Source organism: Cervus canadensis, chromosome 15 (assembly GCF_019320065.1).
Source record: "Cervus canadensis isolate Bull #8, Minnesota chromosome 15, ASM1932006v1, whole genome shotgun sequence".
Taxonomy (NCBI): Eukaryota; Metazoa; Chordata; class Mammalia; order Artiodactyla; family Cervidae; genus Cervus; species Cervus canadensis.
In genome coordinates, this window is record NC_057400.1 from 51,437,966 (window position 1) to 51,502,610 (window position 64,645).

Genomic DNA, 64,645 nt, shown 5'->3' on the forward strand with positions numbered 1-64,645 from the left:
AGTTGGACCCGACTGAGCGACTTCACTTTCACTTTTCACTTTCATGCACTGGAGAAGGAAATGGCAACCCACTCCAGTGTTCTTGCCTGGAGAATCCCAGGGACCGGGGAGCCTGGTGGGCTGCCTTCTATGGGATCACACAGAGTCGGACATGACTGAAGTGACTTAGCAGCAGCAGCAGCAGAGGAAAATGCTGTCTCACTGGGAAAAGATCTGTTTGCTTCTTTCCTACCCAACATTTGGTTCTTTCTACCCAGTGGGTTTTTATCATGGCCACCGTGGGACAGGCCAGCCTGGATTACTCCTTTGCTGATTCTGGGTCTCATTTCACCAGCCAGGTTTAGACAGAGACAGCAAGAAAAAAAAGATCATCTCCTGATGTATTGATCACTCCCTACTCCCTGATGACATCCAGAGAACAATTTAATAGAAGAAAAACACCTGTGTTACACACATGTTGGTAGTAATGGGTTAACATGGATAAAGTAGGGACTTCCCTGGTGGTCCAGTAGCTAAGACTCTGCATTCCCACTGTAAGGGTTTTGGGTTCCATCTCTGCTGCTGCTGCTAAGTCGTTTCAGTCATGTCCGACTCTTTGCGACCTCATAGACGGCAGCCCACCAGGCTCCCCCGTCCCTGGGAGTCTCCAGGCAAGAATACTTGAGTGACTTGCCATTTCCTTCTCCAAGGCACAAAAGTGAAAAGTGAAAGTGAAGTTGCTCCTAGGTTGCTCCTAGCGACCCCATGGACTGCAGCCTACCAGGCTCCTCCGTCCATGGGATTTTCCATCTCTGGTCGGGGAATTAGATCCCAAGCACCACAGCTAAAGAGTTCACATGACCCACCAAAAGATCATGCATGTTGAATCGAAGATCAAAAATTCAACATGCTGCACAGCCAAATAAATAAATAAAAATACATATTAAAAGAAAAACTCAAACATGGATAAGTTAATTTTTAGTCTCTTTGATTCTAATCACATGCTCATGGATGACAAGAAAACAGCAGTTTCCAATATCAGGAACCATGGAATGCTTGAACAAAAGTGGAAGCTTAAATGTTTTGGGGATTAATTGTGTTCTTGATGGTGTTACTGCAAAGTCATTTAACAAATATTTACTAGATATCAATCACATGCTAGACCCAGTAAGTTTCTTTGCAAAGTAAAGTATTTCATGAAGGAAATACCCCTTTGTATAGAAAGAAAGGAAAGAAAAAAAAAAAAGGGAAAACATAGGACCAAACTGAGAGACTTAGGTCACAGTATCAGCTTTGCTAGTTAATTGCTGAAGAACCTCAAGCAAAGGGTGTTTTAAGTCAGGGATCTTCAGGGGGGCACAGGTGAACAGCTAAGATAGAAAATATGAGCATTCATATTCTCTTTTGTCTAAAAAATTAAAACTTAATAATAGCAATATTTAATACAGGAATTAAAAGGAGATATGAGCAAAAGTTCTTATGCACATGCATACCAAATTAAAAAAACCATGACAATGACTAGATTACCTGATTTCTAAAGTCACTTTGTTCTAAAATTCTTGATTCTATATTATTTAAAGTACCTTAATTGCTCTTAAACTATATTAAAAAATAATACCATATCTATAGTAACATAAACTGCCTCATATATAACAAAATTTAACTTTATGAAGATATGTGAGAGAAAGCCATTTATTGGTTAAATGTGTCCTAACCCTACCAACACACCCTTTTTATCTGATGAAGCAGGTTCTCTTTGTATTATATGGTGCCAGTTAGCATGAGTTTCTTCCTCTTTGCTCATTAAATTCTGGATTCCCTCTAGCAACATTTTCAGAAGTAATTAATTTTACTAATTTGCACAGTGGTTGGTAGCTCTAGCTTGTTAACAACTATATGTTGATATATTTCCTCAAAATTCTGATTTGAAGAAACATTACTATGAAGCTGTCTTATTTTATCATCCTTTTAAGGAACAGTTTTATGAACTAAACACTTAACAGTATTATATAGCTGGTATAAAAACTCTTCACTTTGTGTATCCAGATCATAGAAAGTTAAAGAGCCTTGTTTTGCATAGTGTTATGGGTAAACAGGTTACAAAAGAGGTGGCTGAAAACCAGTCCACTAGAATGACACTTTCACAACAATGTGAATATACTTAGTGCTACTGAACTGTATGCTTACCAATGATTAAGATTGTCAATTTTATGTTGTGTATTTCTTACCACAATAAAAAAAAAGACAGAATGATTGAAACAATATATCAGTTTAGAATGAATATTACTAGTCATAATTTTCACCACTGTTTATTCTTAATTATGTAATATCCTTTGGTGGCTCACACAGTAAAGAATCCGCCTGCAATGTGGGAGACCTGGGTTTGATCCCTGGGTTGGGAAGGTCCCCTGGAGAGGGCATGGCAACCCACTCCAGTATTCTTGCCTGAAGAATCCCCATGGACAGAGGAGCCTGGCGGGCTACAGTCCATGGGGATGCAAAGAGTCAGAGATGACTGGGCAACTAAGCACAGGATGTTTAATAACAAAGTGGCTTTGATAGTTTCTTCCCCCTCCTCCTATCCCGAAACTCTTCCACCTTAAGGTACAACACAAACAACAGCAAAAAAGTTTAAAACAGAGGAATAATGTTCATTTTTCTATTGGCTAAACCTGAAAAAAGAATTAACATTTGAAGTAATAACTTAATTATAAAATGTGAACTATCATAAGCATTGTTATATTACTCACCCTAAGTAGATGTACATAATTAAAGCAATTTTTACAAACTACAGTTTCAAAAAATAGACTGGGCATCCCTGACTGGTCACTTTGTAAACAAGAATAAGCAATTATAGTCCTCTTTTCTCTTTCTGACTAGTCTTTGCTTATAAATAATGACAGAATGCAAAACCAGAAATATTAATTTTCAACTAATGTTCTTTGTGCCAACTAAGTTGCTTCTCTTTATTCTGTGTATCATAATTTACCAGATGTAAAGAAGAGTGTAGAGTTAGCCACCATGTCTAAAAACTTCCAAAAGATTGATGTTTTTAATTATAAAAGAAACCAATATGTCCTCATTAAAAGAATAAATCTTTTTTTTAAATCCCTGATTAATCCCCATCTCCAAATTCTGTCTCTTACAAGTAGCCACAGTTAAACTAGTTGGTTATGCTTCCAGATGTTTTCTTTGTTTATATCAAAATACACTTCTTTATACAAGTAAAATTGGGCTTCCCTGGTGGCTCAGATGGTAAAGAATCTGCCTGCAATGCAGGAGACCTGGGTTTGATCCCTGGGTTGGGAAATGCCCCTGGAGAAGGAAATGGCAACCCACTCCAGTATCCTTGCCTGGAGAATTCCATAAACAGAGGAGCCTGGACTACACTTTCTGGGGTCGCAAAGAGTCGGACATGACTGAACAACTAACATTATGCACTATACAAGTAAAATAGCATTATAATGTTATATAACTTACTTTTTAACCTATTATATGGTAGGCATTTCCTTAAGTCAGTGCATATTAGCTAGGTCCTTTTGATGAATGTTTCAGCCATAAAGAAGGCTGAACCCGAAGAGTTGATGCTTTTGAACCATGGTGTTGGAGAAGACTCTTGAGAGTTCCTTGGACAACAAGGAGATCAAATCATTCGATCCTAAAGAAAATCAATCCTGAATATCCATTGGAAGGACTGATGCTGAAGCTCCAATACTTTGGCCACCTGATGCAAAGAGCCAACTCCTTAGAAAAGACCCTGATGCTGGGAAAGATTGAAGGCAGGAGGAGAAGGGGATGACAGAAGATGAGATGGTTGGATGGTATCAGTAACTCAATGGACATGAGTTTGAGCAAGCTCCAGGAGATGGTGAAGGACAGGGAAGCCTGGCGTGCTGCAGTCCATGGGGTTGCAAAGAATCGGACATGACTGAGCAAATGAACAACAATAGTGTATTTTCCCAAGTCAGTACATTTTAGCTTGCTCCTTTTGATGAATGTTTAGACTATTTCCAAAGTGCCAGTAAAATTAATCCTGCCTTGAACATCTTTGATCATTTATCTTTGCATTCTTGTGCAAATAGTTTTGTAGGACAAATACTTTTAAGTGGAACTGCTATTTCAAAGATGCACAAATTGAAATATGTTATATTTGTTAAAATTGCTAAATTGCCTCTCAAAAAGTACTAGTTGACACATCTATAGGTAGTATATGAGAACTGAAAAATGGAATGTGTGAACTGTTGGTACTGTCCCTCTTACGCTCTTTCTTTTTTTTAAATTATTTATTTGGCTGCTCTGGGTCTTAGTTGCAGCATATGGGATCTAGTTCCCTGATTAAGGATTGAACCTTGGTCCTCTGCATTGGGAGCCTACAGTCTTATCCACTAGACCACGAGGGAAGTCCCCTAAGCTATTTCTCTAACATTACTTATCAATTTTTATTTTCTTTCATCTCATATGAAAGTCATCTATCTGGGTAGGGGATTCTGGATAATTGTTCTGGGAACTGCACTCATACCCCACACCCCCACTATTTCCACTATGTGTTAAACAAATGAATTAACTGGTTATTGTTATTTGTTTGTAGAGAGGCATATATTTTGAAATAAAGACACATCAAGTACCTGCATTTTTCTTTTGGATCTCAAATTTTCTCCATCCACTTTCTGATAACCATCTTTTTAATACCATGTTTTGTTTTGTTTTGTTTTTTTAAATCCCTTCTGGAGGTTTCAGGACAGGATGACAAAATTTAGTAGCCCATATGCATTTGAACATGTACAAAACATATGGTTGCTAGTTCATTCCTAGTAATGTCATATTACTCTTTGCTATGGAGAAAAATGTCTTTTCCAAATTTCCTATTCTAGAATGAATGGTATACTAATACTACCTCATATTAATACAGAATTTTTATAGTTTATAAACCTCTTTCCTAAGTATCGTTCCATTTGCTTTTCACAACAACCCAATGCAATGAATGGGAAGGTATTATTATCTCCACTTAATAGAGGAAACAAGGTCTACCAAGGAGTAGAACTGAACTTTTCATACCACAATGCAGCCTCCTCCATATACCTCAGAACAGCAGATTCCTTTTGCAGAAATTATATTCTATGGCGGTAATATTCACATCTTAAATCCCCTTTAGAATAAGGTAAAATAAAAATTTTAAAAGAAGGGGAAAACCCTAAAAATATATTTTTTCCTTTCTGGTAATTTTACTATTACCTTTCTGAAAGAAGTCATTCATTTAGCTTTTAGCTAAACCAGTGAAACACGTATTCTGTGACTTTTTTTCCATTTTATTTTTATTTTATTTATTTTTGGCCACATTGTGCAGATATGCAGGATCCTAGTTCCCAGACCAGGGATCCAACCCATGCCCCTTGCACTGGGAGCACAGATTCTTAACCACTGGACCACCAGAGAAGCCCCATGACATTTTAAATAAATATGCATGAAGAGTTCTAAAACAAGGGCAATTAAAACTGTAACCTCAATTCTGCAAGCAGATAATACTAAATGTTAGTCACAAAATATATAGGTGTCATCATATTTTTTTCATGTTCAGCTTATTTCTTACTCATCATATGCATGCTGTGCCGTGCTTAGTCGGTCAGTCATATCCGATTCTTTGCAACCCCATGGACTGTAACCCCCCCAGGCTCCTCTGTCCATGAGATTCTCCAGGCACTATACCAGAGTGGGTTGCCATGCCCTCCTGCAGAGGATGTTCCCGACCCAGGGATCAAACTTGCATCTTTTATGTTTCCTGCATTGGCAGGTGGGTTCTTTACCACTAGTGCCACCTGGGAAGCCCATAACTGACCATGAAGTCATATAAAGTCATAAACTCTGTTTCAGATTTGCTGCAGTTAAGACAAATCCCTTTTGATTTCTTGTTTTAAGAATCATAATTGCCAGTCAGCTATTGACCAATCTACAGGTAAGAGTTTTGGAAAGAAAAACTTGAATGAATGAATGAATCTTGCCATTCTGAAAAAATGATTATATAAAAAAAGATTGTTTTCCATTTTTGATCTATAATGTTACTAGTGACATTGATTTCAGTTTCCTTCTTAATATTTTGATCATAATTTCTTGTGCTTCATTAAGGCTTAAAGGAAAGGGATCTGAGCATTCTCAGTACCTTTTCTGATCTTTATCTTCACGAGGGCCATATCCATGTAGTGAAATACTGAGCTGAGAATCTGGAGACCTGGGCTCTTGTCTAAGCTGTATGAGTGAGTCAGTGAAGCTGCTCAGTAGTGTCCGACTCTTTGCAACCCCGTGGACTGTAGCCCACCAGGCTCTTCCATCCATGGGATTCTCCAGGCAAGAATACTGGAGTGGGTTGCCATTTCCTTCTCCAGGGGATCTTCCCAACCCAGGGATCGAACCCGGGTCTCCTGCATTGCAGGCAGATGCTTTAACCTCTGAGCCACCAGGGAAGCTGTATACTGAGTGTGAATTTGGTTAATTCTCTTTTCTGGGTTTAGTTTTCTCATCTTTAAAAGAAGGAAGTGTGTTAGTTCTACACTGTCATCCCAATGGTCCATTTTAGCTCTAGTATCATCATAGTAAAACCTATTAACCAACATTTGTTGAGACAAGACATTCTAATTTATAGACATGTAGGAAAAATTGTGGATAATTTGGCCTTAGAGTAGGAAATGAAGCAGGGCAAAGGCTAATAGAGTTTTCCCAAGAGAACACACTAGTCATAGCAAACACCCTCTTCCAACAACACAAGAGAAGACTCCACACATGGACCTCACCAGATGGTCAACACCGAAACCAGATTGATTATATTCTTTGCAGCCAAAGATGGAGAAGCTCTATACAGTCAGCAAAAACAAGACCGGGAGCTGTCTGTGGCTCAGATCATGAACTCCTATTGCCAAATTCAGACTTAAATTGAAGAAAGTAGGGAAAACCACTAGACCATTCAGGTATGACCTACATCAAATCCCTTATGACTATACAGTGGAAGTGAGAAATAGATTTAAGGGACTAGATCTTATAGACAGAGTGCCTGATGAACTATGGATGGAGGTTCGTGACACTGTACAGGAGACAGGGATCAAGACCATCCCCATGGAAAAGAAATACAAAAAAGCAAAATGGTTGCCTGAGGAGGCCTTACAAATAGCTGTGAAAAGAAGAGAAGCCAAAAGCAAGGGAAAAAAAGGAAAGATATTCCCATTTGAATGCAGAGTTCCAAAGAATAGCAAGGAGAGATAAGAAAGCCTTCCTCAGCGATCAATGCAAAGAAATAGAAGAAAACAGAATGGGAAAGACTAGAGATCTCTTCAAGAAAATTAGAGATACCAAGGGAACATTTCATGCAAAGACGGGTTCGATAAAGGACAGAAATGGTATGGACCTATCAGAAGCAGAAGATATTAAGAAGAGGTGGCAAGAATACACAGAAGGACTGTACAAAAAAGATCTTCACGACCCGAATAATCATGATGGTGTGATCACTCACCTAGAGCCAGACATCCTGGAATGTGAAGTCAGGTGGGCCTTAGAAAGCAGCACTACAAACAAAGCTAGTGGAGGTGATGGAATTCTAGTTGAGCTACTTCAACTCCTAAAAGATGATGCTGTGAAAGTGCTGCACTCAATATACCAGCAAATTTGGAAAACTCGGCAGTGGCCACAGGACTGGAAAAGTCCAGTTTTCATTCCAATCCCAAAGAAAGGCAATACCAAAGAATGTTCAAATTACTGTTGAAGAAGTTGTTGGAGAAGACTCTTGAGAGTCCCTTGGACTGCAAGGAGATCCAACCAGTCCATCCTAAAGGAGATCAGTCCTGGATGTTCATTGGAAGCGCTGATGCTGAAGCTGAAACTCCAATACTTTGGCCACCCCGAAGAGTTGACTCATTGGAAAAGACCCTGATGCTGGGAGGGATTGGGGGCAGGATGAGAAGGGGACGACAGAGGATGAGATTGCTGGATGGCATCACCGACTCGATAGACATGAGTTTGAGTAAACTCCGGGAGTTGGTGATGGACAGGGAGGCCTGGCGTGCTGCGATTCATGGGGTCGCAAAGAGTCGGACACGACGGAGCGACTGAACTGCCTGACTGACTGAAACAGGGGCTTCCCAGGTGGCTCAGTGGTAAAGAATCCGCCTGCCAACGCAGAAGACTTTGGTTGGATTCCTGGGTCGGGAAGATCCCTGGAGAAGGAAATAGCAACCCACTGCGGCATTTTTGCCTGGTAAATCCCATGGAGAGAAGAGCCTGGCGGACTGCAGTCAACTGGGTAGCAAACGTCTGACAGGACTGAAAACTGGGGACGGAGACACGCAAAGAGTGGTTTATACTCTGGGTCAGTTTCAGCAGCTACTAAACACTAACAAGCCCTATGGCCCAAATCGGGTAACATCCTGTGCTGTGGTTTGAGCCACTAGGACTTGAGACATGTAGGAGCAAAACAGGTCACCTGAGGTATTATTGGGTAGCAATTTCGGTACACTAAACTCTTGCGTGGGCTTCCCTTGTCGCTCACTCAGTAAAGAGTCTGGCCGCAACGCAGGAGACCTGGGTTCCATCCCTGGGTTGGGAAGATCCCCTGGAGGAGGAAATGGCAACCCACTCCAGTATTCTTGCCTGAAGAATCGCATGGACAGAAAAGCCTGGCAGGCTACAGTCTATGTGGTCGCAAGAGTCGGACACGACTGAGTGACTAAGTGCAGTGCAAACTCTTGCGTAATAAACTTAAAGTGAAAACAGAGTACCTAAGTCTCACACCCGTATACATATTGTTAAAAAATATGAAAGAAAAACGATGTTAAACAAAATAAGTGAAAAATTCTCCGGAAACCACAACTCAATCTTTGTATTTTACCGACGGGGCTTTGGTGTTTGAATCTACCGTCCAGGCCAAGTGAAAAGTTTTTCTTCCACTCCCAAACATCGCTAAGGGGGAAGACAAAACTGCCATAAGGTATCTATACATTCAAATCAAGCCGAAAGAAACTCTCTTCCAGCCAGCGAGCGTCTTAACAGAAAACACCCCTTCGCGGCCTCCTCCAGCAACGCAAGCCTGCGAAGGGACAGACTGCGCTCGCTGTGGCTAGGCAACCGTCCGAGCCCGCCCTCCCGTCTTAGCCCCGCCTCTCAAGACGCTTCCACCACCCGGCGCCTCGAACCTTCTCCTCTCATTGGCCAGCTACAGGCCAGGGGTGGGCGGGGGAAATGCGTCAGAAAGTGGGCTCACTTCCGGCCTGGGAGCGCGCGGGTTGATTCGTCCTCCCTCAGCCGCGGGTGCTCGCAGCTCGGAAATGGCGGGTAAGTTCCCGGGAAAAGTTTACCAAGGGGAGGGGGCGGGCAGGTTTGGGAAAGAACACCGAGACGGAGGTGACAGTACCCGCCTGGAACTTTCGAGCTCTTGCCTGGGTTCTAGAAGGCCTGTTTCAGCCTGGGAGCGCGGAACTCTCAGCCCAGCTCCTTTTCCGCTGAGATTCGTGTCCCCGCCCCCAACTGCTCGGGGTTCTGCACCTTCTGCGGGCAACTCGGACCCTAAGAGGGACCAAGAGCCCAGGAAAAAGCGTGGTGATTTGGTCTTGTAAGGTGCCAGGTGCCTGGACGCCTGTTTCTCTTCTCGTTCTCTTTGCCCACTGCTGCCCCAGCCTCTAGTCTGAGCCTGTTCCCGCCAGCTGATTTTAATGCTCAGACCCCCCTCTTCCAGGTCTTCCCTCCACCCTGTACTTCAACTTCTGAGCTGGCGCAGTGCTGCCTTGCCCTGCGCCAAGGCTCTCATTTGAGTCTTGTTTGACTTCGTAGTAGTCCCCTTAATGTCTCACACTTCAGTAGTCCTAGGACCTATGTAGATTTCCTTTGAGAAAGAGGGACTAAACTTCTCTTTTAGGGGATGTCTAATATAATTATGTGTTTATTCTATTCTGCTTTCTTTAATCTCTTAAATTTACAGCGTTTAATAACTAGTAATTGCCATTATTTTGTACGTGTATTAAGATTGTTTTGGTGTGGTATATGCCTCCCCCCACCCCCCCCCCCCGGTTACATATATTTTGAAGTGATGGACAGTTTCTTTTTATCTTTTCCCAGTGCCTTCCTAGTAATCTCAGTAGACTTTTATGGATGTGCTGGATAGACAGAGTATAGCATGAGCTCTACAGATGTTTAATGAAGACCTCTTCTACCAGATAGAGATTGTAGGATTTTGGGGTCCATTGGTACTGTCTTTAGAGGGGGGACCCATGTATTGCACAGGGTGAACTGTTATAAGAATTCCCCCTAATTTCAAATCTCAGTCCCACCATTTAGTAATCAAGTGACCTTTAAGCAGCCAAACTTCTTTCTAAGCCTGAGCTTTTGAATATGAAAGGGGGCTGGTAAAGTATCTACTTGTGGAATTGTGAGGGTTAAACTAATGTATGATTTGTTTTTAGATTATACATAAATTCTTTGAGGTGGCTTCTGTTATCTCATTTTTATAGATAAGGTTTGAGGTAGGTTTTATTGTACTCTTTTTATCCGTTGGATCAGAGAAGCCAAGTAATGTGCTCTAGTTCATAGATGCAGTAAGCAAATGATGAAGCCTGGATTTGAATCCAGCAATTCTGACTCCAAACCGTTAATCTATACTGCTTCAAGTGTTCCCCATTTTCTGTGTACCTGTGTTGTAATCACTTACTGAAGTTTATGGCATGTCATTGTACCCTGTTTTTCATTTCTGCTCATGACTTTTTTACCTGAGTTTTCCCTAATTTTTATGACTATTTTGTCAGGAGATTTATTGCCATCTTTGCTTGAAAGTTTCTCTTGATAATGGTTTCTTCCATTTTTAATTATCATATACATTGATGGATAGCCACCTTGTAGTAAAACCATTTGATTATTCCAATAGCCTATGTCTTTGTGCACATGGTTAAAAAAGAAAATTTTCTTTCCTAATCATGTCCTCATTCCTTCTCTTTTATACTAGAAATAGCAGTGTTTACTGGTTTCTTGTGTATCCTTTGTGAGATTATCTTTCTATGTATTATTAGTTGTTGGTTTTGAAATGAAAGTACTTTAGGTATAGTTTTTCCAGTATTATGAATAAATTGCTATCTTGTAATTATTGAAGGACGTTCTCAACCTGGATTCTTAGTGGAGCAGTAGCATCCTTTTTATATTTCTTTTTAAAAGGCTACTTAGGTATAAATCCTAGCAGGTAATTTATATTAATATTAAATATGTAGAAATGTCAGTAGTCTGTTAATTATCAAGTTTACTCATTTATGAAAAGCCAGTCTGGTTCACAAGCCACTATCTCAAAAGGGATGTTTATTCTGTTTTATAATGAGACGGTCATATACTCAGTACATTTATGTAGGAGTATTTGGAAATCTATGATCTGTTACCATAGTTAAAGACTTACCTTTATTCCACTTCTAGTAAGAATCCATTTTTTTTTAGGTTTGATTAATTAAATCACTTCTAACCAGTCTTTTAAAAATCCTTTTTCTTAGGATTTGGTGCTATGGAGAAATTTTTGGTTGAATACAAGAGTGCGGTTGAGAAGAAACTGGCCGAGTACAAATGTAACACCAACACAGCAATTGAACTAAAATTAGGTATGTATGCATTTTCTAAGTACTATTAGGAGTATGAAATGGAATTTTGTGTAAGAGCAGTTGTTCATGGCATTTGTATGGCTTATTTTATTGTTTACTGCAATTTATGTTTAGTTTTCTATACTAATTGAGCACATCCAGATTTTATGAAGTCTTGATTTATGTCATGGAGTGGGTAGATGTTTGAGAGATGGCAGAGTTTACATGTCAAAGGTTCAGTGTGGCAAAATAATGATAAGTAGAAATGGTCTTAACTTCTTAAAAACATTTACCTTTACCTTTTTGATTATAAAAATAGAAAATAAGTGTTGGTGAGAATGTGGAAAGACACTCCTGGTGGGAACATAAAACGATACAATTACTTTGGGAAACAGTTTGGCAGGATCTTAAAAAATAAACATATATTTGCTGTATGACTGAACAGTTCAACTCCTCGACATCTACCCAAGAGAATTTAAAATGTTTGTCCATACAAAAACTTGTATGTGAATGTTCACAGAAGTATTATTCACAATAGCCAAAGGAAATAACCTAGATACCACCCAGCTGGTAAATGGTTAAACAAAGTGTGGTATATCCATGTGATGGGATACTATTTGACATTAAAAAGGAATGAAGGGCTGATACATGGTACAACATAGGTGAACCTCAAAAACATTCTAAAGTGAAAGAAACCACACCTACTGTATAATTCCATTTGTGTGAGTGTTCAGAAAAGGCGAATGCACAGAAACAGAAAGGTTAGTGGTTACCTCGGTCTGAGGGTGGCAACAGAGAATGACTGCAAATGAGATTTCTTTTGGGTAATGGCAGTATTTTAAAATTAGATTGTGGTAGTGGTACACAAGTCTAAATTTACTAAAAATTTTAAAATTATACTCTTAAAACAGTTGAGTTTGTGGAATGTAAATTTATAGTTCAATAAGGCTGTTTAAAAAAAATAACTGTGCTAATGAGGTCTGGTTTCGTCACTTCCCATTCCTTAGATTTTTCATCTTTAAAATGGAATTAATATTATTTGTAGTGAATTAAATATGAGGTGAAATACAAGTGCTTGAAAAACTTGATTTAGACTATCACAGTAAATGTTAGCTATAATTATTTAAAACAGTACAGACATAACGAATACAGAGAAGGTGATAAAGAAAATACTTGTGTCCTGACACCTCACTAAAAAGATATTACTGATCAAAGTTTTTTTTTCTTGTCCATACATTGTTTCTTTAAAACCAGGATCCTGTTGTAAGGCTGTTTTGTTATTTAGCTAACAATATCTTGAATATCATTGTTTGTAACTATATAGATCTACCTCATTATTTTAAATTATGTAATTCAGGATGACTGTATCATAACTTACCTAAGTTATGCTACTTTTTTAAACTTACTCTCTGTTGTGAGATTTGCTTCTCCTTTTTTGCTATTAAAAGTGATTCTCCAGTAAATACCCTTGTGTATGTATGTACCCACTTGTGTGAGTGATCCATAGAATGTGTGGCTATAAGTTGAAATACTGGATCAGAATTTTTCAGTTTCAACACTATTAACATTTTGGGTTAGATAATTGTTAGGAAATGGCAACCCATCCCAGGTGGCACTAGTGGTAAAGAACCCATCTGCCAGTGCAGGAGACATTAGAGACACGGGTTCTATCCCCGGGCCTGGAAGACCCCCTAGAGGAGGAAGTGGCAGCCGGCTCCAGTGTTCTTGCCTGGAGAATCCCATGGACAGGAGCCTTGTGGGCTGCAGTCCAAAGAGTTGGACATGACTGAAGCAACTTAGCAGCAGCCAGTATTTTTGCCTGGGAAATCCCATGGACGGGGTTACAGTCCATGAGGTCACAAGAGTCGGAACAACTTAGCAACTAAACAACAAAAGAATTCTTTGTTATTTTGTGCTTTGTAGGATGTTTAGCAGCACTCTTGGTCTGATGACTAGATGCCAGTAACATTCTCCTCCAGTTGTGACAACCAGAAATGTCTCTGACATCGCCATACCTCCTAAGGATGGTGTGTGACATTGTCTCTGTTTAAGGACCACTGTGCTGGATCAAAGGGCTACGGGCATATTCTACTTTAGTAGCTGTTGTTAAATTGCCTTCCAGAAAAAGTACGTGTGCTTATACTGGTACAGTCTCACATTTGAGATAGTCCTTTTACCTCTGCTCTGATCAGTGTTGCATATTATCATTTTTTAAAAAAGCAAAAACACCTTGCCCCTGTGATGTGTGAAAGGTAGCTTATTTCTGTTTGCAGTTGTGAGAAACACAGAACTTAAAATTTACTATTTTCTAAAGTGTATAGTTCTGTAGTGTTTAGTGTACTCTGATTGTTGTGCAACTAGTCTCCAGAACTTTCTCATCTTGTAAAATTGAAACCATATCCATTAAAGAAAGAACTCCTTATTTTCCCCCTCTCACTGGCCCCTTGCTAATACCTTTCTACTGTTTTAAAATTTGACTGCTAAAAAAAAAAAAAATTGACTGCTTTAGATACCTCATATAAATGCAGGCATACGGTATTTGTTGTCTTGCGACTGGCTTATTTCTTTTAGCATAATACCCTTAAGATTCATCCATATTATAGCACTTGGCAGAAATTCCTTCCTTTTAAGACAGGATAATATTACATTATATATATATGTAGATATATTATATATAATGTAAATATTATAATATTCTTGTATTTATATATAGTATATGTAATGACTATAAAATTATTATATTATTTATAATATAATGTTTATATTATATACATTACATTATATATAGAGAGACATATACATACACACAACATTTTTATTTATCCATTCATCCACTGATAGATATTTAAATTGCTTCCTCCTCTTGGCTATTTGAATAATGCAGCTGTGAATAGGGATGTGCAAATATTTTTTTCTCTTTGAAATCCAGTTTCAAGTTCTTTTAGATATGTATCCAGAAGTGGGATTGCTGGATCATATAGTAATTATATTTTTTAATTCTTTGGGGAACCCCCATAATTTCCATAGTGGTTATTACAGCTCCATTTTATATACCCACCAACAGTGCACAAAAGTTGCAGTTTCTCCACATCCTTGCCAACACTTACTGTTTAGTGAGGTTTTTCTTTTTCACTGTGTTTTTGACTAATTTTTGATTTGATAATTAAAATTGATTTTTAATTCTAAGAGAAGTATATCCTTTATATTTAAAAGAACCAGCCCTCCTTTTGTCATATTTTGTGAGTACTTTGACCCCTGTTTTGACTTTTGTTATGTAGAAGTTAAAACTTTTTATCTAGGGAAATTTCTTTTTCTTTTATGAGTTTTCATTGTGTCTTATAAGAAGGGCCTTCCTGCTCTAAGATTATGAAAAGATTTATCGATTGTTTATTTTAATAATTAAAAAATTTTTTTCTTTTTTAATTGAAACTTTGAATCTTTATCTTGATAAGGCATAGAGTAGGAATCCAGCTTTATACTTTTCCAGATGGTTTAGGCAGTTATCTGCCTGCCAATTTGTTGTCTCTTAAACAATTAAAATTTCTTTTTTTAATCACACTAAAGTATCATATATATTCTTGGGTGTACTTTGAGGCCTTTTGTTCCCCCTGAGCCATTAGTGTACTGTTATAATAAATATGATTAGTATATGGTGTAACTACATCCCACTCATTACTCTTCAACTTTATCTAATGTTTATCCTTCTAATGAACATTTTATTTTACTAAGTTCCAAAGATGTTTTGTTAATTTTTTTAAATTGAGATCCTATTAAAATTTAAGTTTAATATGGGGAAAAGTAATATCCTTACATTATTGAGTCTTCCTTACTAATAGCAAGCATATCTTTCTATTTATTAAGGCCTTTTTTATGTCTTAACTGTAGAGTTTTAAATTTTATGTATAGATGATAAATATTTCTTATTGTTTATTCCTAGGTATTTCATCTATTTTATTGCTATTATGAAGTGGCATCTTCTCTTCCATTGTATTTTCTTTATTGTGTGTAGGAGAATGATGGAAAGTAATTTTTAATATATATATATATTTTATCACATCAAGATCCCATTTACATAAATTCTACACATATTTGACATAACTAAGGTTGACTGGGTTATTTGGGCAATCAAATTCCTACTCTCAGTAGCAATAATTGTCTTCCCTCAAACCAACCTTTCTCTCTGTCTCCCCCTTTCCCTTCCCCTTTTCTTTGGAGAAATGTTTATTAGAACATACTGATCGACATTGTGCTAGACACATGGGATAACTTTAACTCTTGACTGCGTACCAATAATTCCACGAAGGTTTATCCCAAGATTCTTCTCCATTAATAAGCTATTTTCACTTCGTGTATGAGAATTGACAGGCATACTTTTCCCACAGGGATCCAGTGTTCTGGGGGTAGGTTACTGTAGAAAAGAGTGAATCTTTTTTTATTACACCAAACAGAAACTCTATACCTGTTAAGCAGTAATTCCGCATTCACCTTTCCCTCCAGCTCCTGGTAACCTCTAATCTACTTTCTGTGTGTATGAATTACCCATTTTAGATATTTTGTTTAAATTGAATCTTTGTTCTTTTCTGTCTGGCTTATTTCACTTAGAATATTTTCAGCTTATTTACTCAGCAAATGTTACATGTTGTAACATGTGTCAGAACTTCATTCCTGTTAATGGCTGAATAGTATTCCACTGTATACCACATTTTGTTTATTTATTCATCTGTTGATGAACACTTAGCTTGTTTCCACCTTTTGGCAGTTGTGAATAATGCTGCTATGAGCATCAAGATATAATTGTGTGTTGTCCTTGTTTTCAGTTCTTTTGACTATATAGCTAGGAACAGAATTGCTGGGTCATATAATAAATCTTTGTTTAGCTTTCTGAGGAACTGCCAAATTATTTTCCACAACGGATACACCATTTTACATTCTCACCAGCAATGTATGAGTTCCACTTTTACTACATTCTTGTCAGCACTTAATTATTTTTATATATAGCCAATCCTAGTAGGTGTGAAATGATATCTTATTGCAGTTTTTATTTGCATTTGCCTAATGACTGATATTGAGCATCTTTTCATGTGCTTATTGTCACTGTGTATCTTTTTTGTAGAACTATCTGTTCAAATCTTTTGCCTGTTTTTTAATTGAAGAGTTTTTCTTTATTTATTTTTTTAATGTATTTTAAACACATAATCTTACTGGATTCTTCTACTGTTTTTGGAGAGTGGTTTCAGCTGATTTTCTTAGTTTTTTACTGACATGCAATCATATCTGAACATTTTAGTAAATTCACTTCCTTTTTTATAAATATGCCTCTTATTTTGTTCTCTTTCCGATTTGCATTTTCTAGCACTTTCAGAACACTGTTAAAAAGTGATAGTGTTCATTCCTTTCACTTAATGAAGATCGTTATAGTAATTCTCCAATAAACCTCAAATCCTGGCTTGTTACATTGGAAAGTGTTTTTAAATTTTCAAAATATTTTATTCAGATATACATATTAGAGTATATTGAGGGCCATTTCAGTTTACGTGGGAATAATTTTGATAATGTTTTATATACAATGTAATTCATAAATATTAAATAATTTTTTGATTTTTAGGTATTGAATCATCCTTTTATTTCAGTACCACAGTATAGTTTGTTTCTATGAGGACTGTTTTATATTATCTTTAAATATTTTTACATTGTTGTTTGTAGATGAACTTGGTCTGTGTTTCTCCTTTTTGCTTTCTTTTTAGGGGAGGTGAAAGTAGTCTTTGTATGCATTTCTCATGGCCTTCCCACTTTACCATTCCCACTCTGAATAGTTTTTAAAGCATTAGATATACTTGTTCCTTGAAAAAATTCACCTTAATGTCTATGAAGAGATTGTTCTTTTATGCCATTTAATGCTTTCTTTTCCTGAATACAATTTAGATTGCATTTTCAGGTTTTGTGCTTTATGATACATTTTAAAAATTTATTTATTTAGGTTGCTCTGGCTCTTCATTGCTGCATGTGGGCTTCTCTAGTTGTGGCAAGTGAGGGCTACTCCCTAGCTGCAGTGCGTGGGCTTCTCTCTGAGGTGACTTCTCTTGTTGCAGAGCACAGACCCTACGGCAGGTTTCAGTAGTTGCAGCACGGGGATTCAGTAGTTGTGGCACACCTGCTTAGTTGCCCCTTGGCATGTGGACTCTTCATGGACCAGGGATTGAACCCATGTCCCCTGCATTGGCAGGCAGATTCTTAACCACTGGACCACCAGGGAAGTCTTGCAGTGTCACTTTTAATAGTGAAAAGCAAAAGAAAAAAAACTAGGAACAACATAAACATCATCATCATCTTGTAGTCATAAAGAACAATGTGATGATATGAGCTTCATCAAACTCAGATTATTCTTGTTCTCGGAATGTTTCCTATAGCACTTTGTTTGCTTTGTACTAGCTTTTCTCATCTCAATGTGCCTCTTTTGGTTTTGTTTTCTTTTACTCTTTGCATTGTGTATGAACATAACAGAAAAAGAACAACTAAATTAGATGCCTCTGTCATACCTAGTTTTCTAATTCTTAGACTCAGTAGGGTTTTGATGCTGAAGCACTCATAGTAACATTCTGATTTTTATTGTTTGTCGCGTGAGAATCCAGTGTAAATCATATAATGGAAAAGTAACACTTTTAAGTAAAAAAAAAATATGTTGGCTATATCCTGGTTATAATGAGATTCTCAAAGTGGAAATACCTATCATCTTTAATATCTCTATATTTTTTATTCTTTTAAACAGTTCGTTTTCCTGAAGATCTTGAGAATGACATTAGAACTTTCTTTCCTGAGTATACCCATCAACTCTTTGGGGATGAGTAAGTAACTTAGTAAGATACTTGTCAAATTAGTAGGGAAAATGCATTTTTTAAAATTTAGAAATCAGTTTATTTTCTTTCCTGTTATTTTTCATGTTTCTTTTAAAATATATTAGAATGGCATGTTTTATATTGAGACACCAATCTACTATATAATACCTATCATTTAGTGCTATACTATAGGTACAGTATCATATTTAATTTGCATAATCTTAGCAATGGTATCATCATATGTAACATTAACATTAGTGGGGTTGGATAGTTGCCTAGGGACATATGAATGACTGAAGTTCAGATTCAGTCAGTCAGACTGTAGAGTCCGTATTCATAATTACTTATTTTGCACAATTTTGCTATACTGCTTCTAGAAAACACTCCCCCAACACTGGAAAGTTCAAGTTTTTTTTCTATGAGAAATAAATAAGCAATTAAGAGAAATTTATTTTCAGAAGCAAGTTTGAAGATATGTCCTGGGATGTTGAGCACAATTTTTAAAATTTCTAATCCCTTCATTACATTATTAGAATAGTCCATTACCTTTTGATTTTGAAGAAAATATCAACTTTCCAGTAAGTTTCAAGAATAATATTCTGTATATCCTTTACATATTCAGTTATTAACATTTAGCTATATTAGCTTTAATCATTCTCATATACATATATTGATAGATTGTTGTTGAACCATTTGAGAGTAGGTTGCAGATATAAGTAGGTTGCAGGAGTAAGGAGTTCTCTTACTCCTAAACTCGTTAGTATGTATTTTCTAAAAACAAGGACAGTATTGTGGTAAAATTACCCAAACTCAGGAAATCTAACATGGATATATTTTCTAAAATATAATCCACATTTCAAACTTTGCCAATTGATTCCCAGTAATTCTTTTGTGTGTATTCAATAAATTCAGTAATTCCTCGTCCTTGATCCAGTCTAGAATCATGTATTGCTTTTAGTTGTTATCTCTCTTTAGTCCCTTTAGACTGAAACAGTTCCACAGACTTTTATTTTCCATGTCATTATTTTTGTAGAGAATAGGGCTAGTTTTGTAAACCTTCATTTTGGACAAGTTTGATTGTTTCTTCATGATTAAATTCAGATAATGCATATATTTATAGTAGCGGAGCAGAAGTTGTATCTGTCCTTCTCAATGTGTCATACCAGAATGTCCATGATGTCAGTTTGTCCCATTGTTGGTTAACTTGGGTCATTAAGTTTAAGTTTGGAGGTATCTGCAAGGTTTCTCCACTGTAGGGTTTTTTCTTTGTTATTTATATGTAACCTGTGAGGAGATACTCTTGAGAGTGAAAATACCCTGTTTCCCATCAAACTTTCATTCAGTAGTTTTAAATCTGTTAATGATTGTTAGTATTTTACTATGATTGTAAAAGGGCGATTTTCTAACACTGCCACATTTTCAACAGTTATTAGTTTGCATTCTGCTGTAAAAGTGTCTCTTCTTCCCCTTATGTATTTTTGTTTATATCAGAATAGACTCAGGATTTTTTAACTTAGTGAATTATTGTCTGTTACTGTTTTTAATGTTGATGCTCAGATTATCCCAGATTCAACAAGTGGCTCCTCTTTCAAACTGACTTTTTGAGTCCTTTTGATATATCATCATTTTGAGGACACTTTACTTTGTGATACAAACAAGTGTTGTGTTGCACATTCACCTTGTACTTTACTAGTTCTGCAAAACGAATTGGCCATATCCTCAGGGAACCATGGATTTTTTCCTTAGTAGGAAAGGGTGTTTAGACATAGTTGACATTTAAAATATTCTTCTATACTACCCTTTTCCCTATGCATTATTTCAGCATTTTTGACATTTATTTAATATGTTTTTAAATTGACAAATGTCTCTTCATGGAACAAGTTTCTTAAGAATTTCTTGTGAATATATCAGATTAGGTATTTTATGTGCTTTTAAGTATTAATAACTGCCAAAATTTGAGCATATTTTAAACAGGTTTTATTACAGCATAAAAATAAGAATGCTTTCTTTTGGATCTCTATCTTTAAGGAGTGTTTTGTCTTACTCTGTTCCTCTTACGGCTACTTGAAATCTCTTCCTAAGGTAATATCTTAGTGAGTAGGACCTAGTTTCACAAGTACTGCTTCTTAGTGGCATTTTGCACACTCACTTTGCACATCATTAAAAGTGGTGTGCTTGCACACCCCTCTGAGGTAGATGGAGGAGAGTCACATAATCATGATAACTCTGTATCTTGGGAACTATTACTCTGATCTTAATCCTAGTTTCATTGCCACTCTTTTCTACTACACATAGTTTTCAGAGTCCTGGAATGGACACTTCTTGTATTTTGTTTTGGTAACCTAGACAGAAATCTGGAAATGACACTGCTTCTTTCTAGCATTCTTTCAGAATTCATCTTTTAAAAAACCCCTTTATCATACAATAATCTTTTTAAAGTGTACAATTCTGTGGGTTATAGCATATTGAAAGTTGCATAATCATCACCACAACCAGTTTTGGAACATTTTCGTCATTTCCACCAAAATTCCCATTGTGACCAGTTAGCAGTGGCTCCCTCTTTCCCATACCCTCCCTAGCCCTGGATAGTCACTAATCTATTTTCTGTTTTCATAGATTTACCTATTCTGGATTTTTTTGGGGGGCTATGTCATGTACTTGGTGGAATATTTGTTCCTGACACAGGGGTTGAACCTGGGTCATGGCAGTGAAGGTGCTGAGTCTTAACCACTGGACCACCAGGGAACTTGCCTGGCTATTTTAGAATTCTCTTTTTAAGGAAATAGAAAGGCATAGGTGGAGAGCAGGGAGCAAGGCTGGGAGAAGAGCAGCAGCTCCCCATGTGCTTTCTGAGTTGCTAAGTGGGGTGCGATCAGGTGCTACCACTTACCACTTTCAGCAGCTCTGGATGTTGATGTTGGACATGCAAGGGGCCAGTTGGAAGAACTGGGCTCTATAGCTCCACCTTAACTGCTTACCTAACTAGGAGTCAGTATGACATTACTTGTCTCTGATATGAAATACCTCATAATAGTAGCAAGAGTAAAAGCCGCAACAGGAGCTGTAGTACACTTGTACGATGTACCAGTGAATGTTATGAGCAGTTTACGTGTATTGACTTGTTTATATAACCCATATAACATCCCTAAGGTAGGTGTTGTCATTCTGTTACTTTATAAACTCAGACAGCTGAGGCACAGTTTCATTACAGTATGGTTTTGTTGTTGTTGTTTTTAGTAAGTATAGTTTAAAATTTTGAAACTACCCATGAAGTTAAACCTGTTTCTATGTAGAGTTAATAACTTGGTAATGACTTTGTTCATTTTTGGGTCTTAGATTACTGCTTTTTTTCCCCTTTCAGTGAAACTGCTTTTGGTTACAAAGGTCTGAAGATCTTGTTATATTATATTGCTGGTAGCCTATCAACAATGTTCCGTGTTGAATATGCATCTAAAGTTGATGAGAACTTTGACTGTGTAGAGGTAAGAACAGAAATAAGTTTATTTTTAACTGTTTCCTAATTGAGTATAAAACAGATTATAAAATGTTAAAGATTTGAGGGAGGAGAGAATCTTTATATTACAGCTTTAAAACCACATATTTAACATTTAATTATGGAGGTGATTATCTGCCTGTCATGCCAGTTAAACCTGTGATCGTGATCCTTAGCCTTTTCCATAAAAATCTTCACTTTTTTGATCAGAGATTTATTTTATTTACCAACTTTAGTTTTTTATTAGTTTCTGTTGTTTTAAGCATATATTCATGTGAAAAGGAGAACTTGTAAGAAATGAACTTGGTTATTGAGCTGAGGAGTTTTGTGAACAAAGTATTGAAGCTGTGGCCTGCTTTCTTGCCACTTAAAGTATAAGAAGAAAGAGAGAAATTGAGGGAAGAACTGTTAAGTAAAAAAGATCTGGGACTTGATTTGGGAGATTCTCAGCCTGTTCTGAAGACACTGAATTTAGAAAATTCATTGGTGGGGAAGTGTGGTCTGGGGAGAAAGCCAATAGTAATCTTGGCTAAATAATCTTGTTTTGCTGAATAGACAGGCGTGACTCATTGATCTCAGTAATCTCAACAAAGCCAAAAATAGGGATTGAATTCTGTGGTATGAATTCAGGGAGCACCTGTGGAGGACCCTCTTGTCTATTGGCATGAACTTCCATGGCATACACACATGACCCATAAAGTTTCCAGAGTGTTATATCAGCAGAAATACAGCCAGTTTGGACTGATAGAATACGGGAAGGCTAATGGACTTCTAAAATCCAATAGGCAAGAAAGAGGTTGATAACACTATTCAGCTGCAAACATGTGCTACCTTTCAAGAAAAAGGATGAATGATTTTGAAGGAGGAGCTTCAGGCTCAGAGGGTAGTGGCATAGACCACAGTATTCCTAAGTGATGAAATTTGAGGCTCGCCAGGTGGCTAAGCAGTAAAGAGTCCACCTGCCAATGCAGGACTTTCCCCTGGGTCGGGAAGATCCCCTCGAGAAGGGAATGGCAACCCACTCCAGTATTCTTGCCTGGGAAATCCCATGGACAGAAGAGCCTGGCAGACTACAGTCCATGGGGTTGCAAAGAATCGGACATGACTTAGAGACTATACAACAAGAGTGGAATATGACCTACTGGGTTTTGAAATCGTTTGGTGACTTATTTCTTCTGCCATTTTCTCCCTTTTGGAATGACAAAGTCTGGAACTTTTATCCTATGCTTGTCCTGCCTTTGTTCTTTGGAAGTGATAACTTGTTTTCTAGTTTCACAGGTGGGAAGGAAATTTGCCCCGTGATATATCATACCCATAGTCTCACCTGTACCTTACTTGGATAAGATAGATGATGAGATTTTAGACTTCAGTTGATGTTGGAATGGTTGAAACTTTGGTGGATGTTGGGGAGGGGGTGTCTTTGGCATGTTTGGATGGACATGAATCTAAGGGACCTTTAAAAAATTGTATATTTTAGAGTTGTTCTGTTCCTAGACATTCCTATTTAAAGATATTGAAGCAAACATTTTCAAAATTTTAACTAAGTTTAAATTCCTGATGTAAGTCTTTTCCCAGCCTCATGCTCTACTCTTTTATTGTTAAAACCTTCTCTCATTACAGGGATTGGTTGATTTGCCCCATTTTTATTAGTTTTTTGTTTGTTTCATTTTACTGTAAGGGACTTGTGCAAAGTCACACAACTAGTAAATAATCTGTATTGCACATGGGCGAGAATCACTTAATTGTAGTATGCATAATATATAGTAATATCCTCCTCAAACATGTTAGAACTATTTATGACCTGTTCTAAATGGGCCTGGGCTTTTGTGCTTGTTAGGTTTTATTTCTGTTTTGCACAGTGTATATTTTATTTATTTTTTGCCTGCTCCCATACTTTTATGCTATTAGCTCAGTTTACTGCTAGTGTGAGAGACTTCTCTCTTGCAAGCAGTCCCCGTATGGGTAAAAATTCTGTATTAGTAAGCTTAAAGGAATGGAAACGTGAATGATATATAGCATAAAAGAAATCTGAAATAGTCCCTTATGTCCATTATTCAACTTCAGTGTCAGAAATATTTTCAGCACTAACTTTTTTTGATTCTCATTTGCCAGCCCTATTTGAGATGACTAAGCTTGTTAGATAAATATATATAACTTTCACTTAATATTTGTTTTTTTTCAGTGGTTTGTGTCTCTTAGATGTTTTTGAAAATTTGCAGATATAAAAATGACTCATTGGACTTCCCTGGTGGCCCAGTGGTTAAGAATCTGCCTTGCAATGCAGAGGATGTGGGTTCAATCCCTGGTTGGGGAAGTAAGATCCTACATGCCCCAGGGCAAGGAAGTCCATGTACTATGAGGAGCAACAAAAGAGCCCATGTGCTGCAAGCAAGACCCTACACAGCCAAATAAATAAATTAAAAAAAAAAAAAAAAATGACTCATTGACTAATACTGTAGTTGTGATGATTTGATACTTGAAAAGATTTAATCTTAGATAAACTAGCATGTAACACAGTTTATTAAAATGGAGCTTTTTATAATCAAATATTTGTTAAATTTTCAAGCCCAGCTATTCTTTAAAAATTGTATTTTTTTTCCTTTGTGTTGTATAAAATTCAGTGTTGTTTGAGGGGGTTGCTGTTTTTTTGTGTTTCTTTTAAAGTTCTAGCTGGTAGTGCTGAGTGATTTCTTCTGAAGGAACTATTAGTTATTGATAAATCATTCAAATATTATGTGCAGTGAAAATAGCTGTGTATTTGCATTGACTTCTAATTGTTCCATTCTGGAAAATGAGGTTTCTCCATTTAGAAGTACTGTGTTAGGAGTAAGGAATCAAGTCTTTTATAATGTCTTTTTGTAGGATTATTTATTTGCTTCATTGTCAAAGATCATTTATTTAAATTACATGTTCAAGCAGAGACCGCTTTTTCCCCTTGTAAAAAAAGAATGGGCAGCAGATGTGTGGGGAATGGGCTTGGCTCTTCCCCATTTGCAATGAGAATGTTCATTTCACAGGGTTATAATGGCAAATAAAGCAAAGTCACTGTTCTTATGACACGTTCTTGCCAAGAGGAGCAGTCAACAAATAGATATTAAATAAGCAAATTAATATGTATGTAGAAACGTTTTGCTGGTTTCTGAATGAAGAGTAGCCAGTCATGTAGTTATCTGAAGGGATCAACCTATGCAGAGTCCCTGAAATAAGAACATTCTTGGCATTTTCGTTGTCCGGAAAGATCACTGTTGTTAAATTGTGGTGATGAGAGAAGAAGGGTAGGGAGAGTTGAAGAGGGTTGGCAAGACTCAGTCGTATGGAATCAGAGTAGCTGAAGCCCTTGGAAGTTTTAAGTGTGTGTGTGGGGGGTGGTTATGTGATAGTGTTCATATTGTTGAAAGATGATTCTGCCTGCTATGCAGAGAACCTACTGTAGAGAGCAAGAGAGAAGAGAGACCAGAACAGTGCAGTGTCATGGGCAACACTGCATTTACCTGCTTGAGGACACTTCTTTGGTTGGTGTTCAGTCTCTGTGCCTGACTCTTTGTGACCCCCATGGAATGCAGCACTCCAGGCTCCTCTGTCCTTCACTGTCTCCAGGAGTTTGCTCAGATTCATGTCCATTGAGTCGGTGATGCTATCTAACCATCTCATCCTCTGCTGCCCCTTTCCTCTTTTGCCTTCAATCTTTCCCAGCATCAGCATTCTTTCCAGTGAGTCACTTCTTCAGAGGTAGAGTCAGTAGCATCTGTTACTGAGCTAAATGTGATTGATGAGGGAAAGAGGAATGAGGAGGATGCCACTGCTTCAGTGGTAGTGGTACTATTCCCTGAGATAGGGAAGATTGGAGAAGTAGATTTAAGTGGAAAACACACAAGATTTTTGTTTTTAGATATATAGGGTTTGAGACCATTATATAATATGTCATAATTGAGTTTATGCATACTATGCTTTGTAGTATTATTTTTGCATGTGAAAAATATACCCTTTTAGATGGTCAGAAACCAGAGCACATCTGCTTAGAAGTTATTTGCATACTAAAATTTTTCCATTATATTAATCTTTCTTTTTTATTTTATTTTTTATATTAATCTTTCATCATCCATTCTTTTTCTTTTGCAAACTCTCTAGCAGCATCTGAATTTTTTAGTTACAATTAAGATGTTTGTAAAACATCTCCATAGCTATCATCTTTAAAGATAATGTAATTATTTTGAATTTTGCAATATGATAAACTTGATTATTCAGACACCGATGGTTTGTTCATCTTATGGTTTTGCTTTTATCAGTACTTCCAGCCCTCTCTTAAGGTAATTTCATTGATTTTTAGTAGAAGAATGTGTAACAAAGATTGTTCAGTCTTGCTGATTGCTGACACTTTAGGGAAGGGTTTGTTGGAGAAAGTTGAAATACATGGATAAAGTTTGTATTATCTGTGAGTTTCAGTCATCTATTTTATCCTTGTCTCTCTTTAATTTGGATTTCAATTTGAAAGTAGATGAGAGCAAATTTCTTTAATCTTCTGGATTCCTTGGGGCTTTTTTAATAGAAAAATCCTGTGTATGTATAAAAATTTAATCTTAAGAAAGTGAAAAAAATACTTTGGTAGACTAACTAATAATACTTCCTAGTGTATTCCACTGCATTCCTTTTTTAATAATGGTGACAGTATTCTTAATGAGAAATTCTTTTCATGAAGTATCATAAAAAGCTTTACAATTATGTGTTTAGATCTTTATCTTGGAACATTGTTGTGAGTTTGGTGGTGATGGTTTAGTTGCTAAGTCATGTCCGACTCTTGCAACCCCATGGACTGTAGTCTGCCAGGCTCCTCTGTCCATGGGATTCTCCAGGCAAGAATGCTGGAGTGGGTTGCCATTTCCTTATCCAGGGGATCTTCCCTACCCAGGAGTCGAACCCAGGTCTCCTGCATTGCAGGCAGATTCTTTACCAACTGAGCTATTGTAAGTGTAGTTAGGTTGCAAAGCACTAATGCAGGAAAATTAGCATAATGTGACCTTTGTTTTTCAAAAAGTGGAAATGCTCACAGTTTTTCTCTACTTAATTTCTCCAACAATACTGAAATTTCTGCAGCTTGCATATTATCAGCGAATGTAAGATTGAGCGAACTTCTGTAGATGTGGAGTTTTTTGGCTTGTTTTTTGCAGCATATCTTGGGTATTCTTAGAATTACTGTTAATATTAACTCTCTGCCACTTTAACCAAGCCTTAACATGTCTTCAAAATTGGTATTTCAAAAATTACACACCACAGACAGATTTAGACAAATGCTGCTATTTAGGTTAAGACACTAAAGAGGTAATTTGGTTTTTAAATCTGTGTTAAGTACATGTGTATGAATTCTGTCCGACTACCAGTTAAATCTCAGGCACATTGCTTTATGCAGTGATGGGGAAATGTAAAAATTGCTTCATGGAAACATCTGATGTGTAACAGTGTATAGAACATTGGAAATTGAAATGACCATAGTCAAGAGAGTATACAATCGAAAACATTTTGTCTTAAGTCACCTAAGAGAAGACCTAAATAGTAGAGTTACCTTTATGCTTTCCTTATTAAAAAGACATTGCCAAATGTTAGGAAAACATTTGTAAGGCATGTCCTAATTAATTAAAAATATCATGCTGTACTCTAGATTCTTGATCAGCTTAATTTCTTCCTTTCTATAACTGGGGGCTTCCCAGGTGGCGCTAGTGATAGAAAACCTGCCAGCCAATGCAGGAGGTATGAGAGATGTGGGTTCAATCCCTGGGTCAGGAAGATCCCCTGGAGGAGGGCATGGCAACCCATTCCAGTGTTCTTGCCTGGAGAATCCCATGACAGAGAAGCCTGGTGGGCTACAGTCCATGGGGTTGCATAGATTTGTGCATGATTGAGTGACTTAGCACACATAACTGTATTTCTATATAGTTTTAATTAAAGTTTAGAATACTCTTGCTGCTGCTGCTGCTAAGTCGCTTCAGTCGTGTGTGACTGTGCGACCCCATAGATGGCAGCCCACCAGGCTCCCCCTTCCCTGGCATTCTCCAGGCAAGAACACTGGAGTAGGTTGCCATTTCCTTCTCCAGAATACTCTTGAAGATAGGGAATTTTTCAGTGATCTTCAGAAATAGAATCTAAACCTTTAACCACAAGCGTTGGAACTTGTGTTAAGTTTCAGTTAATGTTTAATTCTACATTCAATTTAAAAAGATTATATGGGGATTTTCTCCAGTGATAACTTTATTACCTGGCCAGTAATCCAGTATGATAGATGAACATTTAATTGAACTAAAATAAATTTATTCTTTTAGAAAAGAGTATAGATCTGTAAAATATGATAGTTACAGGATTTGGGTTTTTTTCCTTAAAGCAGAATCCATTTAAAAGAGAAATGCAGACATTTTTCCTTTAGTGATACAAAGTTCTGAATTCCAAGTTTGAAGAGCTGTTGGTTTTATTTCATATTTTATATAATACATACACATTTTTTCTAGTGCATTACATGTTAACAGATTACTTACTTTTAAATGTGGCCTTTTATTCCTCTGTAAAAGTTCTTAAAATGTATAAACTTGCCCAGAGCAAAATATTTATTTGAAGATATTACAATAAATAGGTATCCTTCGAAGGCTGAAAGTTAAATATTAACTGTCTTTCAACTTTGTTGAGCTCAAATCTTTGGGTTGCTCTATAGTCCACCAGAACTGCTACTTGAAACTTAGAATTTCAAAGAAATCTTTGAAGTACATTTGGTGCCGGATATGTGAAGTTATTTGATCATGCTTTGCAATGCCTTGTTGAGAAGACATGACATTGGGGAAAATTTTTAAAAGTTAAAATTATATATACTGTATGTGTCTTGAAGTGTTTTCTTTTAAACTGATAGATTATAAACCTCTTTATTTAAAAGTAGTGTTTCTTGAGTTTTTAAAATTTGGATTAATACTACTTTTACCCATTGCTACTTTGGATTTTAATTGCCACACAACAGACATATTAGACCTATCCCTTATTATTACACTTTCTTCTTATAATTATTGAAATTGTACAAATTCTATAAAATATGCTTAAGATCATCTCTTCATATTAGTTAGCAATTTCAAGAGAAAATATTTATCAAATAGTACTTTAAAAATAAGCAAAAGTAGTTCTGTCAAATGTAGTGCATTTAACCTTGAGCATGAATGGATTGTGCAGACTGGTGTACATGTTAGAAATAAGCTGTTGGGTAAAATGTTGAAGAGCTATATTTTTAAATAATAGCTCTTTTTTATAGCTATAAACAAGTTATATATAAATGTTGCTGTACCAGAGCATTGAAAATAAAACTTGTTTGTAATAAACTCCATCCCTGGTTCTCTATCATGAAATGTAACTGAATGATAATAAAGTGCTATTCATCTGCAGGTGCATTGCTTCTACTTAGTTAAAAGATGGTTGAAAGGACAGGAATTAGTAGCATGTTGTATTAGCCTTTTGTAGTGTATTTTGTCCTAAGCATCTTAATTTCCCTGTTTTGAATGCTAAGTAGTAAGGGTCTTGGTTTAGAACTAATACCCATCATGCATGTAAACGGTATGAAAGAGCTGCTTAGTAAGTTAACACAAAGTGTTCTTGTGTCAGTCCTTGTGGAAATAGATACAATACAAACATTACAGCTGAACTCACGGCAAACTCCATTAAGTAAAAACCTGGCCTCATTGTTCAGGAAAAAGTTTGAATAGAATGCAAGCTCATTTTGTTGAATGTAATGTCAGGCTTTTAGGGACTGTATTGAGGGATAAGGTTTTGTTAAGTTGAGACCAATTCATTAAGTTTTATTGCCTGGTGAGAAGCAGTAATACTTTATTGTAAGACTTCATCAAATATTCATGGTTAAAGAGAAGTAGTAAATGTATTCAATCAAGTGGTCTTTTGGGGTTTTGAAAAGGATTATGAAGTCTGCTCAGCTGATAGTTTAACATTCATCGAAGTTGTTTAACAAGGGTAATTTTAATCTCTGGGTTTAGTTTTGTTGTCCAGGCTTGTCTCTTTTTACTGTCACAAATCCAACTCTGTAAAAATTGTGTCACATTATAGGATGAGTGGATAATACATCCAGTCATATAATTTATGTATTTCCTAAGTGGGCATATTTTAAATATTATCTTAATTTTGAGTTTTGGTGTGAGGGAGTTAATGACCTGCTTGCTCATGGTGAGGTTGCCATTTGTTTGGTCAGACTTTAGCCTCACCTCGCTACTGCTGATGATCCTTTCGTGTCTTGAATAATAAACTCTTCTTGACACATGTAACTTAATAAGCAGCCATGTAAAATAATACGCAGTCTTTTGTTTTGGCCAGTTCAAATTGTACTGAAGGGGTGTGGTCAGCCTTCTCTACATGATGTTAGAGATTTCTTTAGGGTTGCATTCATTCTTGCAGTTGATTTCAGACTCCCCACCTCCTCTTTTTTAATTCTGTGTTATACTTGTGTTCATCTCACATTTTTGTGGCAGTATCTTGTACACATGAAACTCATCCTTTCCCAATTTGCTATGTGTTGACTTCTTTAGTTTAATAGTGAATTGAAGTTTTGTGAATTTTGTCCCTTTCAAAAAAATTAAGCATATCCGACTAGGTCAAAGTTATTAATTTCTGTGTGTGTCCTTTAATCTCCATTCCTTAGGCAGATGATGTTGAGGGCAAAATTAGACAAATCATTCCACCTGGATTTTGCACAAACACAAATGATTTTCTTTCGCTGCTGGAAAAAGAAGCTGATTTCAAGCCATTTGGAACCTTACTTCACACATACTCTGTTCTCAGTCCAACAGGAGGAGAAAACTTTACCTTTCAGATTTATAAGGTAAAGATAGATCTAAATGTTCCCTTACTTAATTTGCCTGAAACTCTTATTCTGTTTTGGTGTGTTATTTTCAGTGATTTATTCTAACTTCAGGAAACAAGTCTTTGTCAGCACTAAAAACAAAGATCTGTTTTGTATGTGTGTCTGTGTACACATCTTAATCTGAGACTTCTAAACATTTTCCCACAGAATAGTTTTGTGTTCTGCAGACTTTCACTTACCTCTGTGATGAGTTTCACCTGACTTTTCCTGGCTTTTTCCCTAGGCTGACATGACATGTAGAGGCTTTCGAGAATATCATGAAAGGCTTCAGACCTTTTTGATGTGGTTTATTGAAACTGCTAGCTTTATTGACGTGGATGATGAAAGATGGCACTACTTTCTAGTGTAAGTACAGTTCTAAAGCAACAGTAGACCTTATTACCTCCACAAAGCCAGCATTTTAATTGTGGCAGCCCAATTATTGGGACAGTATAATGATATTTTTCCCAGGAAAGAAAAACTATTGTTTATGAGGCTTGAGTTTTCCTTCATTATGCTTTGGGAGACCTTGAGAATAGAGCCGAATTAAATGCTGTTGTCCGTTAGGGCTCTGAATGTAGGCTTAAACAGTAAAATGAGCTTTGCCTGTGTTTTCTTTTACTTGCCACCTATTCATCTTTATAATAGGCAAGTGCACTGAAGTGATGTAAAGAGGTCTGATTTATCCAAGTTGCTGCACACCAATTAAGTGAATTGTATATTCAGAACATAGCAGGTGTACCCATTGGGCCCTCACAGAGTAGCTTGCTGACACTGAAAATTCAGTCAGAGAATGGAAAAGAAAATGGACACTGCATGGGAGCGCGACTGTAATTGACCTGCTTGGCTTTCTGTTTTATCTGCAGATTTGAGAAGTATAATAAGGATGGAGCTACACTCTTTGCGACCGTAGGCTACATGACAGTCTATAATTACTATGTGTACCCAGACAAAACCCGGCCACGTGTAAGGTAATTGGCAGTATAACACGTGCCTTGTCTTTTATTTCAGAAGAAGGAACTGCTGAAGTTTCTAATACTTATTATAATAGTGTTGATTTGTTTTAAAAAATCACCATTATTCATTGGCTGTGTACTGATTTATTTCATTGTTCCTTTTGAAACAGTTTGGAAGATTAAATGTTTACAATTCTGAGTGTCTCAGTGATTTTTGGAATTCTTAAAGATGGATTGAAAAAAAACTACACCAACTTTAAAATGTTTGTATTATTGTAGTGATTTGCAATCTGTAAACTGGTCAGGTTGTAATATTTTAATATAATTTCTTTACTATAGTCAAATGCTGATATTGACTCCATTTCAAGGTCAAGGCCATGGTGCTCAACTTCTTGAAACAGTTCATAGATACTACATTGCATCTCCTTCTGTTCTTGATATTACAGGTATGTAAATTTTGTTACTGAAAGAGCGTTTCTAAATCTCTTCTTTACTAATTTTGATTTTGTCAGAAATAACTTTTATTTTATTTTATTTTTTATTTATTTTTTTTTTTTTTTAACTTTTATTTTAAATAGCAGCAGTCTCCTGAGGTCTTTGGAACTGTTTAAAGATGACTTAAGTTTCATTTTAAATCATAAGCCCTTTGTGGAATTGGATTGTATCTCTGAGTATGAAGTGCTTAATTAGTTGAACAAATTGAAGATAATGAACTGAATGTAAAATGGGAAATCTTGGTCAGGAATATGTGTGTTGCAAGTATGGTATGAATATTTGTTCAGTCTATTTCTCAAGCATTTTATAAAGTTGATTTATCTTTTCATCTAACTTTATTGCTACTGTTAAATGATTTGGAAACTTGGGAGATAAAGAAGTAATTACTAAAGTTAGTTTATATCAAAAGTTATAAATTGACAGTTTCACTAGCTTAGTGACTTGTAAAATTATAGAAACTTTACACAATCAATAACACTTCTTTTTAGCTAAGCTGAAAGTTGTTTAGCTTCTGTTTACCTATAGAGCTTGGACTTGGTACTACATGAGGGACTTTTTGGTGATTTTAGTCTGGAGATTAGGGTTTCCATAAGTAGTCTTTGTCCTCTCTAGTGGGTAATGTGCCAGCAGGGGTTGTTTCTGTGAAGCCTCTTAACCACTTTCTTCTGTCTACTCCAACCAATAAAGTCCTTGATACTTAGCGCCAATTAGCAGATAAAGAATTTTATTTCTTAAATCTCAGTGAAGAGTCATCAATAATGGTAGCCTTTATTCATTGCAAACTGAAGTCTCTAAAGAGAAAATGCTGAACATGTTAAAGGACTTCTGAATTTGAAAACTTTATTTTCAGTGTTAACATTTCTTAGCAAATTACTAAAAATGACTGATACATTTGTTCTCATTAAGATATTTATTTAATATTTCATTAAGATATTTCTCCTAGATTTCCATACTCAGCCTTTTTTAAAAAAGGACAGTGTTTTCTCTCTTTGGTGGTTTCGGTTGTGTATAGATCCATTATTTTGCACATTTTAAAAGCTTTTTGGATCTTTTGCAGGCTCCGGATTTCTCTTTGCAACCCAGAATATTCCTTATATTGAGATGGCCTTTTGCTTAATTGACATATAGCTAGATATAGTAAAAATTAAAACCTAACCATTGATGGCCTATGTTACAGGATAAGTTTTTGTGGTATAATTGCCACCCATTTTCTCTTTTTAGCACTTTTTTTTTTTTAGCACATTATGCCTTATGACTTGCAGGATCTTATTTCCCAGACCAGGGATCGAACTTTGGCCCTGGCAGTGACAGTGTCGAGTCCTAACAACTGAACCGCCAGAGAATTCCCTTTTTTTTAGCACTTAAAGTAAAATACTGGAAAACAGTTCTGTATATCATGTGCCATTTTCCTTTTGAGGATGTCAGTATCATAAGATATATAGCATTTTAACACATCTTGGTTATATGATCTTACATACAGAATCAATGATTTATTTCTTTCAGAATTGCAAAGAGTTGCGTTTGACAGTAGAAATTCATCCTGGACTATTTGTCAGTGTTACTAACCTATCAGTGTATATTAAGAGTTAATTAAATCTGTTCTTTAAATATTCCTTGTAGTACTGGAATATGTTACATGGCTTTTTAGAATTTTATCTGTAAATTTTTTGTAATATGAAGAGTTAAAAGAGTTTTCTTTTAATGATAGAAGAGTATTAATGTTGGTAGATGATGTGTTTAACTTGGGGAAAAAAACTCAAGTTTTGAGCCCGTGTATCACTATCAATTTATATCCAAGCAAATTTCATCTTTTAAATGCATCACTTACAAATGCATCACTTATGTAGCATAGAAACAAAGCAATTGAAGGATGTTACAGATTAATGGGTGTTACCATTTAGGTTCATTTTCAGGCTGACACCTTTAGTTTAAGTGCTTAAAGATGGAGTGGTGACTTGGCCACTTATACTAAAATTAAGCTACAAACAAAATATTGTTAGTCTATAATGGCTTATTTAAACCTGAGTGGAAATTTTTTTATACAAGTTTTTAATTTATGTGAAAATTACAGATAAGAATGTGGTGTGAGTTTTTTTAGATTCTTCTCAACTGTATTTCTCTTACCTTTGATGTGTTTTCCCCTAAAATTCTGGGGGGATATAAGTTACTTAAGTTACTTAAGCTTTCACCCATACTAAATTTTATTTTATACTGATATTAGCAACACAGTTCTTTTTTTCCAAACCAGTTCAGAAAGAGGTAGACTTGGATAAGCATGTGTGTCGCTGTTAGCACTTAAAAAAATTTTGTTTTCAAGAGATGCTTGCTTAAGAGTTTGTCGCTTAGTAGAGATTTAATTAAAGGAGCTTTATTGAGGTATGATTTCCATACCATTAAATTCACCATTTTAGGTGTATATATAGTCCAGTATTTTTAGTATACTTGCCTAGTTCTGTGGCCTGTTTTAGAATATCTCTGTCGCCATAAAAAGATTCCCTTGTGTCCACTTGCAGTCAGTCCCCATCCCCAGTCTCCATCCCCAGTCTCTTGTATTGAGATCTGTGATCTGTTTTGAGGTAAAGTTTGTGCATTATGTGCAGAAAGTTTCTAAATTAATCTTCTTTACATGTGATCATACAGTTTTTCCAGCAGTTTGCTAAAAAGACTATCCTTTCCTCTGTTGAATTGCCTTGGTACCTTTGTTCAAAATAGGTTGACCATAAACGTAAAGATTTGTTTCTGAACTCTCTAATCATCTGTGTCTGTAGTGCTGCTGGAACCACACTGTCTTGATATTTTTATTGTAGTTTTATTACTGAGGTTTTGTGTGTGTGCGTGTGTTTTGCCTTAACAGTAATGTCAGGTTTAGCCTGTTAAATGCATAAGTTGAATTTGTGGAGCCTGTTTTGCCGGGGAGGGCTGTAAACTAAGCAGACATTTCTTCAAACAATTGATGAATAGAGTTAGAAACGGGTACTGGCCTTGGCCAGGTGGGTGGGAATGGAGCAGAGACGAGGGACCTCAGAGACGCAGAGGCACACACTCCCGGAAGACAGTCCTGCTCTCAGTGAGCATCTAGACGACACAGACTAGGGCTGGTTGCTGCAAGCTCAGCATCAGTGGACCATGGGTTTGTTGATCTCCTTGGGACTCAAATACTGCCTCACCCAGCCTTTGTGGCCTTGCTTTTGCTCTCTTTGGGCGTCATGGCTCCAGTGGTAGCAGAGCCTTGATCTTTATGTTGAGTTTTGAAACCAGGAAGTGAAAGTCCATTGTGTTCTTTTCCAGAATTGTTTTGGTGTGTTTTCATTAAAATTTTTGTTTGTTTTCTACGTCATTGATTTCCACTTTAACTTTTATTATTTTCTTCTTATTGCTTTGAGATTAATTTACTCTTTCTAGTTAAGATTGAAACTTAGGTTATTGATTTGATGTCCTTTTTTTCTAATAATATAGCTATATAAATAATTAATACTTAAATATTATATAAATACAAGTACTGGTTTTACTGATAATATAAATTTTAATAAATTGTGCTTTCATTTCATTCAGTTCACGTTGAAGTTTGATTATGATGTATTTAGATACGTAACACTGTGTTTTTCCTAGTTGAAGCTTGTTGAGCTGCTTGGATGTATAGATAAAAATTTTTTCATCAAATTTGGAAAGTTTTTGGCCAGTATTTCCTCAGCTGTTCTCTCTCTTCCCTTTCTTTGAGACACACATTACAGTTACATTGGTATACTTGAATGGTTTTAATTTAGGTTTGTGTCAGTCCATTTTACATTTGATGAAGCTGCAGAGTACAAGTGAGGAAAACAAGGAGGTTATTGTAGTAGTTGGGAAAAAAAACACTGGTGGCAGCACATAGGAGAAGAATCAGAATGTCCTTCATGTTTCTGGGTGACTTGTATAACTGCATGATGTGACCAGATTAATAAAGAAAAGACTGAAGAATTAGACAAAGTAACTAATTACAGTGTTATGTTTATTTGGTGATTTTCTGTAGGTCTGCATTTGTTATTTGGTTTGCTGTTGATTTCATTTTCTGTGTATTCCTAATCACAATTTCATACCAAACCGATGCCGTGACAGAATTTCACTTTACCACCTTAAAGCCATAGTCATATAATGTTACTTAATAATTACATGTATATGAAGTGCTGCATAGAAGTATAAAGGCAGTATTTAGTACATATAGATTGAATGAATGACTGACTCAATCATAAAACTACCTTTAGCTCAGACTCTTTTTTTAATACAAATTTTATTGTGATATAGTTAACATGTCATACAGCCCTCTTATTTAAAAAGTGTACAGTGTTTCAAAAACACGTTTACAGTGCAGCCATCACCTTAACCTAATTTTGGAGTATTTCATTCTCCCAAAAAGAAACCCAGTACTCATTAGCAGTCACTACTTTCCTCTTATTTCCCTACCCTTTCAACCCCCAACCAGTGCTGCATAGCCATTAATCTACTTTTTGTCTCTGTAGATTTGCCTATTTTGGACATTGGAATTGTACAATAAAATGACTGACTTCTTTCACTTTGCATAATGTTTTCAAGGTTCATCCTTGTTGTAGCATCCATTAGTACTTTATTGCCAAATACTATTCCATTGTATGGATATACTACATTTTATTTATCCATTCATCAGTTGATGGACATTTGGGTTGTTTCCACTTTTTGGCTCTTCAAAATAATGATATTATGAATATTTGTGTACAAATTTTTGTGTGGACTTGTGTTTTCATATCTCTTGGGTACACATACCTAAGAGTGGAAATGGTGGAAAATCTGGTAACTATGTTTCCCCTTTTAAAGAAACACCAGACTGTTTTCCAAAGTGCCTGTGCCATTTTATATTTCCACCAGCAAGTACATGAGGATTTCAGTTTATCCACATCCTTGCTGATTCTTGTTATTGTCTTTTTTATTTTAGTCATCCTAGTGGGCAAGAAATGGTATTTCATTGTGGTTTTGATTTGCATTTCCCTATGGCTAGTAATGTTGAACATCCTTTCATGTGCTTATTGTGTGTATTTATATCTTCTTGAGAAATTCCTATTTAGATTCTTTGCCCATTTTCTAATTGGGTGGTGCGTGTTTGACCTTTTCTTATTGAATTACAATGTTTTTTATATAGAAAGTCTGGTTAAAGTTACATGTCATATATATGACTTGGGAATATTTTACCCCATTCTGTAAGTTATCTTGTCATTTTCTTAAAGGTTATTACTTGAAGCACAAAAGTTATAAATTTTTATATAGCCCTGTTTATCTACTTTTTCCTTAGCTGCTTGTCCTTCTGGTTCTGTTATCCAAGAAACCATTGCCTAATGAGACGTCTTGAAGATTTACTCCTCTATTTTCGTTTAGGTCTTTGATCTGTTCTGAGTTAATTTTTGTGTATTGTGTGAGGAAAGGGGGGCCAACCAACTTCATTCTTTTTGCTTATGGAGATCCAGTTGTCCAAGTGCCATTTGTTAAAAGACTATTGTTTCCCTCATTGAACTGTCAAGGCACCCTTCTCAGAAATTAATGGGCCAAAAAAAAAAAAAATTAATGGGCCAAAAATGTATGGGTTTATTTTAAACTCTCAACTCAGTCCCATTGACCTACATGTCCATCTTTATACTAGTATCACAGTCTTGATTACTGTAGCTTTGGAGTAAATTTTGAAATCAGGAAATGTGAGTCTTCTATCTTTTGTTCTTTTTTCAAGGTTGTTTTGGCTATTCTCATTTCCTTGCATATCATTTTAGGATGAGTTTGTTAATTTCTGCAATAAAAAAAGGCCAGCTGGGATTTTGATAGGGATTGCATTGACTAGTTGGTAGAGAATTGATACTGTAACAAAATTGTTTTATGACCGATGAGCTAGCTCAGACTTCAGCATTCTTTGTTTATACCATCTATTAATTAGGGCTCAGAGAAATGACATAATTTGCCTAAAGTCCTTCATCTATGAATGCCAGAACTGGAACTCAAACTCATGTTCTCTGACTATGAGTGTTTTTTCTACCTATCATGTTTTGGTATCTTCCTTGTCCACTATTCAGTCTAATGTAGATAACATAGACAAATATAAAGGGAGATCTATGCTATTCAGATGCAATGAAGAAAGAATCAAAATCATTCTCTAAATGAAAAAGTGTTTTGTAAAAGGAAGAACTTTTTTTAAATTAGGTTAAAGAAGCATAGAAGACTTTGAAGTTTATTAGATTAAAATAAGGGAGTTATAAACTTAGCTTTGGAACCCTTAGCTATCAGAAAATGGCTTTTGGAATTGATTATCCAAACTTGAATCTCTTGTGTATACAGCTGCTTTAACTGAAAATAAAACTAAGGTACATATGATAACAAACTAGTCAAAAATTTATATTTGAAAAAGAGTAGTTCTAATTTCACAAATAATATATATGTATTATTTGCAAAAGGATTGTACCTATAACTTTATTTGACAAAGATGATAGTGCTATTATTTGACTTAGAATCTTTCATATTGTAACTTTTGTATTATATAATTCATTGAAGAATATTTGCCTTTCTAAGGTTAGTGTGAATACTGAGGTTGCAGATGATGAATAGTTATGCTGGGTAAATGTTATTCTGCTTTCTTTCTTTAGCGGAAGATCCATCCAAAAGCTATGTGAAATTGAGAGACTTTGTGCTTGTGAAGTTTTGTCAAGATTTGCCCTGTTTTTCCCGGGAAAAGTTAATGCAAGGATTCAATGAAGATATGGCAATAGAGGCTCAACAGAAGTTCAAAATAAATAAGGTATTTTTATTCTGTAGAAGGAAAACATTTAAATTTTGAAAAAAATCATTTAAGCACATAATTTAAACGTTGCAAATACATTAAGAATACATGTGTAGGAAGTAGCAATGGTTAAGAATACAGGCCCTGGGACTTTCCTGGTGGTTCAGTGGTTAAGACTGCATTTCCACTGCAGCAGGCATGGGTGTTTAATCCCTGTTCACGGAACTAAGACTAAGATCCCACGTGCCAAAAAAAAAAAAATAATAATACAGGCCCTGAAGCCAGATTGCCCAGGATCAAATCTGGCTTTACCACTTGCTCTTAGGGCATATACTTCCTTGTGTCTCAATTTTCTCATTAATAGAATGGGAAGATAATTGATTTCATGGCTACATTAAGTATAACAAGAAAATGATTATTCAAATTGGTAAAGTAGTTAGTGCCCCTGGAGATTATATTGATGGGAGGAGGATTAGAATAAAACATTTAACTTTCACTTTTTATACTTCTAGATGTATTTGTTTGGATTTTAAAGTAATAAATATCTTAAGGTAAGTACAGGCAAATAATATAGGAATTCAGAGGAAATTATTATATTTATGTTAGCAAGAAATCAGAATATTTCATAGTGGGGATACATTTGATCTTAGCCTTGAACAAGGGGTAGGTTTTCGAATATAAAAGTATGAGGGATGAAGAGTATTCCAGTAATGAGGACTAGTACTTGGTACCGTTGACCTCCCCTCCCTTCGCTTCTAAGACACTACAGTTCCTAGTTTTTCAATTAACCACTGTGCTTATCTTTTTTGAGATATTGTCACTGGCTTCTACATTTTTGTATGCTCCCTAAATAGAATTCTTCCCCAGAGTTTTTTTATCCAATCCTCATTTCTTCTCATTCTACTTAATTCTACCTGAGAGAGCTCATCTATTACATCTGCAATCCAGATTTTCCTCCTGAGATCCAAAACTATGCCAAATGTTCACTGGTCACTGACCTTCAACAAACAACTTAATTTGAATTGAAACTTTCCATCTTCTCCTGCATAAAAACACTTTAATGGGTTCATGGTTTTAAGATAAAATACAATTTTAGAAATAACTTATATCTCAGACTGTATTAAACCTTTAATTAGTTAGAATTTATTTAATAGCACCGCTTTTAAGAGAAAGAGAATATGAACACATTATTATTGAGATTAAAGCTCCTCAGTACGGCACACAGACAGCGTCATCATCTGGCCCGTGCCTGCTCAGCTTCCTCCCACTTTCCCATATGCTTTGGCTCTCCTGAGCCTCTTGCCCTTTCCCCATTGTGCTACAACTTTACTCCTTTAATGTACCTGTATGTCAACTATTCCCTGTGCCTGATACCGCCTTCTCCTGCTTCTTCATCTTTGCCTGGCCAGGTAGTACATTTTTCAGGCTCAGTTAAGGTATTTCTTCCAGAAAGTTCAGTATTATCTTAACCTATGTATACCTGACCTTTTCCTCACTCCCAATAAATACATAAGTGGAATGACAGAAATAGGAAAACTATAGGCCTACTCCTTTGGCTTCAGTGTTACCACAACTTCCTGATTTTTCTCGTTTTTTTTTTTTTTTTTTAACTGTTTTTCTTTGTCTGCTCATTAACTGGCACTATACTACAGGGTTCTGACCTCCCCCTGCCCCCACACCCCCAGCTTCACTGTGTATGTTTTCCTTGGACTGTCTTAACAGTTAACCAGTCTTAAGGTTTAAACTCTTGCCCTGTATACTGATATTGCTTAAATCCTTATCCTTAGTCTAGAATTTTCTTCAGATTTATATGTTCTCCTGCCTCATAAATCTCTCCTACCCTGTGAAAATTTCACTGTCATTCCATGCCCTCCTCCACAGTCTTCCTCCTCTTCATTTCTAGAATCCTTGTCCCCTTAGTAGTACTGTTTGTGCTGTCTCAGTTACTACCATCATCATTTTTTGCCTGATTTAGTAACTGAACTTTCTGATTGGTCTCCTTACCCTCCTTTTGCTACCATTTTCATGTAGCTGATTTACTCTCGGTTTTTTTCATTTTGTGTCCCAGCAGTGTTAAACTACTTCTGCACGTGTGTACATGAGACATGCACGCCCATATAGTGGCCTCCCCTGTTTTAAGAACAGCATGCTCACTTTCCTTTAAGATTCACTCAGGTTTTATTCCCCCAGGAATCCTCTTCTAACATCGTTCCCCATTCTCAGGCTGTGCTGCCATAATGTCCTGTGCACATTTCTATCATGAAGTTAACCATCCCTCATTTGTGTTACACAGTGGACCGCTTGCCTTCTTGCGGGCGGAGACTGTATCTTTTATTGCTTTTTGTCTGGCACCAAGCACAATTTCTGGCCTGTGGCAGGTATTCAATATATGATGTGTGCTTTTGGGAAAGTGTTACTATTTGTAATTTGAAATGTTCATGTTCTTCTTTGGTTTATTAGCAACATGCAAGACGGGTTTATGAAATTCTTCGACTACTGGTAACTGACATGAGTGACGCTGAACAATACAGAAGCTATAGACTGGATATTAAAAGAAGACTAATTAGCCCATATAAGGTAGGACTTTGAAGAGTCTTAAAGATTATTTTCTTGTCACTGTTGAAAATGAAGAAGAAAATCTAGCAAATGCCAATGTGTGGGAGAGTCCAAATCATTCTGCTAAATTAACTTTCACGAAAGTAAAAATATTCTTCCAGTTATAAGAATTCTCCCTGTCATAATTTTCCAGTGTAAACTATAAATGTTTCCATTCACTTAAAAACTAATCCCAAGGATAGTCTACTCATGGTTATTTTTTTCATTTGTATGCATCTTTTAAAAAACTGAATGCCCAGAATCTTCCCTAACAAATTATCTTGTTTGTTTTTTTCCATTGTTTTTTTATTTGTCCCTATCTTCTGCTTAAATTTGCTTCTTTCTTCCTAAATATGGCCTTGGTTGCCTTTTGTAACCCCTGTACTTGACCATAGCTGAAATCCCAACTTAACTGTTGTTTATCTGTTTTGTCATTGTTCTTGCTCCTTTACCTCCTGCTTTTTTCCATTTCCTTTATTTTCCTTTAACTCAAAAATATTCCCCTCCTAGATCAGGTCTGGCCTCCTCATCTTTTGGCCATTATTAAGGTAGATATTGTCTATACCAACTTGTGTGGAGGAAGATTTGTGATTCTTGTAGCTGGGCAGTAATCTGATTGGAGAGAATATTCATTTCTTTATTCAACAACTAATTACTGGGTGCTGCATTTGTATATACTATACCTAGAGGCTTATACAGCACCATAGTTGGGAACATGAATGACAAATTCGAATCTGTCTTAAGGTTTAAGGAGAAAGTCAGTTAGTAATTAATATATCAAATGCATAGTTGTGATTTTTATGTTTTTTCTAAATTAATCCAAGTTTTATTTATCATAGATTCTGCTTTATAGAGCCAGTCTTTTTGAATGTTAATAGTATATAGAGTCACACTACTCCTCGTTGAATCTCAGCTTTTTTCCTTTATCATATCTTGTTTGCAGTGCAACTGTATTTCTTAATTTGTTATAATTCTAAAATAGCACATTCTGAATATAAAAATAATTATTTGCCTGAACTACAAATCCTTGTGTCTGGAATTCATATATTTTTTTCTTCATAGTGCCATTTCATTAAGCAGTTTAACGGAATACTTAAATTTAATCAATTAATAAAATCAATTTAATTGATTTTCTAACTTAGAAACTACCGTCTGCATATAACAGGTTGTAATAAATTATAACAACTATTCCCCAAAATTTGTCAGAAATAACATTTTATTCTTTATCAATCTTTTGTTTGTCAACTCAGAAACTTCAGAAAATTGGTAGAAATGGTACTTTCCAAATATTTTGATCTTTAATATTAACTTCTTAGCTGGAAAATTTCTTCATGATGAATGAAATTGGGTATATAGAACAATATAATTAGATGTTAGCATGACAACATTTAAGAGTATTAAAACTTTTAGTAATTTATTAAATTATGTATCAGATACTTGTGACATTTTATATAGGCAGATGCAGCAAAGAAAAGATGATTTCTAAGTATAAATAGCAGTCATGAATTTATGCCAAATGGGAATATCTATAGTTCATAAAAGCAAGTATTGTCTACGCTTAAGAAGAATAATGATTTTTTTTTTACATTATTAAGTATCCTCACCTGTTTAGCAAGTTCACCTGATCTAAAAGATGACCAAAAACTGGTTATTAAACTATTTAAATTCTTAACAGCTAAAATCGGTATCACCATCCTTGCACTCATACAAAATATTAAATTCTTTAGATACTTGCTCAAACCCTATTTATAGTATGCCAATTTTAATGAGTTTAGTTATCCAGTATTCTGTCTCATTGAGAAAACCAAGAAATTTTGATCTGGGTTGATAGCCACAATGTGATAGAAAACCTACCACAAACTTGGTAAAAGCCTAGAAATAGTTGAATGTCTTGTATGCATGGGAAGAGTTAGAAGATTTCTTTGTTGAATGTTTGCAGATGGTTTTCTCCAGTTTGTCATTCCAAGCTGATACTCATATACTGTGCTGTGCTATCACAGCATTCTCAAATGCAAAATTATATTTAAGAATAAAGTAAAATTGCTTAATACTGAGTGTGACTTTGAATTTCTTAAGTCTTTAAAATATATGCCAAATGGGGAAAGTTTGGAATCTAGAATTTATGTTTTACTTTAACACATTTTATGATAAGAAAGTGTAACTTAGATTGTCACAAGTTATTACGGAGGAATGGAATTGTTTGTTGATAGCAAAGTCCACCAATTCTGTGCTGCCTTTTGTAAGGGCTCAAATTTCCTTATCAGTTTAGTCACACTGTCCCAGTAAGAAACTTTTTTGGGTAGATATTAGAAGAAGTTATACCGTACTTTAAAAGTTCTTTAAGTACTGATAATTTATTTGTATCCATGCCAAGAAGGGATAAAAATAATTTGTATTAACTAGAATCATTTTAAAAACACAAAAAGAATTTCTTTAGTACAGAAGTAATTTTCAGGTGTTCAAGAAAAGATAAATTTGAACAATTTGACTAAAAAAAAGAAAAGTTGGTGCAGCTGCTTGGTTTTAGCATTTAAATTTTTATATTGTTTCATAGGTATATTTTAATTCATAATTGGTTTGCAAGTATAAAATTTAGAATCATTGTTACAATAGCATTGGATTTGGAATCAGAAAACTCAGTTTTGAGGTCTAGTTTTACCTTTTACAAATTGTGTGTGTTGACAACTTATTAAAATCTGGGTATTAATAAATTTAAATATATTTAAATATAAATATTTTATTTATATAAATACATATATTTATTTAAATATAAATAAATTTAGTTTAAATTAGTAAACTCTAAAATGGAAGTACTTCCATAGTGAGGAACTGAAGAGAAAGAAATACAATACAATACAATGTGCATGTTTTTAAAGATAGCCTTTTGATAAGTCTTAGGACTTGTTACTGTCTCCACACCATTATTATTTTTAAATTCTTGCAAAAAACCTTATTTCTGTAGTTCACAAAAGAGACTGGTTGAGCAGATAGAAACTAAGGCGCTCTTAGAGGTGATGGAATTTTTGAGATATTTGTAAACCTTCTTGGAACCTCTGAAAACTAGGCAAGAAGAAAGAGTTGTTTTTTGGACCTTTTAACACATTGTATGTGTTAAAAGCAAATGTTAACATAAATAAACTGACACTAATATGATCTTTAATTTTTCTGCATTAATTAAAATTATCCACAGCCTTAATCTATGAAGGAATTAACTTTCTGTTTGTTTTTGGAGGGAGAAATTTCTTCTGAGCCTATAGGAGATCTATTCCAGTCTTATGGAGTTCTATCTTTCAGTATTTCATTTGTACTCCCAATGTAAGTCACTTGCTGGATAGAGGTGATCCCCAATCAGCTTATTTTTTTTAAGTTTTTTTTAAAAAACACAGTTTAAAAGATGAATTTATAATAGTTCATACATTTACAAAGCAGTATACATAGTTTTAGGAATATTAAAGTCAATAAAACAAATAGCTCAAATAACTTATTTTAAAAATAACCATAGTTTACATGCTCATGAGGAACTTCTACAATAGTTTCATAGTTTTCCATAAAGCTAGTACATGTATTTTTTATTCCTAGGTACTTAGAGCTCTTAAATTTAATTCAGAGATGTATTGCCATGTCAATAAAAATTATAATAGAAATTAATTCTGACATCCATCTGAAAAAACTGACAATGAAATTGAAGGTGGCAATGAAGGGGGAGATAAACTGGGGAAGTAAACACTCTTAAGAGATCTGTTGTTTTTCTTCAGTCACTATGTTGTGCCTGACTCTCTGTGACCCCATGGACGCAGTACACCAGGTTCCCTGTCGTTCACTATCTCCTGGAGTTTGCTCAGATTCATGTCCATTGAGTCAGTGATACTGTCTAACCATCTCCTTCTCTGCTGCTGCCTCTCCTTTTGGCTTCAGTCTTTCCCAGTATCAGGGTCTTTCCCAGTGAGTCAGCTCTTCGCATCAGGTAGCCAAAGTATTGGAGCTTCAGCTTTGGCATCAGTCTTTGCAATGAATATTCAGGGCTGATTTCCTTTAGGATTGATTGGTTTGATCTTGCAGTCCAAGGGACTCTCAGGAGTCTTCTCTAGCACCACAGTTCAAAAGCATCAGTTCTTCTGTGCTCAACCTTCTTTATGTATGGTCCAGCTCTCACATTGTACATTTGTCAGCAAAGTGATGTCTCTGCTTTTTAGTACGGTGTCTAGTTTTGTCATAGCTTTCCTTCCCAGGGAGCAAGCATCTGTTACTTTCAGGGCTGCAGTCACCATCTGCAGTGATTTTGGAGCCCAAGAAAAAAATCGGTCACTGTTTCCACTTTTTCCTCTTCTATTTGCCACGATGGGACCAGATACCATGATCTTAATTTTCTTAATGTTGAGTTTTAAAACAAGTTAGTAATTTAAAACAGTATGTCACTGACACATGATTCATTCTGTGGGTTATTTGCAGCAGAATTGATAGTTAATATTTAAGAATTAAAATGATGGTTCTGTTGTATACGAGAATTTAATATGATTGGAGGCATATTCAAGCAATGGGGTTAGATTATTTTATAAATGTTATAACTGGTTAGCAGTTTAGAAGAATAATTTTTTTTCTTATTACATACCATGATAATTTTTGGATGCATTACCTTTTAGTTCCTGAGCTGTTTCCTTAATTTGGGTGCTGCTAAGAGGCAGTTGTGCCTCTTGGCCAAAGAAAAGTAACTTTCACAGCAGAAACAAAGCATTTATTATCCACATGATTGAAGAGTAAGGAATATACTGTCCTTCCAGGCCTTGGGAGTAATAAATCTGAATTTTCATCACTTCTCTAGAACTACCGTTCACAGTGTGATTAGACGATCAGCAACATTGGGAATTCTCTGGTGGTCCAGTGATTAAGATTGTGCTTCCACGGCAGGGGCCATGGGTTCCATCCCTGGTTGGCAAACTAAGAGTCCCCCAAGCAGCGCAGCCCACACACACACACACTAAATCAGCAACATTAGCATCATCCAGGAGCGCTTTTTAGAATCGCACAGTCTCACCCCACCCCAGACCTACTGAATGAGAACCTGCGTTTTAACAAGCTTCCCAGTTGATCTTTGTGCACATTTAAGTTGGAGAAGCACTGCATGTCTTATATTCCAAAACTATTAGGGTTTCCTTTGAGAGACATTTATTAGTTTTTAGGATGGAGTTAAGATACTGTTTTCAGGATTTTTTTTTTTTTTAATTGTATTTGGTAGGTAGTTATATAGGAATTCAGAATACAGACTTCTATTTAGATCATCAGGGGTTGGAGCCTGGCTTCTCAGCTTACTGCCTCTATGACAAGTTATTTAACACCTGCACCTTTTTTTTCTTTATCAATTGAAGAAAGTTATAGTACCTATATCATAGTTTTTAGGATTACATGAGTTAATATATGTGATTTCTGATCTCTATATAAAGTTAACTCTTTATTACATGTTTAAATGAAAGAGGATATAATCTAGAGTAGTTTATCCAAAATGTATGAAAGCGAAAGTCGCTCAGTCGTGTCCAACTCTTTGCGACCGTGGACTGCAGCCTGCCAGGCTCCTCCGTCCATGGAATTCTCCAGGTCAGAATACTGGAGTGGGTAGCTGTTCCTTCTCTAGGATCTTCCCAACCCAGGGATTGGATCCAGGTTTCCCACATTGCAGGCAGATTCTTTATCGTCTGAGCCACCAGGGAAGCCCAAGGATACTGGAGTGGGTAGCCTATCCCTTCTCCAGCGACTCCTCCCGACCCAGGAATCGAAACAGAGTCTCCTGCATTTCAGGTGGATTCTTTACCAGCTGAGCTACCAGGGAAGTCTAAAATGTATGAAAGTTTCTCATATTACAGTGTTATATACAATGCAATATTGCCACACACCTAGGAATCTTGGAGTCATTCTGCATTCTTTCCCCACATCATCCAATGTTTTCTTCCCTAAGTCTGTTCTGTACCTTCCATCTCTGCTGTTACTAAGCAGACTTGGTCTAGGCTTTCATCATCTCTTGAATTCTTAAACTAACTGCTAACTTGGTCCCCTCCAGACCCATCCTCAGCATACTAACCATATTATTCTGATTGTAACCTGTCTAAAAGTTGTTATCAGCTGCTTAGGGTGGTGCAAATCTGTTTCCTGAGAAATGGTAGTTTCCTTCTCAGTGAAATGGAGAGGGTTTAATAAGATAATGTATGTCTATAGACAGTAGAGACTCAATAAATGCTAATTAATATTGTTTTTTAAAGTGTGACAGTTTTTGGCTTCTGTTCCTGAAACTTTCCCAACAGTTTATGGTAACGTTAATATGTGGTCCATAAATACATCGCTGGGTAAGGGAACTCAGAAATGATAGTGGCAGAAGAAGCCAGCTTGGAATTAAGATTAATGTAATTAATGATTAAATCGATGAAATAATAGCACTTAATCTCAGTTGTCTTTCTTCAGTTACAGTACCTTATTTATTAAAGAAATATTTGAGTATCTGTACTGGCCAGTTCTTTATTATGCTTTGGAGAGGGGGCTGTCACTCACATACCTATATTTACCATTAATTGATACAAATTCCATGTCTTTTGGAACCTTCTTTTTAGCGGGTTGTAATTCACATTAACATTATGTTTAGGCTTCCTTAAAAATATATGGGATAGATTTGGGCATATCCCTACTACTATTATTTTTAACACTGGAGACATATTTTTTTATATCAGCTTTCTTAGGCTAACCAATAATCGTGTTTGTTACTTAGAAAAAACAGAGAGACCTTGCTAAAATGAGAAAATGTCTCAGACCGGAAGAACTGACAAACCAGATGAACCAGATAGAAATAAATATGCAACATGAACAGCTGGAAGAAAGCTTTCAGGAACTTGTGGAAGATTATCGACGTGTCATTGAACGCCTTGCTCAAGAGTAGAGGTTATACTTCTCTGTACAGAAAGTTTGCAAATTTCTGTACATGTGTTGTGAAAATCAGATGATGACTTTAATTTTAAAAAATCTTGTAACATTTTGCTTACATTAAAAGTTATCTATCTTTAGTTGAATATTTTCTTTTGGAGAGATTGTATATTTTAAAATACTGTTTAGAGTTTATGAGCATATATTACATTTAAAAAGATATAGCTTCTGAAATACCACTGCAATTACTTCCCTTCTTAAATAGTGTAATAAATGCTTAGTTATGATATGTTAATGTGTGCTGATATGATTCTTGAATACTTATGATTAACTTCTTCCATCTTGTTAAAAACCTTTAGGTTTTAAGCTTTTATTATTCCTCCCACACTTTGCTTCTAAGCTTTTAACACATTTCTTTAAGGTCTTCCTAGTAATCTTGGTCTTGCTATGTGATTTTTCTAAGTAGAAAATGTTCTTAAAGTAGAATTGTTTTAAATAAGCTATTAATCACTTGTTAGGAGTAGGGTGGGTAAGAGCGAGAAGGGAAACTAAATATAGCCTGAAACCTAGATGTTTAGCACCAAATATTAATTGAAGATAATTCAGAAGTTGCCATAAACATTTTATAAATAGTAAAATACAAATCAGTTAACAAAAGTCTAGTTTACACACTGTTGTTGAAATATGTAAAATGAGGTTGTGATTTAATGTAAGGTTATCAAGATGTTGAAGTCTAAGAAGGGAAAAAAAAAAGATAAATTGCTTAATATAGTCCTTATTTTATGGAAGCAGAACTAAATAAGTTGCTTGATGGTCATTAAAAGTAAAGCCTTGATTTTTTTAACGTGTGCCAGTAAGCCAAGTATTGTATGACATCAAAAATGGGATGTAAGTTGAACTTTACTTTTTTTTTTTCAGTTGAACTTTACTTTTAAAATCTGATTTGTTCAATGCTCAAGGCAAAAATCCCATCTTGGACAAGCACTAACTTGTCCTTCATCAGCTTTTTTTCATCAGTAAATTCTGTCAAACACAGAAGCAAAGTGAGTAGTACCCTCTGGACACAAAATAGTTGTGGCCACCAGCATACCAATGGCACTAAAGCCAGACCTTTAAAATAAGAGTTTTGCGAATGTTTCAGACAGTCTCATCTCAAAAGTTTATATACATAAAACTTGATTTCTGAGAGTACATACACGTACCTAAGTCATACAGATAGAATGAACCAATGCAAAGCCCTTCTGAAGCTAATATGGAAAAAATGTGTTTTCCATCTGAATTTATTATAAGATTTTAAATATTTTAATTTGGAAATTAACAATTGATGCCTAAAAATGAGCTCTGAGGAGAAAAAATCAGTACAATCTAAATTATCTTTCAACATCCTTCTTTATGTAGAAACCAGAAAAAGTCAATGTGATACCAGTTTCTGTAGTTTTTTAAAAAAAACAATATTCTGTGGTTAAAAGTCTAGTTTATTAGCATTACTCTTTCAGACTTGAAAGGCTGTACTTTCATTTTGAGTTAGACGAGTAAGTCTGATACAAGATCTTGACTTAGAACAGGATAGTTAAATACCAGGATAGATATATAGAACCATGTATGAAACCCAGCGCAGCTACCTTTTGGGCTTAGTGGTCACTTCTTACCCTGTGGTAGCAGCCTTCATCCCCTTTATCATCCACATACACATAGGTGTACAGTATTTTATTTGCTGCCTTTTTACCTTTTTCCCTTCCTCCCCTCCACTACTATTTTTTCCCGCTTCTTCTCCAAGTTGCATTTTCTCTACATATAATATCATGTTTCCTTTCAAAACATCAGTGAAAAACACTGATGTAAAATGAGGTTGTACTAGACTTGTCTCCAGGCTTCCTCCCTGTTCTAATATCTGTGCTTATCCTTTTTACATCTTTTCTCATCACTCTTGAGCTTTTCTACTCAGATGTGGATATAGATGTAGTATATATCTAAAATAATTTTTTTAAATAAATCACACAAAATTCAGTTCATACCTGAGTTACTGTATAAGAGGAAGAGAAAACCCCCTATATGTCCCTGTCTCCAAATTGCAGGGGCCTCAGCTTGCTGTACCAGAGTCTTGTCTACTCTGAAGATTTATCTGATCCACCATTATCTTGTCCACTAGAGTTTCCTCACAGCAAAGCCTTCAATGCTGTATCAAAGAAATAAAGAATCACAGACCTCAGAGGTCAAATGACTGAATTCCTCAAATTCATTAAGTTCTTTTTATTAGAATTTACAAGCCAGTTTAAAAATATTAAATGCTGATTAAATAAGATACCCATACTTCTTCCAAGTGCAATTATTTTGTATTTGTATATTATCTCTGTATACATTGAACAGAGTAGCATTTTCTTTTTAACATTTCTAGTGTTTAAAATGGTTCTCAAAGATGTACAATATTTCAAGTTGAGGTTCCCATATTAAACCATTTGCCTAGATTTTTTTCTTTTATTATTACAACATCCAAATGAATTAATACATATGTGTGTATATACACACACACACATATATATTGTATCCATTAAGTATCCCAATTCCTGGGAAGTACAGTTACTGAGTCAAAGGGTAGGACTATCTCCATGGTTCAGTTATGTAAACATGCCATATTTTCCAGAATGCTTTGTAAATTACAGATATTAATGTTTGTACCGATTTTAACAGAATTTCAGTGGTATGGTATGTTGATTTTGTTGTTGTCTCCACAGGTATAAAATCTCAAATTTGTATTCCTTTTGCTTAATGGGAGAGCTGAATACTTTTCCATATTTTTGTGACATTTTTTTCCCTTAGGAATAGGAATTATCCATTTCATTTTTCAAATTTCACTTTTAGGGGCTACACTCTCATTTTTATAGATAGACAACAGATCCAGAAGTTCACTTGCCTAAGGTCACACTGAATTAGTGGCAAAGCCAGGACTATAATACCTGGCTTCCACTCCTCCATTTCATCTTCTATCAAGTAGGCTGACCAAGTTGTAAGCATGCCAACCCCTACTAGGCTCTTCATAAGCGGTGCTTTCTTTTCTTGCCTTCTGGGAAATACCTCAGTTGCATGTTTGACCTAGTCACAGGACAAATAACCCAACTGTCCTCTGTTCAAAACCTTAAGTATCAGGAAAAAGGATGTTTGTTTATAATGACTGAGATTATTGGTGCCTTATTTGAAGCATGGCTGAAATTCCTCATTTCCTCTCAACATTTTCAGTTATTCAACATCTATAACTTTTATGTTTCCATATGCCTTTACATCTTTATTGTAATACATATTTCATTCTCCTTGTATTATGCATTGCAGTAGAGTCACACAGCACTTTGAATTTACTCCTTGACTTAGGCAGAGTTATCTATATAAAAAGCAGTATGCACATAGTACAAAAATGTAAAAGTGCATACTGTGAAAAGTTCCTTGCCCTAAACCTTCAGAAACAACTGCTGTTTTGGGGTTTGGTTTTTTTTTTTTTTTTGGCTGTGCAGCACTGCCTAGATCTTAGTTCCCCAACAGGGATTGAACCCATGCCCCCTACAGTGGAAGCACAAAGTCCTAACCACTGGGCCACCCGGGAAGTCCCTAAAGTTAATGGTATCTTGGATATCATTAGAGCTATGGCTGCATGGTAGCCATTGTACAGATATACTGTAAGTTACTCTACCAGTTCCCTATTATTTAGGTTTCCAGTATTTTCCATTACAAACAATGCTGCCATGCATGCACGTTCTTGTACATGTGCTGTGTGTAGAGATTAAAGTCCTAGAAATCATGACCTTTAGTCTGACCTCATTTTTTACAGTGACAGTACTACTGTTTACAGCAGTTAAAATTATTAACACCAACTAAGGTTACAGATGCTTGATCCTGTACCAGTCTAGAATTAGCTGTGTAAACAAGAGCATTTTGGACCTCTCCAACCATCCTCCTACACAGCTAGAAATATGAATTATCTTAAAGGCACAATGATTTGAACACTTAGGCATAAGCCCATGACTTTCTTTTTGTCGCTTCCTTTAGTCTTGCTTAGCTCTTCTCAAACCTTATCATCCAGAAGAACTGCTCTCCAGCAGGGTTTCTCATCCTCAGGACTGTTGGCATTTTGGGCCAGATCACTGTTGTGCTGACTCATGTTGTTCAGTCTCTAAGTTGTGACCCCATGAACTGTAGCCCTCCAGGATCCTCTGTCCATGGGCTTTCCCAGGCAAGGATACTGAAGTGGGTTGCTATTTCCTTGTCTAGGGGAATCTTCCCTACCAGTAATCGAACCCACATCTCCTGCACTGCAGGCAAATTCTTTACTGCTGAGCCACCAGGGAAGCCCGCTGACCCGTGTACGGGCTGGTTAAGAGCACCTGTGGCTTCTACCCCCTAGATGCCAGTAGGACTATCCCCACCTCCAGCCGTAACAACCACGCATATCTCCAGATGCTGCCACATGGACCCCAGAGTGGCAAAATCACCCTTGGTTGAGAACCACTGCTATATGGGATTAAATATTCATTGACATTAAGCAGTGACTTTTTAATAATGTAACATGAACACAAAATTCAAAATAAGTAACAGTATTTGATAAGTAAACTGCCCTCCCTTCCACCCAGTCACCTAAGTCACTTCTCCAGAGGCAATTACTTTTCCCAGTTTCTCTTTTGCCCCTCAGAGTTAATTATCAGTTTGCAAATATCCATCACTTTGTTTCAATACAAATGGTGATATACTACATGCAGTACTGGAATCTCTTCCAGTTAAATTTAACATCTTTATTAGTACATATCAGAATACTTCAATTCTAAACATGCTAATTCTAAACAGTTGTTTGATACTTATTCCATAGTTTGGTTTCAGAGTCAGCTATTTGATATTTATTCCATAGTTTGGTTTCAGTTTGTTTAACCCAATCCCATATTAACGGACATTTAGGCTGTTTCTTATCTTCTGCTCTCATAGGCAGTGTTGCAGTGAATGTTCTTGTGTGTACTTCATTTTGTACATGTGGTGGGGGTATATATGCAACATAGTGTTGGAATCGCTGAGTGGAAAGGCATGGACATTTTATATTTGGTAGATTTTGCATACATTTGAGACAATAGAGAAATCTGAATATGGACTCTATATTAGATGATATGAGATTTTGTTAATTTTATTAGTTGTGATCATGGTATTGTGATGAGGTAGGCAAATGTCTATTCCTAGAAGTCACATGCAAAACTATTTAGTCACATGCAACTGACATTCAAATGGTCCAGAAAAAAAGTATGTGTAGATGACAGACACACACACACAGGTATTTGTACATAAATAAAGCAAATATGATGAAAGTCTTAAATTATTGAATTTAGGTGGGGGGGATATACAGGTGTTCACCATTGTGATTCTTTCAACCTGTATGTTTTCAAGTTTTCAAAATAAGACTTGGGAAAGATATTCCATATATGAAGTAAAAAACAATACTATAAAGTAGGAACAATCAGTGAATAAGGAAGAGTTCTCAGAAGTTTAAAATGAGTGTGTTATATAATTAAGGCAATGGAAACTTGGGATATAAAGTTGAAGAAATTTCCCAGAACATCATAAAGAGAAAATAGAGAAAAGAGAAATCAATGTAGGAAATCTGATGGCTGGCTTATTTTCAGAGAGGAAAAGCAAACAGAAGGACATTATCAAAGAAAGGGAAGATAGTTCCTCAGAGTTGCAGTCATGAATCTTCAAATTAGAAGACTTTACTGAAAGTTGAGCAGAATGATCACTAACGTTGATGGGAAGTCAACTATTTGCCAACCACCTGCAACAGTGAGAATCTCAGTTCTCACAGTCCTCAGAGGCACACATAGTATGTATCCTCCTTGAGTGAGGACTAGGGAGATTATTTCACCCAAAGTCACACAGCTGGGAGGGGACAGACAGCATTTGGGTCCCGGCAGTATACTTCACTTTCATTTTTAACCACTATACCACTTACCTAACAGGATATACATGTATGTTAAATTATTTCAAAACATAGAGCATAAAAGTTGTAGATTCTTTCCGAGGGAAAACACAGGAAATTTGGGAGAGAAGTCAGAATTTAAATAGCACCAGCCTATCAGTTATACTTCATGCTGAAAGACAATGGAACGATGAATTCAAAATTCTGACAAAGTTATTTTCCATCTAGAATCCTATACGCAGGTGTGAAAGCAAAAGAAAGGTGGTTTTAGAAATCTATGAAGCCAGAAAACTTACTTCATAAACTTTATAATGAAGTTACCAGTTGATCTATTTTAGCGCCATGAAGATGAAATCAAAGAGCATGTAAAATGTGGAGGACAAGAAACAGTAAAACATATCCGATCCCAATAAAACGAAATCTGAGGATGGCAACTGAATTACATGCCTACAAAAGTAATTGGTCCAAATTAGAATAGGAAATTATGAACTCCAGACAAAAGTGTAAAGAAAATGAGAGTCTAAATATAATAAAGTATAATTGGCATGGCTCTGAGCAGTAACTAGAAACAAAAACAGTTCAAATTGGTTGAATCGGGTCAGATTGGGAGACAACAGGATGGGAGACTATTGCTTTTTGTTGTAAACTTTATTATAATTGCATGTTTTTAAAAACCATGTGTTAACTCTGATATAACATTTTGTTTAATATTACTATATTGTTCAAATAAAATAGAACTGTAAACTAAGGAAATTTTAAAAATAAATTTATCTGAAGCAGATAAGTAGCACCTTTAAATAGACTGTGCTCAGGACTTTCACAAAGCAGAAATTGCCAAAAGACAGTGAAGAAGTTTCTTTAAAAAAACAAACTAATAACAACACAACTATACTTAGTTCTTTTTTTGGAAACTGATGCTAAAAGGAAGCAAAGTTTACCAGGTACTTTATTTGGCTATTTCAAAAGCAAACAGTCCCCACCTCTGACACACCAGCCCTGTGAATCAACACACACTAAATGTAAAAGCAAAGCTTTGAAATTTTTCATGTCATAATTTGGGGGGCTTTTCATTACCCTGTGGAGAAATTTAATGCCATAAAAGTGTATCACATGAATATCTGAAGAGCTGTTGTGTGTAAAATGCTACAAGAAGTAACTTATAAATTTCTTATTAAAAAAATTTTTTTAAAGACCTCCATTGTTAAAATGTACCCAGGCTGGAGAAGGGATGAATCTTCTTCCACTGAAAGGGCTCCACTAGCTTCACCTTAAAGCTAGAACAGGCAGAGAAATGAGGTGATCAGAGGTGATCTGTGAAGCCCTTTCCAGTTCTTCAACTGTATTTTTCCTCTTCCAGCTTCATAAAAGACCAGTTGGAAAATGTGCTTTGGTGTTCACCTGGACAGTTCTTTATAGATTTTTCATGAATGATATTGGCAGGTGAATCTGCACGGAAGTCTCGGGCTGTGCAGTGTGCTTGCCTGGCTCCCTGAATCCCCCTTTGTGACGGCTGCGGGGCCACCACAGTGAGGCCTGTTTGCTGTCTGCAAATAGAGCAGCTGCCGCCTTTCTTCCTTTATCCTTTCTCCGGCAAAGGAAAACGCGGTGATGTTTGTGTGTGCTTCAGATGAGGAGAATGCTCTTCAGACAGGTTATTCTCTGGCTTAAAGTGGATGGGGGAGCGCCACTCAATGGGAAGAGAGGTCGAGGCAGCATCTGCCCCCTTGTTTGTTTCAACAGCTTCCGTCTTGAATATAGAATTTGTTGAGTGAGAGGCGAGCAGAAGTTGAGAAATGCAGTTTAAGCGGTGGTACGTTTCTGCCTAGTTTGTCAGCCAGTGCGGGGCATGGGGGCGGAGAGTGGGGGACAAGAAAGGGACGCACAGCTAGTTGTTTCTATTATTAAATTCCTTGTTATTTCATAATCTACACCTCGAAGATTCTTACTGCAGTGTATTCAATGTAACTGTTGACTAACCAAGGAGTACTGTTTCAGGCTTCTAGACAGGAAATACCAAAACTGTAAATATTTTCAACTTCTGATCTTAGTGGTCCAACTGCTTTCTCTAAGAACTGGTCTCACAAAATCCTACAGGACTACTTTTCCGGTAAGCGGCCTGAGCTGACCCTTAAAAATGGTGCGCTATTCACTCGACCCAGAAAACCCCACAAAATCATGCAAATCAAGAGGTTCAAATCTTCGTGTTCACTTTAAGAACACTCGTGAGACTGCCCAGGCCATAAAGGGTATGCATATCCGAAAAGCCACCAAGTATCTGAAGGATGTCACTTTAAAGAAGCAATGTGTGCCATTCCGTCGTTACAATGGTGGAGTTGGTAGGTGTGCACAGGCCAAACAGTGGGGCTGGACACAGGGTCGGTGGCCCAAAAAGAGTGCTGAATTTTTACTACACATGCTCAAAAATGCAGAGAGTAATGCTGAACTTAAGGGCTTAGATGTAGATTCTCTGGTCATTGAGCACATCCAAGTGAACAAAGCCCCCAAGATGAGGCGCAGGACTTACAGAGCTCACGGTCGGATCAACCCCTACATGAGCTCTCCCTGCCACATTGAGATGATCCTTACTGAAAAAGAACAGATTGTTCCTAAACCAGAAGAGGAGGTTGCACAGAAGAAAAAGATATCCCAGAAGAAACTGAAGAAACAAAAACTTATGGCCCGGGAATAAATGCCGCAGAAAATAAATGCAAATAAAAGTAAAAAAAAAAAAAAAAAAAAAAATCCTACAGGACCATATTTTACTGAAACACACTACAGCAAACAGAATCATAAAACCAGCAGAAGAATAAGATGAAAAAATATGAGAAGGTGACCAGGAATGTACCGTTATTTCAGGAAGGAAAAGGAAAAACAGTAAAAGGAGTCATACAGAAGGGTGTAAATATTAGGAGGAGAGAAACAAAGGCAGAGTGAAGGCCAAAGGAAAAAAGAATGTACAGTAGACAGCAACAGAGACAGGTAATGAATACTGTGTATTCCTGTCCTCTTGAATACGGTTTCAATAGTCTGCTGCTTTTTATTGTATACAGATGTGTGACTAGTCACAGTAAAAATAGATATCTTCCCTTAGAAAGTTCAGCAAATGGTATATGCACAGAAGGAAATCTGGACAAATAGGTGTGCTGTGTGCTAAGTTGCTTTTAGTCATGTCCAATTTTTTGTGACCTGATGGGCTATAGCCCACCAGGCTTCTCTGTCCATGGGATTCTCTAGGCAAGAATATTGGAGTGGGTTGCCATGCCCTTCCAGGGGATCTTCCCAACCCAGGGATTGAACCCGCATCTCTTATGTCTCCTGCACTGGCAGACAAGTTCTTTACCAACAGTGCTACCTGGGAAGCCCTCTGGATGAATATACATCAACTCAGTAACAGTGATTACCCAGAGACAGCTTTTCTGGGGGACTTCTACTTTCTGTATTTTCCATTTCTGTGTTTTTAAAATGTTTTTAAGGAGCACATGTTACAAACATGTGTAAACAAACAAACAAAAAAAAACCCAGACTTTAAAAAATTCTAACAATGAGATCAAGAGCATTTTCCTTTCTCTTCTTTTATAAATGTGGATTCAAGATGCCAAAGGAAGCCGTATTTCCCTTTTACCGTCATCTCTGCAGGAAGGATTTTAAACAGGTGCAAGTTTGCTGAGAATTTATTAGTGTTCAGCATTTTTCTCAGTTCTTGGCAGCCAGGGATAGTGAAAATCTGTGACTCCTCACACCTGGTGTTGCTCATGTAAGGATTAGAGTCTCAAGGTTACATGTTCTTTCTTTACGGACAATTTTGTGAGCATGTTAGTCTCAGCTTTCCAAATAATTTCCTAAGAACCAAAATAACATCATAATCTCCTTGGAGCCAAGTATGCACTTAAGTATTTATTGATTGGCTGACTGACTGATCACGAAATTCTCTTGGAAACTTTTTGCCTTTCTGCCTTAATCTGCATGGATTCTTCATTCTCCAGAAGCCTTTAAGGTGCTACTTTTCAGAGCTTACTAATTGAGAATAGATACTAGTTGATAATGGTATATATTTTTATTTAGATAAACCAACTTTCCTTAGAGCCAGTGCCAAGAAATGAGGTCAGGGAAGCCCTGTTGCTTAAGATAAAACTCAGCAGCCACTGTGAAATACATTTTGGAGGCTCCTCAAAAAACTAAAAATAGAACTACCATATGACCCAGCAATTCCACTTCCTGGGTATATATCCAAAGACAACTGTAACTTGAAAAGGTACATGTGCCTCAGTGTTCATAGCATTATTTACAATGGCCAAGAAATAACTAAGTGTCCATGAACAGATGAATGAATAAAAAAGATGCAGTATATGTACACTGGGGCTTCCAAGGTAGCTCAGCTGGTAAAGAAGCCACCTGCAAAGCAGGAGACCCTAGTTTGATTCCTGGGTCAGGAAGATCCCCTGAAGAAGGGACAGGCTACTCACTCCAATATTCTTGGGCTTCCCTGGTGGCTCAGATGGTAAAGAATGTGCTTGCAATGTGGGAGACCTGGGTTCGATCCCTGGGTTGGGAAGATGCCCTGGAGGAGGGCATGGCAGCCCACTCCAGTATTCTTGCCTGGAGAATCCCCATGGACAGAGGAGCCTGGTGGGCTACAGTCCATGGAATCGCCAAAAGTCAGACACAACTGAGCGACTAAACACATATGTACAGTGGAATACTATTCAGTCATAAAAAATAATAAAATTTTCATTATTTGAAAATAATGAAATGTTGCAACAACATGGGTTGACCTGCAGGGTAGGATGCTTATTGAAATAAGTCAGACAGAGAAAGACAAATACATACGTTATCACTTATATGTGGAATCTAAAAGATAAACTAGTGAGTATAACACAAACTCACAGAGAACAAACTAGTAGTTATTGGTGGGGAGAAGGGCACAAAAGGGGTGGGGATTAAGAAGGACACAGGACTATGCATAAAGTAAATAAGTTACAAGGATATAGTGTACAATGCAGAGAATACAGCCAACATTTTATAATAACTATAAATGGAACATGTGTGCTTGCATGCGTACTAAGTCACTTCAGTTGTGTCTGACTTTGTGATACTATGGACTGTAGCACCGCCCCCCCCCCCCCCCCCCCCCCCCCCCCCGCCCAGGCTCCTCTGTCCATGGGATTCTCCAGGCAAGAATACTGGAGTGGGTTGCTATGCCCTCCACCAGGGGATCTTCCTGACCCAGAGATGGAAACCAAGTTTCTTGCATCTGCTGTATTGGCAGGTGTATCCTTTAGCACTAGCACCACCTGGGAAGCCCGTAAATGGGATATAATCTATAAAATGTTTGAATCATTTTGCAATTAATGTGATATTGTAAATCAACGATAACTCAATTTGAAGAAAAAAAGATAAATGCATCAGTGAGTGAGGTCTGGGACCACCCTCATCCTCAGCCTTCCCATCCCTTCCCTCTCGTGGCCCCCGCCACCAGTCCAGGTAGGCTGCTGCTCCAATGATGAATCGGCTGTTATGCTGAAGCACTATTTCTGCTTACAAGTCTCCCGTAATATCTTTCAAGCCAAGAGGTTGGAGCAGCTTGAAATGAATGTAGGCCAGACTGTGCCTGAGAGCAACTCCCTGGGGACAAAGTTTGGTCTTACCCTACAGCTAAGTTAGCCCTCTCTGGTCCCATTCTTCTCTGCTTAATCACACTGATGGGCTGCTTAGCAGGGTGCAATGGTGCTCTTCTCTGAGCCCACTTGGATGATGCCTATAAATGGCTATAGATTCACAAAATCTCCAGAATTTCTATGTAGGAGGGTCACAGGCAATCTCCTTGGAAGGGAGTGGAACGTAAAGTTTCATTTGCCCAGGAACTATATGATCCAGAAAATGTCATTATACAAATCAAAAATGGGAGGGGCAGGAGGGTCACATACAATTAAAGCCCCCTCCCCTGCCTCCTGGCTTCCTCTAGGCATTGCTAGAGACAGGGAAGCAGGGCACAGACAGCAAGGAGAAACCCCCTTGATCTCCTGTAACTGTCTTGCATATGACATTACCTGTCCTCAAAAAAACAGGGAGCATTTATACATTTTCTCTAAGGGTCCCCCTAGATTGGGTGCTAAGTTGCTTCAGTTGTGTCCAATTCTTTGTGACCCTGTGGACCACAGCCCATCAGACTCCCCTGTCCATGGGATTCTCCAGGCAAGAATACTGGAGAGGGTTGCCATGTCTTCCTCCAGGGGATCTTCCCGACCCAGGGCTCAAACCCACATCTCTTAGGTCTCCTGCATTGATAGGCACCACCTGGGAAGCCCCATAGATTACCCAGTAACATGTCTACCATTGTCTCAAGTGGTCCAGGAAACAATATTCTGCCAACAAGTTGGCTAAGAGAGTGTCCTAGCAACTTTCTGCCTGAACATATATAGTCGTTTGAAGCTGGACCTTAACCTTAGGGGGTCCAGTCAGCTAGGGAGACAGGTCCCTGTTAAATATGCAACTTATGCTTATGCAGGACTCCAAGTTCTTGGAAAGAATGTTCATTTGACTTAAAAAAAAAATGTAAATGAATAAAAGCATTTCCTCACACTAAAACTGAACACACTGGAGGGCAGGATGGGAAATATTCTTCCTAAGCCATAGAGTAAAATGCTAAGAAACGATCCTGATATAAAACCAAAAGGCTAATTTTTCTGGTTCAGATGGCAAACTGGGAAGTAAGTTCAGGGAGAATGGAGGCACCTGGGGTTGACAGCCCCACTGAAGCTATGCGGGTCCTGGGACACCAGCTCCCCCCAGCAGCCACTGTAGTGCAGGGTAGGACACAGCACACTGTCTCAGTTAGTCTTAGGTGTTTGTATGTAACAAGCTTCCTCTACAGATATATACCTTAGTGTAAGGGCCAAGGGCTTCTACACCGTAGTCTTTATGTTGCATTATAGGTAATCTTCATAAGTATTTAAAAACCTAGTGAGACAAGTTACAGGATGCTGCTGCTGCTAATCGCTTCAGTCGTGTCTGACTTTTAGCAACCCCATGGACTGCAGCCCACCAGGCTCCCCGGTCCCTGGGATTTTCCAGGCAAGAGTACTGGAGTGGGCTGCCATTGGCTTCTCCGATTACAGGATGATGTCTTTACAAAGCAAAAGTTATTTTTAAAGGAATTTACTTCAGGTAGCGAAATCTCTAGAGCTTTTAAATTGCGAATTTGAATCACAAATTCAGTATCTTCATTATGGAAACCAAAATAATTTCAATTTTACTACAGACTATATACAGTATTTGAAAAAGTTATACAGTATAAGTCTATAATAAAATATCATTAAGTAGAAGAAGGAGGAAGGAAAAAATGACTTTAAAAAAATGAGAATATCAGAATTTATTTCTGATTTATTTAATAAAAGAAGATTAAAAGATATAAAAAGATGCTAATAATATAACCTTTTAAAAACCGAGGAATGGTACTTCCCTGGTAGTCCAGTGGTAAAAATCCATCTGCCTTGCAGTGCCGGGGATGTGGGTTCAATCCCTAGTAGGGAAAGGAACTAAGATCCCATATGCCATGGAGCAGCTAAGCCTCTGAGACACAGCTAGAGAGTCCACGTGACACAATGAGAAGTCCTGCATGATGCAATGAGGATCTGGCCTGTGGCAACTAAGACTGGATGCAGCCAAATAAATTAATTAATTAAAAATAACAAGGTCAAAACCCTATAAAACAATAATTAATCACAATAAAAATATTTTAACATCAGAGAATGAACTTCTGGATATAGAAACTGAAGCTATTAAGAAGTTACCCTTTATATCTTGAACTCTGGTTTTGAAAAATTATTCAACAATTTTTTTCAAGAAATACAAAATCCGAAAAATGGAGGAAGTTCAAATCAATGAAGTGCCACAACATAACCTTCATTTCACAGAAAAGATGGGCAGAAACAGAGAAGTGAGTCAGTAGTAGTTACTCATCTAAATGAAAGCAATCTAATGCCCTTATACCCAGGATCACAGATGTTAGAACTACTAGGGATCTTTTAAAGGGCTTCCCTGATGGCTCAGAGAGTAAAGAATTCACCTACCATGCAGGAGACCTGGGTTCAATCCCTGAGCTAGGAAGATTCCCCTGGAGAAGGTACTGGCTACCCACTCCATTATTCTCTCCTAGAGAATTCCATGGACAGAGGAGTGGTCACAAGGAGTCGAACATGACTGTACGACTAATGCTTTTACTTAGATGCCAGGAGTCTAGCCCTTTATATGGTTGATCAGTATGCATATATCTTATGTAAATTGATGATTTTGGAGGACACATGCTGGCAGTTCTTAATCTTTCTAATGTCAGAAGCATGTTATGAAAGAAGCTAAATCAAGAATCAGTGGGCAAGTTATTACCTGTGCAAGTTCTTATCTGCTTCATTTCTAGCTCATCCTGGATGTCCACATGCTACACTGAATTTACTGGCGACTTCCTCACTGGATTACACTATGGTGGTGCCACCTGATTCTCATAATGTTTCCTTTATCCTTCTAGTTGAAGGGGGATAAATCATGCATTTGTTTTTCAAGGATTGGTGGTAGTTCAGTCGCTCAGTCATGTCCGACTCTGTATGACCCCAAGGACTGTAGACTGCCAGGCTCTTCTATCCATGGGATTCTCCAGGCAAGAATACTGGAGTGGGTTGCCATTTCCTTCCCCAGGGGATCTTGCTGACCCGGGGATCTAACCTGGGTCTCCTGCACTACAGGCAGATTCTTTACTGACTGAATCACCAGGGAAGCCCAAGGATTGGCTGAGCTGAATCACATGAACATGTGCTCCATTTCAGCTGTGTTTGAAATTGGGCTTAATGCCCTCTGACATTTCTCTAGGGACTTCTAGGTTTCTTTTTTCTGCACACTTCTTGAGACTCGGTGCTCTGCTAACTGTCATGTTCCTTTCCAGCACTCAGGTGGTTGGCTTCAGATTACCACATTAAAAAACTCTCCTTGGAACTGATCTGCATTTGAAAAAGGTGGGACTTGAAGTCACCTGGAAGAGTATTTTTCATTCTCATCCTTGTGCATCTTATCTACCTCAGTGGAAAACATTTTTTTCCCCTTTATCTTTCAAGGTGACCCAAAAGCATACAAAACTGGGTCTCCAAGAAGTATAGGTGTGTCCTCTAATGAACTACCCAAATTCACTCTCCTTAAAAGTAAAATTATCAGGACTATGGAGGCATTAAAAAGAATGAGCTCTCACTAAGTATTCTAAGATTTGATGTTTAGGATGAGTTGAAAAGCAATTCTGTAACAATAAGTATGTGATTCTATTTAAAATATTTACACATATTTGCCTGTAAAAGGCATGGGATGACGCACAGTGGCTGACTGAAGAGTGGGATTGTGGTGTGCAGACAGGGTGAGGAAGGGGATTTATGCTTTAAAAAAAAAAAATCATTTTTGAACTGTCTGGGTTTTTCACTGTGTAGTTAAATTACATTCTTAAACGTTAATTAGGTGACATCACGCACGTTCACCAAGAATCCTTATCAGTCTTCACTGCATTTGGAAACTGTTACATTCTTGGTTTGACTGTGTTCATGCAGAGTTCAATTTCTTCACCAGACATTCCTTTATTCCTTGAATATCAGGTTCTTCGCTGGGTACCAAGATGAATAATACCTGCTCTGCGACAGCATGGAAATCTGCCCCAGAATGCAGACAAGAATAGTGAATTTGTCAAAAATGGACACCGTCATCACTAGGGATCCATCAGCTCCCTCACTTGGTTCATAATTGGCCTTCCGAAGGCTTCATCTTTTGGCAGCACAATTAGCAGACATCATCCTCTCATTCTTAAAAGTCACATTTAGGATTAAGACTCCAGTTAATACCACTGAGCTGGAGGTGTCCTCGGGGAAAGAGAAGTCCCCTGAATATACCCACTGTGGAACCCAGAATAGATTTTGCAGCTGCACACAGATCCTGTCTTGTCTGTTGTCTCTGCTGAGTAATGTAGATTCTGGGACAGCCAAGGGGGCAGGCAGCTGGTGACTTTGAACCAAATTTTACCTTTCAGCTGAATCCAGGGAAAAATATGCAACAAAGTGGCAGACGATGCAAAGTGCTATGTTGAACGCTAGATTGTGCTTTATTTTTTTCCTCCCAACTTCATGTTTCCATGCACCAAAATGTTGATGCTACAAATATTGGATACCACGCTTACCTGACAGGCTTCTTCCATCCCACCTGGGCGCGGGGGCT

The 64,645-nt window shown here is 36.8% G+C and overlaps 2 protein-coding genes and 1 non-coding gene across 3 annotated transcripts; 2 read left to right on the forward strand and 1 right to left on the reverse strand.

The window, feature by feature from the left end:
* Positions 1–6,362: 6,362 nt before the first annotated feature.
* TRNAC-GCA lies at positions 6,363–6,434 on the reverse strand. The gene has a single exon. It is a non-coding gene; the product is annotated as a tRNA-Cys (tRNA).
* A 2,762-nt stretch (positions 6,435–9,196) lies between these two features.
* Positions 9,197–48,755, forward strand: HAT1 (histone acetyltransferase 1). Its single transcript, XM_043487932.1, has 11 exons — positions 9,197–9,288; positions 11,478–11,582; positions 18,328–18,403; positions 21,756–21,876; positions 30,556–30,735; positions 31,001–31,122; positions 31,623–31,727; positions 32,052–32,158; positions 38,840–38,991; positions 41,434–41,550; positions 48,317–48,755. The coding sequence occupies exons 1-11, from the start codon at positions 9,282–9,284 to the stop codon at positions 48,482–48,484; spliced, it is 1,260 nt and encodes a 419-aa protein (XP_043343867.1). The 5' UTR covers positions 9,197–9,281; the 3' UTR covers positions 48,485–48,755.
* A 7,754-nt stretch (positions 48,756–56,509) lies between these two features.
* LOC122453860 (60S ribosomal protein L17) lies at positions 56,510–57,138 on the forward strand. The gene has a single exon (XM_043488150.1). The coding sequence runs from the start codon at positions 56,544–56,546 to the stop codon at positions 57,096–57,098; it is 555 nt and encodes a 184-aa protein (XP_043344085.1). The 5' UTR covers positions 56,510–56,543; the 3' UTR covers positions 57,099–57,138.
* The last annotated feature ends 7,507 nt before the right edge of the window (positions 57,139–64,645 follow it).

What these genes read in the sequence shown, in the direction of transcription:
- LOC122453860 (XM_043488150.1), top strand. Translation starts at nt 56,544, where the DNA reads ATGGTGCGCTATTCACTCGACCCAGAAAACCCCACAAAATCATGCAAA.
- HAT1 (XM_043487932.1), top strand. An exon ending in AAAACCCGGCCACGTGTAAG is followed by an intron (nt 31,728 to 32,051) that starts GTAATTGGCAGT and finishes TCTTTACTATAG; the next exon opens with TCAAATGCTGATATTGACTC. An exon ending in GACTAATTAGCCCATATAAG is followed by an intron (nt 41,551 to 48,316) that starts GTAGGACTTTGA and finishes TTTGTTACTTAG; the next exon opens with AAAAAACAGAGAGACCTTGC.